This window comes from Prunus avium, chromosome 3 (assembly GCF_965620075.1).
Source record: "Prunus avium chromosome 3, drPruAviu1.hap1.1, whole genome shotgun sequence".
Taxonomy (NCBI): domain Eukaryota; kingdom Viridiplantae; phylum Streptophyta; class Magnoliopsida; order Rosales; family Rosaceae; genus Prunus; species Prunus avium.
Genome location: NC_142286.1, coordinates 9,440,567 through 9,512,655, shown reverse-complemented (window position 1 = coordinate 9,512,655; position 72,089 = coordinate 9,440,567). Strand labels below are relative to the sequence as shown.

At 37.9% G+C, this 72,089-nt stretch overlaps 3 protein-coding genes, 1 non-coding gene and 1 pseudogene across 5 annotated transcripts; all 5 read right to left on the bottom strand.

Moving 5' to 3' along the window:
- Nucleotides 1-8,068: 8,068 nt before the first annotated feature.
- LOC110774308 (uncharacterized) lies at nt 8,069-8,881 on the bottom strand. Its single transcript, XM_021978851.2, has 2 exons — nt 8,297-8,881; nt 8,069-8,173 (listed from the first exon to the last, which is right to left on the bottom strand). The coding sequence occupies exons 1-2, from the start codon at nt 8,879-8,881 to the stop codon at nt 8,069-8,071; spliced, it is 690 nt and encodes a 229-aa protein (XP_021834543.2).
- Nucleotides 8,882-29,802: 20,921 nt separating this feature from the next.
- On the bottom strand, nt 29,803-34,327 carry LOC110774307 (shikimate O-hydroxycinnamoyltransferase-like). 2 transcript variants are annotated; one of them, XM_088250459.1, is made up of 3 exons: nt 33,578-33,716; nt 31,926-33,261; nt 29,803-30,975 (listed from the first exon to the last, which is right to left on the bottom strand). In XM_088250459.1, the coding sequence occupies exons 2-3, from the start codon at nt 32,127-32,129 to the stop codon at nt 30,070-30,072; spliced, it is 1,110 nt and encodes a 369-aa protein (XP_088106585.1). In that variant the 5' UTR covers nt 32,130-33,261; nt 33,578-33,716; the 3' UTR covers nt 29,803-30,069. The 2 variants fall into 2 exon arrangements, with proteins under 2 accessions (XP_088106585.1, XP_021834541.1); XM_021978849.2 differs by lacking the exon at nt 31,926-33,261 and having other exon boundaries at nt 33,578-34,327.
- A 7,149-nt stretch (nt 34,328-41,476) lies between these two features.
- LOC110774315 (shikimate O-hydroxycinnamoyltransferase pseudogene) lies at nt 41,477-42,519 on the bottom strand (annotated as a pseudogene).
- Nucleotides 42,520-42,819: 300 nt separating this feature from the next.
- LOC110759378 (shikimate O-hydroxycinnamoyltransferase-like) lies at nt 42,820-51,942 on the bottom strand. The gene is made up of 2 exons (XM_021961435.2): nt 51,311-51,942; nt 42,820-44,327 (listed from the first exon to the last, which is right to left on the bottom strand). Exons 1-2 carry the CDS (start codon nt 51,734-51,736, stop codon nt 43,416-43,418), a joined length of 1,338 nt encoding a protein of 445 aa, XP_021817127.2. The 5' UTR covers nt 51,737-51,942; the 3' UTR covers nt 42,820-43,415.
- A 17,767-nt stretch (nt 51,943-69,709) lies between these two features.
- LOC148295573 (small nucleolar RNA R71) lies at nt 69,710-69,816 on the bottom strand. The gene has a single exon (XR_015834915.1). It is a non-coding gene; the product is annotated as a small nucleolar RNA R71 (small nucleolar RNA).
- Between the last annotated feature and the right edge of the window lie 2,273 nt (nt 69,817-72,089).

Below are 72,089 nucleotides of genomic sequence, written 5' to 3'. Positions count from 1 at the left end.
TCCACGGTTCATGGAAACATGGGTATGCCCAAGCATGGACGAAAGTGCACAAGGTCCATGTCCCGTATAATATTCGACAGAGCCATTGGGTGGCTGTAGAAATCGACTTTGTCCGACATACGGTCACTGTGTATGACTCGTATACTTCTTTTACCTCCAACACAATGCTTGTCCGATATATGGAGCCTCTTAGCCATACGCTTGCACATGTGCTTTATGATATGCGGTTTTATGAGGTATCGGAGGTTGAAGCGGTTAAGAAAAAGGGGATTGACATGTCCAAGTTTAACCCATTCGCAATTTGCAGAATTTCCGATGTTCCTCAACAAACTAATGGGTAAGCTGTGTTAATTTAAAGCACTTTGTGAACGTTGTCAATACGTGCACTTCTAACTTGTGTACTTCTTGGGTGGACAGTACCTCATGTGGCATTATGACAGTCAAATTTATTGAGTATCTTAGTGCCGGCATTCCTTTTCACACCATTGACCCATCCAAGTTTGGCTACTACCGATTGAAGCTTGCAATCGAGGCTTTCAAGGGGAAGGCCTATGTATGAGGTAAAAGTCCAAATGTCTACTTATTGATTTTCACAGTTAAGTAGGAATTTTGTAGTTATTGACCTCGTTTCAATTACGTCGTAACAAATGAGTTGTGAATTCAGTCTTCATTTAATACAACTTACATTATTTTGCGACATAATCCAAGTTTTATTATGAAAAAGGCCTAAACCCTATGGTATTGGGGATTTTAACACTATGCATGGTAACTTACATCTTTTGCAACTGGCATCTAATTTAAGTTTATCATATGTTGTCAACTCCAACTGTGTATCATCCAAAACTTGTTTCATGTTCTTTATGAAAGGTTAATAGAATCAATTATTACAATTATTACAACTATTTGTTACATGTTTTTATGTTCAATTTCCCCTTTGTTTTAATGCTGATGTGGCACATGTGGCGTGCTTATGTTCATGGTCCTTCCAGGTTCATAGACGTATTCAGTTCACTGATTGTGTACACCTACGTGAAAGACGTTGCAGGCTATTTCCTGATATTGTAAATCCTGAAACTTAATGCTGATGTGGCACATGTGGCGTGCTTATGTTCATGGTCCTTCCAGGTTCATAGACGTATTCAGTTCACTGATTGTGTACACCTACGTGAAAGACGTTGCAGGCTGTTTCCTGATATTGTAAATCCTGAAACTTAATGTGAAGTGTTGAATTACATAGCACCATTTTTGACATTTTGTACACATGGCAGATAAAGTGTAGTAGGTCCACTTGTTCATATCTCTAACGTAATTCGCCAGTACTTGTATTCCATATCACAGGGCTGTACTCACCTTTCCTTTCTTACAATGCGGATTTTGACCTTTTGTACTTGACATGTTATGTACAGCCATAGACCAAAATATCCATATGTTGTATGAAATGCCGGCCAAATTCATGTTTTTTTGGGACAAGCGATAAAATCTCATGTTTCCATTCCTTTAGTGCGACTGTTGTGATTATTCCCACTATAATTTCGCGCTTGTTATTTTTCTGCTATTATCGTTGAAGTTGCAGCTAGAACTTGGGGTGGTGATGTCATCTGAATTATGCTGGTGAACCATCCCAAGTGAAATACAATCAGCATTTTGTATCTCTCTTATATCACGACTATATCACTTTTTTATTCCCTTTCTATCAAATCTTTATCACTATTGTATCACTTCAATATCACCCAGGTACTGTAGGCCGTGTTGGTGGAATAGATGTATGAACTGGCTATGTTGCATACTCAACATCGACCTTTGTCGTCTTTTGTACCTGTAACTTTCGAACCGTTGATGACATGTTTATGTTCTAGGGTTAACGTTGGATTCAGCATTACAAAGTAAACAACCCAACGTGGAAAAAAATGTCAAATTCATTTACAGAATTGTAGATAATTCAATATCAAAAGTGAAGTCCTCGGTTCAATCAATAGTTTGACCAGTGGCTCCCGGTACATGTTGAGTACATATAGAATGATATAGTGACAACGTTCTTTAATTTCATAGTTGGATTAATTTGAGTTTAGACTTGTTATATTGTATAACGATAATTTGGTGGTTTTGTTAAAGGGGGAAATATGGTCCAATCACAAGCTCAACTATCCTCTTCTTCCACGTTATTTACTTGTAGTTTTGGGATATTTTTTACTTCTACTTTTGGGACGTCACTCACCCTGGTTTATTTGGTTCTTTGTCATGTTTCAAGTGGAATATGTGTTATGGCCATTAAGGCTGCATAAGAGTTGGTATCCAAAATACGAGAGGTGCACTATATTGGGTATGCCTTTGTAATCACAAATGGATAACAATAGGAAATGGAAAAGGACCATGTCTGCCATAACTGATCTACATTACATCAAACCTGTTCCATTACATCGAAAACCTAACCAACATTAACCAGCCAACTGTAGATGAACAAACCTCCGATTACATTTTGCAAACAACAAATAAATTACCATTCCAAACATGACAACAGAGACCCAAAACCATGGGTTTTTAATGTTGCCTTTTCCAGCATTTGCTTCTTGTTCCAGCCGGTTTATTTTCCTAAGCAAGCCTGGAATTATGTGCTTCGATCTGTCACACATCTTTGGGTCATCCCATTCCCAAAATGTACATCCATTCTTCTGCATAAAACAGAAACTATGTTTTTAAACACAGAGGCGTAGCCTCACAATTGGAAACCACGAAAATCCCAAAGGTCAACATCGTAAGCCGATAAATAAACTTACCCTTGCACATACTTGAAATCTCCTTCCAGGATGAGAAACCGTCCACGATGTATGCGTTTTGACAATGTTTCCACAGTAGCAGAGGCGTGAACATAGTGAACTCGCCTCTTCCATTTCCCATCGACCTCTTGAAGTCGAGTCCTCACTGACTCAGCCGCACCGCTACGGTGGCTCCTCCTACGCATCTCCTTGTTTTGTCTGTATGAACTCATGTTAAAGATCTGCGATATTTAGGGTTGTACAGATGGTCAGCTTGTATTGAATGGGTTTGACTTGCATGTGCAAATAATGGAGGGAAAACCGTGTGGGCGCACAAATATGAATAATGGAGTTAATGTTGTGCTTTGTATCCAAATTGTGGTGTTGCATCCTGTTTTTTATTATTTCTATGTTGACCACTGTCAACGGTCGGGGCCTACTCGAAATATGTTTTTTTTTCATACCCTGATTTTATTACAAATATGATATTGTATACACTTTCAAATACAGTACATTCCATACTTCATTGGTTGTATATTGGTTGTAACCACTGATGTATTGGTGTTCTAGTGTCAATTTATTGGTTTTATAAGGCCTCATATTGTCCTTATATTGGCTTTGCAATGTCAGTTGTCTATTATTTCCGACCCATACTCCTATTATAACCTGTTTTATACTGGCTAACGTATTCGTTTGGCAATGTCATTTTACAAGTGTACAAAAGTAAAGTATATGGAAGGTATCTACCGATGGATGCCGAACTTAAACAAGTGCTATGGTTAGGCAATTACGTTCTACTTCGGAACTCAAATGAATGAATCGAAATTATATCTACTGCAGTTTTCAAACTTAGAGCATAAAAATAAAAATATAGGCCACTTGAACAGTACATAATACATATTTTAAAAAGAGGCCACCTCAAACTTACATAATACAAAATACAAAAAAGAGCTCACCTCAAACTGACATAATACAAAATTGAACAAGAGTTCACCTCAAACTTACTGAATACAAACTTAAAAGAGAGGGCACCTCAAACTTACATAAGACATATTTACAAAAGAGGCCACCTCAAACTTACATAATACAAAATACAAAAACAGGGCACCTCATACTTAGAGATTACAACAACAGGGCACCTCATACTTTCCATTTGTACAGAACGTGTCCACAACATTTGACAGGCTCCAAAGTAATCTTTTTTCAGTGAAACCTTTTTTCGGTGGACACATTTGGAGTTGCATACCCTTCAATGGCGGCGACCGCCACTCATGAAATTCATGACCCCTCCCACAGTGATGTCCCAGTTTCCTTCTGCATCCACAATTTTGGCAAACTTCCTACATAGTTCGAAACCGCTTTCCAGTTGTTTTTGCTTCAGCTGAGCCATTTCGTCAGATTCCTTGAATACCATAACTGCAGTGGCACGGGCATTTACAATTTTAGTTGTGACAGCCTTTATCTGCAGGAGATGCATCCGGGCTTCATAACGCGAGCGAATTGTACGGTATTTTATGTCACCCCACCTAGCTTGGCCCTCCTTAATTTTTGAAACTATGTCTGCATGGAGATTTTTCCAAAATATGGTATTGGCGCGACATTGCTGCAGTCCATGGACCCAGTCTTCAGTGCCTTATGTTGCTGATGTGGCAGCTGTTTCAGTGTCCCCTCCTTCTGTAATTGCAATAGTCCGGTTTGGTGTGGGGGACGGGTCCATGGGTGATGGGTATTTACTGCGGGTTGGTGTCGCCATTAGGTTGGCCAAAGTGGGAGTAATTGTGATGTGAGTGAAATGTCTGAGCAAGCAGCGGGGTTTGACGAAGTAAATGTAATGGAAGCAGTTGGTGGATGCAGGTGGTTGACACTTAAATAGTGGGAGATAATAATGACCAGGAGTTAATGAGAGTGAGCAGGGCGGGAGTTATTGGCGGGAGTGTAGAGGTGGGTTTTACTAATCTTTAACATTGTTTGCTGTTTGTTGTGTGGGACCCTTGTTGTATTTCCAATTTATTCCTTTTGTCCTCTTTGCCCAATTTGCCTAATTTAGCAAAAGTACAAAATGTCTCAATTTATGAGTACATTAATTTCACAAACTACCAATTCATACGTTTACAAAAATGTACCATAAAAGTATTTGAGTTTCGAAAACCCTCAATGTTGTCTTCAAATACTCAATTTTAGTGATTTGCTCTCTTCCAATAGTCAAATTCAATAGTGGAATTTCCTTTTTGCTGTCTTCTCCGTGGACAGTACTTGAAGATGTCAGACGTAGTCCCTCCAAACGAGCTTGTAAGTTACCCGGGAGACCAACAATGGCATGTGCCATTCCCATCTCCACCTGGGACTCCCAATAACGATCCCACGTCATCTGGAAGTGAGGCTGACAACAATGATCCACTAGAGAAAATAGCTGAAGTGAAGCATCACCTCCAATATTTGTCTCGGGCTACGGATTGGTGGGAAACAAAATGTGATATTCATGGGCAGGTAATGGGAAACTTGACGAACAAGCTCAACAAAGCATACGCTGGAGAACTGAAGCAAACTATGAAAGCTAAAAGTCGGAGTGCAAAGTTAGACGCGTTGAAGTCAAAATTGGAGGTAACAAAGAAAGTTGCTGTCAAAAAATTCACTGAATCTGAAGAATTTAACGATGAAATGGTTGCATGTTTCAACAATGGGTTTGAGATGTTCCGAGATTATGCTGCGGTCGTCTCACCTAACTACAATTGGAGCGAAATAGATGTTGCTGGTGTGTGGGAGGTCTTGAATAGGAGTGGAGTAGGAATGGCTGATCATAGCCTTGTGCATGCAGCGAGGAAGAAGACCAAGGACATGGATCTATTCATGGACCTGTAAACATTTCGAATGTGCTACTGTTGCTGCAGCTGGGTCAGGGTAACAGCGGGTTCTAACCATTTTGTGGACAGGGAATGGCTTTTGTATGAAGGTGGTGCCATGTTTAGGGCTTCCTCGTATTGTCACCGCTGAGTGGCAAGTTAGTAACTTTGTAAATAGTTTTTGTATTGTGAAGTTGTCTGCCGCGCAAATCTCACGGCCTGGAGTTCCGGGCCGAGGGGATGTGCGTTGACACGCGGTTTCCTGCTTTTGGGTGCGGTGCGGTTGTGCGCAGGCGTGCCAGCATGGTCTACCGTGCGTCGATGTGTTGATGAATGTTGGATGGATAAGTGGTGCGCCTGTTTGAACTGTCTTCCTAGTCAAACGATTGTAGCCGAGAGAGGAACTGGTCTCGGCTGTTAGGTTCACGGCCTGAACTACAAGGCCGTTGAGTGATGGTGTTGGTGGTGGGTTTTGGGCGGTGCTCCGGCGCGCTGCTCAGGGAGCAGCGGTTGTGTGATATATGGGGTGAGTGAACGAACAACAAGGATGGTGCTCCGGCGCCTTGAAAATCAAGGGTCGTATGATATATTGATGAATGGATTTTCCTTACAATCTACCACTACTCCTAGGAAAGCAAGTAAAGATATGGAAAGTGCATTACAGGAAAAAATAAGTTGCTCCGTGGGAGGCTTTGTTTTGGTGTTGAACCCTTTGAATGTAGCTCGAGTCTTGTATTTATAGGAAGAGTCCCTGGATGAGTAATCGAGGCTGAATTTACGCATAGTGGAGTCTGATTAGCGCAAGTGGGCAGTCCAATCGACATTTGGGATCGTGAAGTATGGTGGTGTGACCCCAGAAATCCCGGTGAATCTCGGCCGCCGCTCTTGATCGTGGGTTCTGAGCCTCTGGCCGTGGAGACGCATTTATGGTCTGGATAGCTGGGGAACCAATATCTCAGGCTGTCAGAATTCTTGTGAGAATGTCCACGTCTAATCATTCTGATCCTCATCACCAAATCCTGACTTCAGTCACTTCCCACCTTCCCTCATGCATTAAATGCTTCTTTGTGGCCAATGGGTTTGCTGCATTAAACAGGCACTACTTCATTAAATGAAGCCTGGGACCCTGCTGTCACGTGATGATTTGTCTTTAATGCCTTGACCGCGATTTTGTTCGGCCTCAGCCTCGGCCTGCGTTTGAGGCCGAGATGATCATGCCTTAGCATTTCTTCTTTTATCTTTAGGAAGGCGAAGTACCCTGGCGAAACGCTGCGTTTTAGTTTTTACGAACAAGTGCCAGGGCCGAGAGAAGGGGCTCCTTCGGCCAGCTTATGGCCGTGATTCATCAGGCACAAACAGAAGTATCTGTGTTCGTATTGTATGCTTATTGCCCAAAAACTAGATCGTAATGTACTTTTATTGGTATTGTATTGCCTCTTTATTGTGTGCGGAGCCATTGCTTTTGCAAAACAATTGAAGACAATCACAACTCTGACAACAGCATTATCATAATCTAACAAGGATGTCAATTTCCTTATTCCCGGATATCCGAACATACCCATTCACAATTTGATGGTTATATCAAATCCATAGATGACCTTAGGTATGAATAAAATAATGAACATGAATACAATCTGGGACAATATCGGATGCAACGATGAAACTGGTGTTACCATGTTGCATTAACAAGGATGGGTCACTTTTGTACATCCATAAAATATAACCTCTACATCTGATAAATGGTAAAGCAGGACTGTACGCTCTTAAATTGGAAAGGGTTTAGGAAATATCCGTGGTTCTATAGCACGGAAATAGCCATGGAAATATCGGACATACATCGATGCCGATAACACTTGTGGCTCATAACCTGGAAGGGGGGAAGGGTTACAACCCCTGTCTATGTGACTTGAAGAATGGATAACAATTGTTTGAAAGTTCAGATCGCGATATTATTGATATTATAGATAATATCGCGATCAGTTGACCATGTGTAGTTGCATGGATAATTCCGGATAATTTCCGGGAAATTATCCATATTTTATTATATAATGAGAAATCATGAAGTACTACCAGTAGCACGATAATTGTGTAAGATTTGCACTTTGAAGGAGTTTTATGTATGGTATGCAATTTTAGTTAGCCTTCTAAGCCCTTTCATTTTGGGCACACACATTTGACATTAAACTATCAATACGACTACAAAACATGTACAATATATTACCAATACGATGACAATAAAAGGGCAACAGTCTAGCGATACTGTGAATAGCCTAGCAAAGGAACAATATATGGCACTATGACTACAATCACAATACACATAACACCAAATCCAATACAATTCAAATGAAAATGAACGGTACATAACAAAAATTCACAAATTATAATATGTAAGACACATTGGCCAGTGGAACATTGTTGTTACAGCTGGTTGCATTGTCACTGGTGGCACCGTATGGTGACCAATTTGTACTAAAACTAGAATGTCATTCCAAGGGACTTGTTAAGTTGTTCGGTATGCCTGGCATGACCCTTAACTTGACGGACTTTCATCCCGCCAGCATCACCTAAGCTATGCATCAACTTCCCAGATTAACAAAACTGAGGTAGAAACTAAACACTTCTAACCTCTACGCAACGGGCTGCTTGTTGGTGACGGGGACAAATTGTTTGCATGTATTTCAGTAGTGGCCCTTGACACCACACCTTGAGCATTTTTTTTTCACTGGAGGCCTCTCCTTTAGAAGCTATTCTTTGCGATTTGCAACGGCCCGGCATAACCTTAGAAAGAGGAGGGAGGATTTTAACATTGTTCAAATTTTCGGGAATAACCCATGTGCCTTCAGGTGGTACAGGATAAATAGATTCAGCATATGCTGCTGCCCATGTAGGTCGTGTATAATACGAAGAGGCAAGGGAGTAGGGGTTCAATTTCAAGTGCCGACATACCGCAATAGCATGCTTGCACGGGAGTTGCTCTAAGTCAAACTTCCTGCACGTACAACTACGGTTTTGCAAGTGCACCAAACCGTTCAAATCACCATCCAGAACATTATACTCCACATCATTGATTTTTACCACATTCATCCTTGAAGCAGCGTCTAACCTCTTCCTTAACTTCTTTTCGCCTAAATCAGGGCACAACGTAGAATGACATTTCATTGCTAAATCTCGACGTTGACTAAACCAATACAGAAGTAGATTTGTAATTTCATCGATCAAGTGTACCACCGGAAGCATCCTTGCAAAACGAAGAACTGAATTAATGGACTCCACAATATTCGTTGTCATCACATTATATCGTCGTCCATCACAATGGGCTCGAGACCACTTATGGAGGCCTGCACGTAGTAGATAAGTTCGCACTCAGTCATTGTTTATCATGGAGAAGTGACGATTGAACTCCGCTAGACCATAAGACTTAGCTGCCCTTACAAAATACCCCAATATCAGATCCTGCTGCTTCAAGTGAAATGAGGCTTTCATATTTCCCTTCAAGTGATAAAAGCAAATACCATGTGTTGCCCCAGGAAAAATTCTTTGCAGCCCATTTTGTATGCTAACATTTCGATCAGATATGACAACAAGATTCGAGCAAGCTGCATCCGTCTCCAAATCTCCAATCCCAAAGGCAACAGGATATATGTTACGATTTCCGTCAAATGCCGTCGCAACAAACAACACACATTTATACTTGCACTTCAAATGGGTAGCATCAACAGCAATCACGGGCCGCATTGACGACTGAAATCCTCTTATGCATGCACCAATTGACATAAAAAAATATAAGAAGTGGTCAGTTGCATCAGTCTCAATGTATGTCAAAGTTCCAGGATTTGCACCCTCCAATTGATAACAATAGGAAGGGAGAAGGGAATATGACTGTTCTGCAGACCCTCTAATTGTTTTGAAAGCTAACTCTCGGCTTCTCCACGCTGTAGTGTAGCTTATGCTCACACCAAAATTATTTTTCACATCTTTCTTGATATCAGCTGGAGTATAAATGGTGTGCGCATCCTTAAATCTCCAATTCACATAATCAGCCAGCAATCCAGTTGTAGCTTGAGGATGCTGACTACTTACATACCTTATATCACATTCATGAATTGGATCGTATTTAGCAACCCTAAACTCATGTAATCCAACTTTATATGCCCGAACTAACCAAGGACAAGGAAGCTGCCAACAGCGAACACACAACCGACGCTTCCCAGATTGGATTGTTCTCAATCGAAAGTGGCCTCTAATTGCTGCTAACCTTATGGTTTTTAAAAGCGCCATCTTATTTGGATAAACTCGACCAACCTTAAAATTTGGTTCCCAATTGATGCAACAAAGGCCTCCACCATAATGATTATGTTCCAAACTCTGACCATGCATCAAATCAACTCGGCTTCTATGCATTTCAGTATACCTTGATTGTCGGGGAGGTTCAGATTGCACCTGTCTACACTGCACAGTGGAGGGCTCGAAATTGCTGTCCTTATGAGGATGCTCATTTGGCGCAGAGTAGAGTTCCTCTTGGTTGCTAGCTTCACAGAAATCACCATCTATGTTTTCGACACTTTGAAAATTAACATCTTCAACCCAATCACTCCAATTAAAACCATTTCCACGATTTTCAGTTTGGTTGTCCCGAATGACCTCATTTCTTTGTTCCACAACAAATTTAGCAGGCGCATTGCTACTCTCAACACTTACAATGCCATTGCACCCTTCAATACCATGACCTTCTAAATTGTTCAAGCTTGCTATTAAAGAGGTGACTTTAGAGGCCATAACATCTGTGTTGTACTTTAAAAAATATTGAACATCATCATTGTCTTCAACCCTTATGTGCTTATAGACAGATGAGGATAGAGGAACTGAATGCTTCAGTGTGACAATATATTTCGTCGGATCTGCATCCATTATCTTATAAATGCGCTCAACAAGATCGGAAAATGTTACGTTCCGTGACACTATTATGCCTTTAGCCTCCCCACCTTCATAAGTGTCAATGTTATCCTTCTGAACCCAACTTCCATTGTAGCATACCAATATTCCAACGCTATCCATTTATGCAAATAACATAAATCATTAGTAGACCGATTAATAACACAAAACCACAACAAATTAGATCAAATAAGAACATATATAACTATCATTCCACTACACGTATCATCTTATCAATCCTCAATTCTTCAAACTCAAATTGTAGCTACTTCAACAACAAACTTTTATTCCTTTCTGTGTTTTCTCGGATTTTGTACATATATGTGGGTTCCAACTTATTACCAAACTCACATAAACATACCATGGCAGCAATATGAACCCTCTAAACTATAAGGGTTTTGAACAAATTTAAACACCTTCAACAAAAGGATCAGGTTGTGATACAAAACGAATTATGTAGTATAAGCTTAATTACCAAATTGGATACCAAAACACACAACCTAAACTTCTGACCAAAACAAACCCAGAATGGCAATAAATTCCCCAGTTAAGCATCTAAATTGAGGCTACCACTAAGCTAACAAACCTATTTTTAGGGCAGACAAAGTTAACATATGCTTTTTCTGTGTTCTATTATTTTGGCCATTATCAAACACATTGCACTACATTTTACAAGCATTCAGTGAATTTTATACAAAATTCAAGTTGACCACACAGATCCCACTGCAGATAATAACAAAAACTACGAATTTCAACATATCAAAACGCCTTTAAACTGAAAATTTTATCTTTTCTGCCCATCTGTGGAGAAAAGGGGATGAACCAATTTATAATACACATACACTACAAAACCAATATCAGAACTCGCATCTGTTCACAAGGACGACGGAAGTCGCCAATTTCGCTTCGCTGTGGAGTCGCGACAGTCACTTGGATGCGGAGGTCCACAATGGAGGTCGTGGGTTGCCGGCTTTGCTATGGTCAAACTAGGGTTCCAAACTTTTGGACATCTGGGTTATGACGATGGATGGGTTGCGAACATGATTGCTTAGTGCCGACATGCCTCGCAACCTGGAGTTCAGTCGATATTTGGGAAACTATGATTACAGAGAGGAGAGGACTTGAGAGAAGTTGCCTTTCAACAAAGAGGTGCTAAATGGTTGATATGTATGCTTTTATATGGAGGGCACTTAGGTAATTTCACATCCCAAAGTGATTATATCTGAATAGAATTTGTAAGGTGATCATTTCAGAATAACATTTGTGAAAAGTGATTATTTGAGTATAAAACCCTAATTTTTTCTTGTTTGAGAGAGAGACAGAGAGAGAGAGTGAGTGAAGTGTAAAAATGGGGAGGAGGAAGGGAGTTGTGGACTTAGACGAGTCGCCGCTAGATGACTTCGATCCAGTGAATCCATACAAGGACCCGATGTCGATGCTGGAGATGAGGGAGCACATAGTGCGAGAGAAGTGGATCGACATCGAGAAGGCCAAGATCATCAGAGAAAAGCTCCGCTAGTGCTAGTGCTACCGCATCGAGGGCGTCAACCACCTCCAGAAGTATCGCCACCTCGTCTAGCAGTACCTTAAGTCCACTCGTGGCATCGGTAAGGGACAAGGACCATTGTCCTCATGAGTTCCATGGTCTGCCTTCCTACCCTACCCTACCGTATCCTCTCCTTTCCTAGCATATAATTTCCCCTGTTTTTCTTAATTAATTCACCTTTCCTTTTTTCCTTTTGTGAATTTCAGGTCCCAAGGTTGAGGTCAACTGATCCTTACTTGTTTGAGGTATTCTATCTTATTTTTTATTTGAAGCTCTCAATTTGTGAAAGAAATTGCCATTTTTTTTTTACTGAGTTTAGCGTTTCTTCAAGGTTTGGCGTTGTGTTGCCTCATGGAATTGCAATTTATGACTGTCAAATTCCCTTGAAGTTCCATTTTGTGGACCAAATTTTTGATCAAATTGGGACCTTTTACACTTAAAGTTGAATGCTTGTCAAATTTCCTTAGGATCCTCTCTGAGGATTGGCATTCTTTTGTTTGTCAATTGAGATTGTATAAAGCTTTTTGATTGGCTAGGGTGCCAGCCATTAGCTCAAGAGGTACAAACCTCTTGAGTGTTAAACCTTTCTAAAGCTACTTACATATTTATAGTCTTTCGTATTCTAATGGCTCTATGTGTTTCCTTCTATTCTTGCAGCCATTTCATTTCAATTCAATTCAAATGAACAATAACTAATTAGATTATCTTACCAAAATAAATAAATATATATATATAATTTTATCAATACAGGATAACAAGAACCATATTTTGTTAGTTGAAAGCAGAAAATTAGAAATCTAAAATGAAAAATCTTGAGAAACAGCAACATCTTTGCTGAAGCAGCCACCACAATATGGAGTCCTCAAGTTGCCTTAAACAAAGAAACTTAACAGCCCTTGTTTAAAGCTTTGGTTGCCTTTGAGATAGGACAAGGATGGCTTTCATGATTGCTATGACGGTAATCAAATATAGGAAAAAAGGAAAGAAATTGCTTAAACGTGTTTGGTACTGCAGCATTTTCTATTGAGTATTCCTCTAAATGTTAAATTGGGACTCTCTCTTTCTTTTTTTGGGTTCAATATTGGGATTTTAGCATCTTCGTTTGATTTTTAGTGTGTTCATTTCATTTCTGCATGCCTTGTTTAAAGCTTTGGTGGCCTTGACACTTCAAATACGAAGAGTCGTTGCAAGGAACTTGTTTAAAGCTTTTGTATATTTTTATAATTTTAAAAGTAATGCAATGAAACAATAGAGAAATGACATAAGTCATAATTGCAATGTTGCAGCATCACTTGTTTGCCACCAAAATATGTTTCGTAAAGGCTTCAAAAGGATTCATTAGAGCTTCAACAACACTTGATTTACTATTAACTAAAGCTTCATAAATATTATTTTTATTTTTGGACTAAGAAGTATTCATTAGTATTTTTATGAATTTTTTCAAATAAACTCAAAAGATGCAGAAAGTATCACAAGAAGTTTTAGTGTATTTTTATGAATTTTTTTTTTTTTTTTGAATTTAATATGATTTTTGGAAGTTATAGAATTGAAAAATAGTATTAAATGGAAGAGAATGACAAGTGGCAACACTTGATGGGTGTGTCATCAGTGCTTATGACGGGTGTCATTCTCGTGTAGCACTACGTGTCATCAAAGGTTCACTTTTGTGTCTTTACCTTAAACAATTCACAAAAAATAAAAATAAAAATCATTAAAACAAATCAAAAATTTCTACAAACTCCTTACAACAGTATTGTCGACTATTTGAAAATCCAAATTTGACTATGAAAATTTTGAAGTAATAATTGGAGGATCAATAATGATCTTAAACTTAGAGTTATTGTTGTTATAGAAGCAAACTTGACTTTGAGAAATTATGTGATTCTTTTTCTTAGACAAAATTAAATTTTAAATCTTAAAAGTGTAGAATATGTTGTACAGAGTCCGATGTATTTTTTCGGTGAATTTTTCAGATTTATTATGATTTTTGGAAATCAAAATATTGGAATACAGTAATAAATGGAAAAGAATGACATATAGCAGTGACTTATGAGTGCGTTGTTAGCTTTTTTTGACGGGTGTCAGTATCTCATAGCGCCATGTGTCATTAATGTTTTATTTTGTGAGTTTTTCTTAAAACAATTCATGAAAAAACATTATAAAAAAAAAAAGAAGACAAATGCACCGAAATTTTTTACAAATTCCTTGCGACAGTATCTTTGACTATGATACTCGAAAATCAAAATTTGACTTTGAGAAATTTGAAGTAATAATTAGAGGAAGAGTTGTAGTGATGAAGACTATTGATCTTTAACTTAGTGTTATTGTTCGTACATAAGCAAACTTGACTTTGTGAAATTATTTGAATTTTTTTCTAAGTCAAAATTATATTTTAAGTCTCCAAAAATGTTGGAAATGTCGCAAGGAGTTCGGGTATTTTTTGGTGAATTTTTTAGAGTCATTATCAATTTATTATGATTTTTGGAAGTGAAAATATTAGAAAATAGTAATAAATGGAAGATCAACACATGGCAGCGCCTGATGGGTGCGTAGTCAGCTTTTCCAGCGGGTGTCAGTATCTTATAGCTCCATGTGTCATTCATGTTTCATTTTTGTGAGTTTATCTTAAAAAATTCACACAAAAAAAATTAAAAAATCAGAAAAATACACCGAAAATTTCTACAAATTCCTTTCGACATTATCTTCAACTATGATACTCAAAAATCGAAATTTGACTATGGGAAATTTGAAGTAATAATTGGAGGAAGAGTTGTAGTGATGAAGACTAGTGATCTTTAACTTAGTATCATTGTTAGTATGGAAGCAAACTTGACTTTGTGAAATTATTTGAATTTTTCTCTTAGTCAAAATTATATTTTAAGTCTCAAAAGATATTGGAAATGTCGCAAGGAGTTCGAGGTATTTTTTGGTGAATTTTTCAGATTAATTATAAATTTATTATGATTTTTGGAAGTGAAAATATTGGAAAATAGTAATAACTGGAAGATAATGACACATGGCAGCGCCTGATGGGTGCGTAGTCAGCTTTTTTAGCGGGTGTCAGTATCTCATAGCTTCATGTGTCATTCATGTTTCATTTTTGTGAGTTTATCTCAAAAAATTCACAAAAAATAATTTTAAAAATCAGAAAAATACACCAAAAATTTCTACAAATTCCCTGCGACATTATCTTTGACTATAATACTCAAAAATCGAAATTTGACTCTGGGAAGTTTGAAGTAATAATTGGAGGAAGGGTTTTAGTGATGAAGATTAGTGATCTTTAACTTAGTGTCATTGTTAGTATGGAAGCAAACTTGACTTTGTAAAATTATTTTAATTTTTCTCTTACTCAAAATTATATTTTAAGTCTCCAAAAATGTTGGAAATGTCACAAGGAGTCCATGGTATTTTTTGGTGAATTTTTCAGATTTATTATGATTTTTGGAAGTGAAAATATTGGAAAATAGTAATAAATGAAAGAGAATGACACATGGCAGCTCTTGATGGGTGTGTAGTCAGCTTTTCCAGCGGGTGTCAGTATCTCATAGCTCTATGCGTCATTCATGTTTCATTTTTGTGAGTTTATCTTAAAAAATTCACAAAAAATAATTAAAAAATCATAAAAATACACCGAAAATTTCTACAAATTCCTTGCGACATTATCTTCAACTATGATACTCGAAAATCAAAATTTGACTATGGGAAATTTGAAGTAATAATTGGAGGAAGAGTTGTAGTGATGAAGACTAGTAATCTTTAACTTAGTGTCATTGTTAGTATGGAAGCAAACTTGACTTTGTGAAATTATTTGATTTTTTCTCTTAGTCAAAATTATATTTTAAGTCTCAAAAGATGTTGGAAATGTCGCAAGGAGTCTGGGGTATTTTTTGGTGAATTTTTCAGATTTATTATAAATTTATTATGATTTATGGAAGTCAAAATATTGGAAAATAGTAATAAACTGAAGAGAATGACACATGGCAGCACCTGATGGGTGCGTAGTCAGCTTTTCCAGCAGGTGTCAGCATCTCATAGCACCACGTGTCATTAATGTTTTATTTTTGTGAATTTATCTTTAAAAAATCACAAAAAATATTGAAAAATCATAAAAATACACCGAAAATTTCTACAAATTCCTTGCGACATTATCTTCGATTATGATACTCGAAAATCAAAATTAATTTTGAAAATTTTGAAGTAATAATTGGATGAAGAGTTGTTGTGATGAAAACTTGTGATCTTCAACTTAGTGTTATTGTTAGTATGGAATCAAATTTGACTTTGTGAAATTATTTGAATTTTTCTCTTAGTCAAAATTATATTTTGAAGTGTTAAAAGATGTTGGAAATGTCACAACGTATTTTTGTGTGTGAATTTTTCAGATTTATTATGAGATATAAAAAAATTCAAATAATTTCTCAAACTCAAGTTTGTTTCTATACTATTTGCACACCAAGTTTAACTCTTCCTCCAACTATTAATTCAAATTTTCTAAAGTCAAATTTTGATTTTCGCACATCATAGTGGTAGATAATGTCGCATGTAATTTGTAGAAATTAAGGATGTATTTTTTCGATTTTTCATTAATTGTTTGTGAATTTTTAAAGATAAACAGACACAAAATGAAACTCTGATGACACGTTGCGCTACACGAAATGACGCTTGTCAAAAGCACTAATGATGCACTCTTCCAAAAATCATAATAATTCATTAAATAGCAGAAAAATACACACACCAAAAAATTATACAAAGTCAATGTGACACTTTCCATGTCTTTTGAGTTCATCTTAAAACATGAAGCTTTAGTGAATAGTAAATGAGGTGATGTTAAAGCTCTAGTGAATCCTTTTTAAGCGTTTACAAAAGATATTTTGATGGCAAACAATTAATGATGCAACATTGCAATTAAGACTTGTGTCATACGCAAAATTTATAAAATTATTTGTAAAATAATGGCAAACAATTATTTGTAAAATTTATAATTTTTAAAAATTATAAAAATATATGCAAAATTACTATAAGTTCCTAGGAACGACTCTTCATATTTGAATTGTCAAGGGAACCAAAGCTTTAAATAAGGGCCTGCACAAATTAAATGAACATAATAAAAATAAAACCAAGCAAACCCAAAAAAAAAAAGTCACAATTTAACATTTAGAGGAATACTCAACAAAAAATGCAAAAGTACCAAACGTGTTTAAGCAAATTTTTTTTTTCTTTTCCTATATTTGATTACTTTCATAGCAATCATGAAATGAATCCTCTTCCAATCGCAAAGGCAACCAAAGCTTTAAACCAAGGCTGCACAAATTAAATAAACACAATACAAATCAAACTAAGCTCCTAAAATTTCCCTTGTGCTTTAGCTCAGCTCTAGTTGTGAGAGGTGGAAATGGGATAATGGTTGCCATTGAGGAACTGTTTGTGCCTAATAAATCACGGCCGTGAACTGGCCGAAGGGACCCTTTATCTCGGCCCTCGTACCTTCTCGAGAAACTGAAAACGCAGCATTTTGCCAGAGTATTTTGACCTTCCAGAGAAACAAGAAAAATTGCTAAAGCACGATCATCTCGGCCTCGATTGAGGGCCGAGGCCGAGGTAGAGCAAGGTCACGGCCAAAGGGATTAAAGGCAAATCATCACGTGACAGCAGGGTCCCAGGCTTCATTTAATGAAGTAGTATCTGTTTAATGCAGCAAAACCCATTGGCCACAAAGTAGCATTTAATGCATGAGGGAAGGTGGGAAGTGACTGAAGTCAGGATTTGGTGATGAAGATCAGAGTGATTAGACGTGGACATTCTCACAAGGATTCTGACAGCTTGAGATGTTGGTTCACCAGCTATCCAGGCAATAAATGCGTCTCCACGGCCAGAGGTTCAGAACCCACGATTGAGCGCGGCGGCCGAGATTCACCAGGATTTCTGGGGTCTCATCACCATACTTCACGATCCCAAATGTCGATTGGACTACCCACTTGCACTAATCGGACTCCACTATGTGCAAATTCAGCCTCGATTACTCATCCAGGGACTCTTCCTATAAATACAAGACTCGAGCTACATTCAAAGGGTTCAAACACCAAAACAAGCCTCCCACGGAGCAACTTATTTTCTTCTGTAATGCACTTTCAATATCTTTACTTGCTTTCCTAGGAGTAGTGTTAGGTTGTAAGCAGAATCCATTCATCAATATATCATACGACCCTTGATTTTCAAGGCGCCGGAGCACCATCTCTGTTTGTTCGTTCACTCACCCCATATATCACACGACCGTCGCTCCCTGAGCAGCGCGCCGGAGCACCGCCCAAAACCCACCACCAACACCACCACTCGACGGCCTTGTAGTTCAGGCCGTGAACCTAACAGCCGAGACCAGTTCCTCTCTCGGCTACAATCGTTTGACTAGGAAGACAGATCAAACAGGCGCACCATCCACCCATCCAACACTCACCGAAACATCAATGCACGGTAAACCGTGCTGGCACGCCCACGCACAACCGCACCGCACCCAAAAGCAGGAAACCCCGTGTTAACGCACATCCCCTCGCCCCGGAACTCCAGGCCGTGAGATTTGCGCGGCAGACAGGAACATGAAAATAGAATGAAAGATGACGTAAAGTTACCCCATACACAGCTTGAAATGATATATAAATGACCCATTATCCCCATAGACAGACTGAAATATGCAACAAACATGATACACAATGATGTCAGGATAGAAAAAAGTTTCTCACGTAAGAGGTGGTTTCTCAAGGTCCTGAATTTTAAACAAAATTGGAAGGGACATTGACATTCAAAAGTAAATTTAACAAAGATATGGCATATGTGTTGTAGGGTGCATAACCATATCCATGATGATACATAAATGACCCATTATCCCCATAGACAACCTGAAATATGAACCAAACATGATACACAATGATGTTAGGATAGAAAAAAGTTTCTCACGTAAGAGGTGGTTTCTCAAGGTCCTGAATTTTAAACAAAATTGGAAGGGACATTGACATTCAAAAATAAATTTAACAGAGATGTGGCACATGTGTCGTAGGGTGCATAACCATATCCATGATGATACATAAATGACCCATTATCCCCATAGAGAGCCTGAAATATGCAACAAGTATGATACACAATGATGCCAGGATAGAAAAAAGTTTCTCACGTAAGAGGTGGTTTATCAAGGTCCTGAATTTTAAACCAAACTGGAATGAGCATTAAAAAATACATATAAAGAACAAAGTTGATATTCAAAAGTAAATTCAACAGAGATGTTGCATATGTGCCGTAGGGTGCATGATGATACATAAATGACCCATTATCCTCATAGATAGCCTGAAATATGCAACAAGCATGATACACTAAGTTGAAGATCATTACACTTCCTCTAATTATTACTTCAAATTTAGATTTTCACGATCCCTAGTTGAAGATAATGTTGCAACGAGTTTGTAGAAATTCTCGGTGTATTTTTATGACTTTTTATAAAAAATTTGGGAAAATTTTAAGGTTAACACATAAAATTGAAACTCTAATGACACGTGCCGCTCACAAGAATGACACCTGTCGCTCACAATAATGACACCTGTCAGAAGCACTAACAACGCACCATTCAAGTGCTGCCACTTGTCATTCTCTTCCGTTTATTACTATTTTTGAATTATTTAACTTCCAAAAATCATAATAATTCATTAAATAGCAAAAAAAATACATAAAAAGAAAAGAAAAAAGTGGGAAATACCCCACATCTAAAGGCCACCAAGATTATTATCAATGGCTAGAGACATCATTCCTCCAGCTTTAATACAACAAACCTGATGTAGACAACTTTGGCAACAACCAAAAAACCAAAACATAAGGCTCTTATCTTCATCAGGTATTTAATGCAGCAGTGAAACAATTCTTTCCATACCTATAAAGGCACTTCACTCTTCGTCATAGATCACACTTCAAGGAACCATTCCAACAAGCAGAGCACCAGAAAATTTTCTCCATTTACACAAGGTTGGCCATCCATTCAACAGTTAAGAATGTAAACAATATAAACAAGGAGCAAACACAAAAAACTAGGGATGCACTTTCCATAACTAAATTCTTTCATTGTAGAATTAATGAAAGCTGTATATAACCCTATGGTGAAGGATACATATGTTGTACTGGCCTTCAACCTGCCCTTGTGGTTAAGTGCGCTTGCACTGACTCCTAATGGTCTTGGGTTCGAAGGTTGGTACCACATTCTCTACAAAAACCCAAAAAGGATACATATGTTGTAACCCCAGCACCAAACTGATCCATCATCTGCCCTCACACAAGTAAAGTTAGAACAGAGTAGAATCATGTTCGCCATTCAACTATTTTTTTTGTGTTGTTAGTTTAAAAATGATTCAAGCTAAACCTATTTCTAGATGTATATTCTTGGTTCTGATGTCTACTATCCTCTACGGTTAGTTCACAAGTTATTGTGAAGCCTACAAGAACTAAGCGATGAGCTCCATATTCTGGTATCTGACTCCTCTGGCATCTCATGTACGAGGTTTAAAGCTTCCTCCAATTGGCCACTCAGACCAAGCATGTCCACCACATATGCGTAATGCTCTATTTTTGGATCAATTCCATACAAGCTCTGCATCTTGTTGCAATATTTTAGCCCCTTCTTAACCAACCTAGCATGGCTACACGCAATTAGAACTCCAATAAACATAAAGCCATCAGGCTTCTGCCCCAAACTTACCATTTCTCCAAATAGCTCTAAAGTTCTTCCTGAAGAGTTTGATGAACTTTGAGCATCTAGTGGATCCTCCAATAAGGATTCTTGTTTGACTTGAGTGAGAAAGAATGGAAAAATTGTGAAAACAAAAACTAAGAAAAGTGAGGAAGTCTACAAGTATATAGCGTGCAGAAAGAATCACAAAATAAATAAATAAAGCCTTATCTTTGTGCAACACCAACATACCATCTAACAATCAAAGATTGAATAAACTCACAGCAATCATCTGAACAGTTCTAAATGCCCATTTCATTATAGAATTTTCACTTTGTTGAGAACCCAATTACTAGTAAAAACATCAAAATCTGACTACAAGCTAAAACTCACTAATAAGAGCAAGACTGTGGTAAGCACAAGCGGCATAATAACCCAAAAGCGATTAAGGTAGAAAAGACTATTTCCATGTCATGTGTAGATCTGAACCCTTAAAGCCCCAAATTAACCCAAATCCACCAAGAATACCATTGATTTGTAAGAATCCCATTAAAAGTCCTAAAATGGATTAAATAAATTTCAACAGATCTATACCCTAAACTATAAACACATTATTCACCCATTTTAGCCCCAGAAATTTCTAGGTTGACAAAAACATGTTAAGATTTAAGGATGATGACAATTAAATAAGAAGAGCTTGATCAATAAGAGATAGATGAACTTGCCGAAGACGACGTCGTAGGAAGTGGGAAAACGGATGTGACCATAGAGGTTGTCAGAACTGCTGGAGGAGGCTGACGACGATGATTAGGACTTTGCAAACGAGCACTCTGTCTCTGAGACCGCTGTTGATAATGGCTTTGAGAATTCCAAAGATAGAGTTGTATTTGTACTTGGGCAAAGAGAGAAGAAGAAAGGGGAGTAAGAGAGAAAGGGGGTTTTATTTGTTGGTCTGCATAAAAATGAAAGAGATATCAAAAGAGAAATTGAGAGAGCAAGACAGAGCTGCAGATTAAGATGAGGGAAACTGAGAGGGCAGAGAGAGAGAGAGAGGGAATTCAAGGAGAAAGGTATCGATTATGACTAAGGAAAATAGGAAGTGCAGGCGAGATTGGAAAACGCGCGCTAGGACACGAGGCTAAGAGGAAGTGCAGCGTACCCGTTTCTATTGTAAGCTTGTTTTTTTCTCTCCAATCGTTCAGATGACTTTGGATGGCTAGGATTAATTCTCATATAATGTTCTCATTTTAGTGTTCTCACCTGATCCGAATGGAGCAAACACACTTACACTCAAAAGTAGTGGTTAGACAGCCCGAGAGGACCGAAGGTTAAATACAACCCAGCGTGGCTGAAGATGAGCTCGGCCCAAGGTGGCTGAAAACTTTGTCTTGTCCTAATGAGACCGCAATATTAGAATGACCCAATGAGAATAACCCCATCCTAAAATAACTCGTTAAACTTCGTATGGCCCAATAGTAGAGAGATGCCCATGTGCCAAGTGCCACTAAAATGGTCAACCGTCATTAACCCATTTTTTTCTGCCTAAGAAAAGCTGCAACAAACAAAACAAGAACCCGAACGAAGAAAACCCCTTAGAGAGCACACCACCTCATGCTGAAATTGGGAAAGGAAACATAGTATGTGGGGGCAGCATAGAGATCGAGAAGCATGCCGAGAGTCAGATGACATAAAGAAATACCACACTAAACAAAACATAAAAAACCCAGACTCGACCAGTGAACCCTAAACAAAACAAAACACCACTACAACCCCAACAAATAACAACCCACCACAACCTAAGATTGTCAAAGAAAAACCTCCTATGCGTGCATAGTTCTTTGTACAGTGCAGAAATGTGGTCATGAGTGTCAAAGGAGAGCCAGCAGAAGCAAGAAATGCCATCTTTTTGTTTCTTAATCCAAACCCCTAACCGAAAAAGCAAGGGGGACTAAGATCGTCCTCTTAGCTTGACAAACTTCCAACGGAAGGTCATTAGAGTAGGAATGTTTATCGGATGCCTAGCTTATAAATGTTCCATTGGACACCTCAGGGAGACCTGGGAAACCCCCTAGGCTGGTCTCTTGGGCCTTATCAGCAATACTCTCACCAAAACAATCTGAGAGCATAAGGTATCACCCAAAAATTGCTCAACGTCATTAAATACTCCATCACCACCAAGATCTGCAGTCCCCATCGAAGAATAACCAAACAAACCCCTAGAGATGAGTAAAAGGATGCTACCCAACAACCCTAGCTGTAAAAAAACCTTGCCCAACACCGATTCTCTTGATCAAGCCTCCCACACCAATTCTCATGATCAAACCTCCCAAACAATATATGGTGTATTTTTCTGAAAGAGAAGCTTGAGATCGCTGGACGTACATTAGAGGGGCTATAAGGAAAGCCAACTCCACCTTGACCGCCAATCCCAACGAAACATGTGGCGAAGCAACTGAAGGGGCGGATAGGGAGCATCGCAAATCATTAGGGCAAACTAGTACCATCGCGAAGTCAAAAGGAACAAGACCATACACGAAGGAAACCAACACCTAGGATATGAGAGAGACAATACAAGGCTAGCACTCCGAAAACAAAGCAATGAGTGACGGTAGCGACTTGACGTGGAAGGTGTTTTAAGGCGTCAATATTGGAAGTTACACTACGACTGTTTTTACATTAAAGCAAAACTCATAAGTTAAACCAGATTGTAGCATAGATGACATAAAAGCCTTACCATATTCTCTTTTTTAAACTTTGAGAGGGAATTTAATGTTAAAAATGAACGGAACATACACCGAGCATGAATCTATGTTGGGGGCTATATGGGTGATGGAAAAAAGTTATACCTCGCAAGTGCACGAATCAATATGATACACTACTACAAAAACCACTTTGCGCGACGAATGATTTTTGGTCGCGCAAAGGAAAATTTCGTCGCGCAAAGTTTGCGCGACGAAATTTTGGTCGCGCAAATTCTGTCGCGCAAAACTCATGGAGAAAGGGTTTGCGCGACGGCCAAAATTATTCGTCGCACAAAGCCACTTTGCGCGACGAAGGATAACAACTTGCGCGACGAATCATGACGACTTTGCGCGACGAAAACAACAACTTTGCGCGACGAATATTAATTACTTCGCGCAACGAATCCTGAAAACTTTGCGCGACGGACAATATCAACTTTGCGCGACGAATATTAATTACTTTACGCAACGAATATTATATACTTTGCGCGACGAAAGTTAATGTCGCGCAAGTGTACTTTGCGCGACGAATGTGAACGTCGCGCAAAGGTTTGCGCGACGAAATATTCATTTTTTTTAATTTTTGTTTTTTGAAAATTTTAAACTAAAATAAACTAATTTAATAGTTTGCGCGACGAAATATTTTGTCGCGCAAGGTTTTTGACATTTTTTATTATTATTTCTCTTATATCAATTTCATTATATTAATTTTTTTAAATTTAATTTAATTGTATGATTTTATTTTTCTTAATTACTTTAATTTAAATTGACATATTCAAAATAAAATTACATAAGAAAAATAGTGGTCAAATTATCCAATATACATAATATTCAAAATGTACACTTAAATTAACAAAGTACAATAATAAAATCTACAAGCCTCTTATATCAAATCCTCAACTTTAGCCATCAAAGCCTCAACAATTCCCTACAAAAAAAATAAATAAATATTGTCAAATAACAAAACAATAACATAAAATAATGACAAATAATTGGCATAAACTCATAACTAACTCCACAAACACATATCAATGAAAAAAATTTAAAATTTACAGAGAAGTGAGTGTGAGAGAATTAGAGAAGATAGTGAGAGAGAGATGAGAGAGTGAGTGAGAGTGAGAGATGATGAAAAGAGAGATGAGAGAGTGAGTGAGAGAGAGAGAGAGAGATAGTGAAGAGAGAGATGAGAGATTAAGTGAGAGGAGTGAGTGTGAGAGAAATGGTAGGATTTGGGGAGTGGGAAAGAGAGAAATGGTAGGATTTAGAAGACATTGAGAAAATGGTGGAGGAGTTATTTTGCTTTTAAAGAACGTATCACTTTGCGCGACGAAACAATGTATTGGTCGCGCAAAGTGTTTAAAAAAAATTTTAAAAAAAATTCCTATTTTCGGTGCCCGCCAAATTTTTTCAGTTTTGCGCGACGAATTTCTGGTCGCCCAAACTTTTGCGCGACCAAAATATTCCCGCGTCCCATTTTTGGTGCCCGCCAAATTTTTAGAGTATACTTTGCACGACGAATATTTATATATTGGTCGCGCAGAGTCGAAATTTTTTTTTTTTAAATCCCATTTTTGGTGCCCGCCAAATTTTTAGAATATATACTTTGCGCGACGAATAATTATATATTGGTCGTGCAAAGTCGAAATTTTTTTTAAAAAATCCCATTTTTGGTGCCCGCCAAATTTTTAGAATATATACTCTGCGCGACGAATAATTATATATTGGTCGCGCAAAGTCGAAATTTTTTTATTATTTTAAAAATCCCATTTTTGGTGCCCGCCAAATTTTTAGAGTATACTTTGCGCGACGAATATTTATATATTGGTCGCGCAAAGTCGAAATTTTTTTTTTTTTAAAATTCCCATTTTTGGTACACACCCAAATTTTGAGAGTATACTTTGCGTGACGAAATAGCAATTGGTCGCGCAAAGTCTTAAAAAATATTTAAAGCTAGTAATAAATACATATACTATTCAATTTCTTAAGTGTTATACGTACAAAATAAATAAATTTAAAGCTACTCAACGATCCAACCGTCAAACTTGTTTGTTTATACTTCGAGATCATATACACCAAAATTCAGAAAAAATAAACATTAAGAGATCAATTAATGGGACAAAATATTTCGACGGTTATAAACGAAAAATCATGATTTAACGGTTATTTCAACCCTGATTTTGATGATTTTTTACAGCTACACTCCTTGACCCTGTATGAATACAATGATTGCATTCGATCGTCAATTTAAAATATTTACACTAGTAGATACCACAAAATCGTATGTTATATTTAATAAAAGTATAAATAAACTCTTATTTGTTAGTGAATATATTGTTTTCATGGCATACACATTCTATGAAACTAGTTTCAACGATCCAACCGTCAAATTTGTTTGTTTACACTTTGAGATCATATATGCCAAAAATCGGAAAAAATAAACATTCAGAGATTAAGTAAAAGGACAAAACTTTTCGACGGTTATAAACGAAAAATCACGATTCAACGGTTATTTCAACTCTGATTTTCATGATTTTTTACAACTACACTCCTTGACCCTATATGAATACAATGATTTCATTCGATCATCAATTTAAAATATTTACACTAGTAGATACCACAAAATCTTATGTTATATTTAATAAAAGTATAAATAAACTCTTATTTGTTAGTGAATATATTGTTTTCATGGCATACGCATTCTACGAAACTAGTTTCAACGATCCAACCGTCAAATTTGTTTGTTTACACTTCGAGATCATATACGCCAAAAATCGGAAAAAATAAACATTCAGAGATTAAGTAATAGGATAAAACTTTTCGACGGTTATAAACGAAAAATCACGATTCAACGGTTATTTCAACTCTGATTTTCATGATTTTTTACAGCTACACTCCTTGACCCTATATGAATACAATTATTGCATTCGATCGTCAATTTAAAATATTTACACTAGTAGATACCACAAAATCTTATGTTATATTTAATAAAAGTATAAATAAACTCTTATTTGTTAGTGAATATATTGTTTTCATGGCATACGTATTCTACGAAACTAGTTTCAACGATCCAACCGTCAAATTTGTTTGTTTACACTTCGAGATCATATACGCCAAAAATCGGAAAAAATAAACATTCAGAGATTAAGTAATAGGATAAAACTTTTCGACGATTATAAACGAAAAATCACGATTTAACGGTTATTTCAACTCTGATTTTCATGATTTTTTACAACTACACTCCTTGACCCTATATGAATACAATGAACCACTTCGATCGTCAATTTAAAATATTTACACTAGTGGATACCACAAAATCTTATGTTTTATTTAACAAAAGTATAAATAAACTCTTAATTGTTAGTGAATATATTGTTTTAATAGCATATGTATTCTATGAAACCAGTTTCAACGATCCAACCGTCAAACTTGTTTGTTTATACTTCGAGATCGTATACCCCAAAAATCGGAAAAAATAAACATTCAGAGATCACGTAATGGGACAAAACTTTTCGATGGTTATAAACAAAAATCACGATTAAACAGTTATTTTAACTCCGATTTTGATGATTTTTTACAGCTACATTCCTTGATCCTATATGAATACAATGAACCAATTTGATTGTCAATTTAAAATATATATTTTCTAACAAAAACCCAATCCGAACTACAATAATATATTTTTCTAACAAAATAATTATTTTATTTTATTTATTTTTGTATAGACTTTGCGAGACGAAGATTATTATTTCGTCGCGCAAAGTCATCCAAATTTTTTTTTATTTTTTATTTAATTTTAGTAAAGACTTTGCGAGACGAAGATTATTATTTCGTCGCGCAAAGGCATCCAAAAAATTTTTAAAATAATTTTTTATTTATTTATTTTTGTAAATACTTTGCGAGACGAATCACTATTTGTCGCGCAAAACTCTGTGCACTGAATTCTAGTATTCGTCGCGCAAAGTTACTTTTCGCGACGATTCTTTGCCGTCGTGCAAAGTTTTGTCGCGCAAAGTGACTTTGTGCGACGATTTGTTTTTCGTTGCGCAAAATTGAGTCGCGTAAGACTTTGAGCGACGATGATTTATATTTGTCGCGCAAAGTCACTTTGCGCGACGAATTTTGTTTGGTCGCGCAAGGGGTTTTTTTTAGTAGTGATAATTTAGCAAGCAAATACGAGAGTCGTTCCCATAGAGATTTGTAAAGTTTATCAATTAATTCCAAATATGAATACCTTAAGGAATATAGAAAATAAAATGAAATATTAAAACTACTAAAATAACCAAAAATAAGATTACTCAATTTTAATCGAAGTGTTGAAAATCAAGAAAATAAAATAACAGAGGTTGAAAATTGGTTTTGAAAATCAGTGGATGAAAACTAGGATTCCAACTTCACCATAACAATCCTATTCTATGTATTGAGTTGATTTTGAGAATAAAATTCCAATTCAATTCCAAGGCTTCGTTCTTTCTTTATTATGATGATTCGTTCGGCCACGGTGTCACCAAGTATCCTCAATTAAACCCAACTAATGAACCTTGTAGCCAAATTTAATCGAGAACCCATTAAAGTTTACAAAGAACAATCAAGAACCAAGAAGTGTCTTAGCTTGAACCCCGGCTTTAACAACAACTCATTCATTCATAGTGCATATAAGATTAGGGATGAACCCCTCACCCAACCTTATCTTAGACAATCCAAAATACCTATAACTGCCAATTACAAGTATCAAGATCACAATTATAATAATGAATGAAAAAAGGAATATAAATTGATTAAAAATAAGTATTAACTCAATAACATAGAATCATCATGTTAGGTTACATCGGATCCCTAGCAAAGAATTTAGTTACCCATAGCCATCTTAGAAACAAACAATATACTTATGAACAGAAAATACAAAGTTTGAATTAAGATGGAAATACCCTTAGATGAATCCACTATAGTTGAACTCCTCCTCCGGCAAATCTTGAAGGCTATGAACGGCTAAGAAAGTGAGTATGTGAATTGAGTGATTTGAGATATTGAACAATACGCTAGGGTTCTCCCTTCAAAGCTGGTCCAAAAGATGTATTTATAGGCTAGCTTCTAGGTTTTGGAGAAAAGATAGGAATTAAATCCCTCTAGAATAGGGAATTTGTTCTCCTAATGTGATTAGGATTTGACTTTTGATGCACTTCCTTTGACCAGACCAAACGCCAACTGTCCCAGAAAAATAGCTAACTTATAATTGAATTAACACAATGTTTTGGTGCCTCATAACTGCCCAGGGACATCCAAAAGCTTGCTTTTCAAGAATGGTAACTTGTGATGCTAAGTTGTCAAAACTTGGGCATAATTCCAGCACTGGCCTACTGGTACTAAAACTAATGTAACTTCCTCTAAAAAACTCAAAATCACGAACCGTAAAATTCTCCAGAAACTAGACTTCCAGAGATTTCCAAGAATATAGAGCACGTTATTTGGTTCTTCTAGAGCACTTACAGTTAAATCCGTAAAGTTGACCCATCTACACAGGAAGTTTCTTGAGTTCCAAGTTACTAATTCCAAATTTCTGACTTCTTTGCTCCTTTTCACCATATTTTTCTGTTTTTTTTAGCTCCAACTCAACTTTAGGGACGATTTCTTACAAAACTCACACTAAACACATCAAAACAACCAATTTCACATAAGAAACTAATGCAAATCATAGGAATAGGGTATAGAAAAAAGCACAAATATGGAGTTATCAATGGGCTATAGTCCATACATATTTTTTTTCAATTTTTTAAAAATGTGATGTAGTATTTAAACACAACCAAAAAAATAAAATAAAAATTAGCTGATAATATCAATACTGAATGAATCATTAATGATTTTAATTCTTCAAAGACTCGAATGGTGCAACTTAAATAGTTTTATGTTGTATTTGCATTGCATGTTTATTTATTATTTTCTTTTATGTATTAGATACATTTGAGGGGTATATGGATTATTATGTCCTCTATAACTAGGTGTATCATATTTTTTTGTTATTAATAAAATTCGCTCGTGCCGTTGAATTTTAAGGTAAATCCAGCTCAGTCCATTTTAAAATCCTGAATCTGTCCCTGACCCTTTGTAAAGTCAAAATAACAACAAGATCACAAAGATATACATGTGTAGCACAACTTTCTAATAATAGAAGGATGTGGGCAGCCTTAGCTACAACTCGCAAAAGCACAACTTCTTAATTTCTCTCACGAAATATATGTGAAGGAGAATTACAATATCAGAAACTCATGACAAGAATATACAGGAAACTCATCAATTTAAGAAAATCAGAATTGATATTAAATTCAGATTTCTTTTTATTTGATGAGAAAGAGAAAATTAAGAATCACAATAAAACACAGCAAGCATGGTGGACAGGAAGTCCACCACATGCACCAATACATTCATGGCTTTTGAAACAAAGCTTGCAATACTCAATCAAGCAACGTGTACAAACCAATACACAACCGTAGAGGTGAAGAAGAGGACAGCGTTTCAAACCGAACATGATCACCAAATTTCTTCAACGGTCTCATTTCCTTAATTATATGTCATACAACAACGTGGAAAATAATTTCATGTCCTCGGATTTCAGAGAAATGACCAGTGATAAACTCCCATCGTTTGTTGCACTTGGTAACAAGAAAGAAATCCCGTCAAATGGAATTGCACCAGGCCCCATGAAAATGGGTCGACCCCACCCAAAATCGGCATCATGAATCGGCAGCCTAGTCCAACTGTTTATGCGAAGATTTGGGCAACAAATCGACGGAGGACCCATAATAAGTTCAGAAAGACAAGGATGATGAAGCTCAAGATAGTCAAGGACTGATCTAAAATAATCATTGTCCATCCGCACCAAAGCATCATGAACAAAGCTTGTAGCATACCATGTTGGCTTCGATTGGAGATCCCCTGCAACAGAAATTGGTGTGGTTCTGAAAACAGCATTGCCAAAGAAATGAGGTGGGAGTGGGGGTTGCAATCTGGACCGTGCATCGGTGGCAATAAGTAGTTTGGTGTCTTGATCATCCGAAAGTCTACGTGCCTTGCAAGCACATCTCCAAATATGACCTGCCAACGTCTCAAATGAGCTATAGTTGATTGTATTAATATTATTCCCGCCATCTTCCTTAGACTTGTCTTTCAAGATGTTGAGCTGCTCCCTCGTCAATTTAAAAATGGACGTAGTAATATTACTTGTACTTTTCAGATTATCAGAAGGTTTCATTTGTGGAGAAGGTTGGTATTCAATGTGGGGGAATGCAGGCTGAGGTGGGTCTCGGGCACGAAGTAATGTCCTGTCCAGGAAAGGCGGTTTAATATTTGAGAGATCACCACGAGCAATATCAGACCATGTATTTATGAAGTGGAGACCAGAAACTCCATCTGCAACGCGGTGGTCCATGCCAACACCAAGTGACACTCCACCGCATTTGAAGTACGTGATCTGCATTTGCATATATATATATATATATATAGACATTAAAATCCAGAACAACATATGTATGTATGTGTAGAAAAGGTGAATTTGATAATCTCATTGATATAGTATATGATATATATATATATATATATATATATATATATGTACAATTGGGCTAACCTAATTACGGGCTAACCTAATTACGCGTAAACAGGAAACGCGATAAAGAAGTAACTAAAAATCTTATAGATATGAATTGCAACACAAAATAAGTAGTGCAAAGCTAAGAAACCGAAACAGTAGATCACCGGTGATCAATACGAGATGACATGTCATTAACAATATATATTATATGTACACGTAAATATCCCATGTTAAAGAATTCCCTATTTTCAGTTAGTTGAGTTAAAATTTCCCATCTGAGAAGGTGTGCATGTTTACTATTTATGCATCAACCCTAATCATCATGCGTTCGGCGTTCTAAAGAAGAAAAGATCAAAACCACCTAATTACGTCCTATAATAAACTTGCACAACGTACCTCCAAAACTGGTAAATAATCCCTTCTCCCGTCACGAGTCCCAACTTTCTATATATTCTTTTTAAACTAGAAAGAAAAGGGAAAACCAGATCTGAAGTAAGGAGCAAATGCTGCACTTCAAGTTTTATCATACCACTACAAACAACAAGGTACATGCACATGCTGCACATTAAATCTTTAAGGGCTAACGATAAAAAAACACCATGTAGGTTTGGGGTGGTTCTCAATATGGACCCCAGGGTACCAATTTTGTCAATTTACACCCTTACATTTGCAACATCGTCCAATTTCATCCTTCCGTTAAGTTGACCGTGTGGTCAATCGTTAAATGCTGATGTGTCTGTTGTGGGATCCACCTACTAACAAATTTTTTTATTTAAAATCTGCAATTCCTAAAAAATGATATGATTAAATTAAAATAAGGGCTAATTTACCTTTGGAGTTGGAGTCTGCGAGTCCATCGGAGCAAATAGAGAGGTTGTGTCTGGCTTTGGCAAGCAGTTTCTGGAATTCCATGCATGACCTTTGCTAGGTGTTGAGGTCGGGGGAGGAAGAGTCATCATGGCGTCTCTCTCTCTCTCTCTCTCTCTCTCTCTCTCTCTCTCTCTCTCTCTCTCTCTAAGCTTTTCGTTTTTCATTTTTGATTTCTGGGCAGATCTGCAAGGGCCCTTTTGGGGCTTAAGATCCCTTTGTTCAATTTCTCTTCCTCCATCTGCATTTTCGCCACTAGCATTTTCATTACTTCTAGGTTTTTTGGGTCTTCGACATCATATGGGTCTTGAACGTTGTGACTCTTATTCTCTGGGATCCACAGTCGAAGGCGCGATTGTGACTCTTATTCTCTGATATGATTAAATTAAAATAAGGGCTAATTTACCTTTGGAGTTGGTGTCAGCGAGTCCGTCGGAGCAAATAGAGAGGTTGCGTCTGGCTTTGGCAAGTAGTTTCTAGAATTCCATGTGTGACTTTTTCTAGGTGCTAAGGTCGGAGGAGGAAGAGTCATCATGGCATCTCTCTCTCTCTCTCTCTCTCTCTCTCTCTCTCTCTCTCTCTCTAAGCTTTTCGTTTTTCATTTTTGATTTCTGGGTAGATCTGCAAGGGCCCTTTTGGGGCTTAAGATCCCTTTGTTCAATTTCTCTTCCTCCATCTGCATATTCATTATTTCTGGGTTTTTTGGGTCTTCGACATCATATGGGTCTTGAACGTTGTGACTCTTATTCTCTGGGATCCACAGTAGAAGGCGCGATTGTGGGCGTGGCCATGGCAGATCTGTTCTGGAGGTGGGGGTAGTGGAAGAGAAGGAAGAGGAAGAAGAATGATGAGGGCAAAGCTGCTGGGTTGGGTTTAAAAAATAATAATAAACTTAACAATGGCAGCGGCTGGAAATTTTCTAGATTCGTCGTCTGCGCTGGTTTCCAGGGGCTGGCGGCAGCACTGGGCTTGTCGGTCAAAGATCCTGGTCGTGGTGGAAGATAGAAAAGAGGAAGGAATTAGAGGAAGATGAGGGTGTGGATAACAATATGGATCTAGAGGGGCTGGGATTTTTTAAGTTGAATTTTTTAAACTTTATGTTTTTTTTTCGGTCAGAATATTATTTTATTATTTTAAATAATTTTTTTAGTAGGTGGGTCTCCCAGTAGACACGTCAGCATTTAATGATTGACTACACGGTCAACTTAACGGAGTGATGAAATTGGACGATGTTGCAAACATAAGGGTGTAAATTGATAAAATTGATACCTTGGGTCCATATTGAGAACCACCCCAAACCTGCAAGGTGTCTTTTGTCGTTAGCCCAATATTTAATTACTGCATAACCAAGTTGGGAATGGTATAGATACTTGTTGGAAGTACACCAGATAGTTCTCCATGAAAAATGATGCAATGAGAATATATATATATATATATATATATATATATATATATATATATATATATATATATATATATATATTTGGGATATTAGTGTACTTGTTGGAAGTACACCAGAGAGTTCTCCATGAGAATGTACCTAAACAAAATACACATTTATTTGACAAAAATCACAAATTTTAAAATGAGACTTTGGATAATAATTTCAAAATACCTGTAACACCAAAATCGGATGTGAGGATATCCCACCAGAGTAATCAATTGTCGGGATTAGTGTCAGGAAATCGGGACTAGGAGCAAAATCACCAAAATCATCAACAGCAGAGCTGCTCTCCGCTACAACAAAGACCACTCCCTCCGCATTGCAATCAATCTCCACACGGCCGTTCTGGTCATTGAGCTTGAAGCGACCGGCCATGGGGTAGAAGGGCACAAGGGCCTTGCCTAGGGCCTGCTTGAGCACTTCCTTGTCAAAAAAGTTGTGCTCACCACTTGGTCTGTAAAAGTAAACACTGGATGTGTGTAAGGGTGGGAACGCTAGGTCTGAATTGGAGAGCCACAGGGAGCCCCGAGGCGTGGACTCCTCGGCTGGCCTCACCATTGTTGACTCCCTTATGCTCACCATCACCTTCTCCGCCATCTTTTCTTTTTCTAGTTCTTTTATGAGAAAAGAAGATAAGAAAATTAGGACCTCTTTCTTGTGATCACAACTTACAACACAAACACAGGACTAGAACCAGGATCGATCAAAAGTGAAAGTGGAAACGGAAACTGAGGAAGATAGTATTAAATGTAAAATCTTAGAAATAATTAATCTTATCTACAGACACCCCAAAAGATACATGCTTTAAAGCAGGAGATAACACCGCCATTTATATATGGTGCTTTGCGAACGTTGCGAATGGCAGCTGAAGTCGGCCGACGGGTAGTTGGAAATTTCATGGCTCCACATGACTTTAGTTGGAAAGACATAATCGATTTTTTGGCAGGCCCATTCTCTGCATGGAATCGACTGATGGGCATAATTTATTTTAAGGCAAAATGACTTTCACTGGTTTAGATTGGGAGCTTTAATATTCTCTTAATTTTAACCGTTAAGACGAGAACTCCCACGGGTCAAAGACATTGTGCTCACCGCTTGGTCTGTAAAAGTAAACACTTGACGTGTGAAAGGGGGGAAACGCTAAGTCTGAGTTGGAGAGCCACAATGGGCCTCGAGGTGTCAGCGTCGACTCCTCTGCTGGTTTCACCAAAGTTGACTCCCTTATGCTTACCGTCCCCTTCTCTGGCATCTTTTCTTCTTCTATTTCTTTTTTCTTTGGTTTTTCAGAAGAACACACCATTCTGGGCTTGTCCAATATAGGTCCCTACAAAAAGAAAAGATGCTAGAGAAGGGGACGGTAAGCATAAGGGAGTCAACTTTGGTGAAACCAGCATTGTGGCTCTCCAACTCGAGGCCCATTATGGCTCTCCAACTCAGACCTGGCGTTTCCCCCCTTTCACACGTCAAGTGTGTAATTTTACAGACCAAGCGGTGAGCACAATTTCTTTGACCCGGGAGTGCTCGTCTTAATTTATGAAAATTGTACTGAAATTTCAATTACAAAGTAACTGACCTAGTTTTTTTTATTTATAATTTTTTTGGTAAATAATATACCTATATTTTTATACGTATATATTTATATTTATATTTTTCATATGTACATTATTCGATATGTAATTTACATTTTTTTTTTGGTTTGCAATTTTAAGGGGCGATATGTTAGAGGGGATGGCAACCAAAAGAAATGGGGTGATTGATATGCTATTAATAGGGAGTATTAATTACAATTATGACAGTTAATGAAATGCTTGGAATAAATTATAAATAAAGTATGAAGTTTGGTGGCAACGATGTAAAAACATAGGAATACTATGAACTCTTATATCCTACTGGTAATTTAAGTTTGAAATTGGGTTTTACGCATAGATTTATAAAATGATGGGTATATGTCTAGGAAATAGAAATTGTAGGGACCTATATTGGACAAGCCCTTAGTAAATTGAGCTTAGACCCATAAAATTCATTTTAAATCACCTACAACCCTTCCCTTTATTTTTCTATTTAAAATACCCAATTTTTTCAAATAATACCCGATGACTAGGATCCAACTAAGCAAGTCACCTAATATAACTTAAAATCTTATTTATTGCATTTTTCGAATTCCAAAACTACCCTTATTTATAAGTTAATGTGTTATAGGGGGTATAACTAATGACACACGTTGAATTTGGAAAGATATCCAAATCGTTGTAATGGATGTATGAATTAATTTAGAAAATTATTTGAAATTAAATATTAAATTCAACATTAGTAATCTATAGGTGATTAACGTTTTGGTTTATTTAATAAAAAAATTATGTTGTTTTCCTTTTATAAATTATACAACTAGTAATCTATTTGATTATAGTTTTATGAACAATAGTGTACATTCTAATTATGTTGAAAAATAATTTGATAATCTATTTATTGTTTGTTTTTTGAAAAACCTTTTTTTTTAAATGAACCTATTTTTTCTCTAAATAATGTACCTATTTTTTTTTTCCTCTAAATAAAGGACCTATTACTTGTTTTATGAAAAATAATTTGATCATCTTTTTATTGTTTGTTTTATGAAAACAATGTTTTTTTAAAATGAACCTATTTTTTTTCTCCAAATAATGTACATGTTTTTTTTTCTCTAATAATATACCTAGTAAAACAATTTACCTAGTATAACGAACCTATTTTTTGGGTAAATTTTGTATCTATTTTTTTCTCTAAATAATGTACCTATTACTTGTTTTATGAAAAATAATTTGATAATCTATTTATTTTTTGTTTTATGATTTTTTTTTAAATGAACCTATTTTTTTTTCTCAATAATGTACCTATTTTTTCTCTCTAATAATGTATACCTAGTAAAACAATTTACCTAGTATAATGAACTTATTTTTTTTCTTCTAAATAATGTACCCATTTTTAATTTATAAAAAATATGCACAAATTTCAATTATACAATGTACCTATTTTCTATAAATTATTGTGTACCTATTTTTAATTTATGAAAAATGTATGGAAATTTCAATTGCAAAGTAACTGACCTAGTTTTTTTTTTAATTTTTTTGGTAAATAATATACCTATATTTTTATATGTATATATTTATATTTATATTTTTCATATGTACATTATTGGATATGTAATTTATATATTTTATTTTTGGTTTGAAATTTTAAGGGGAGATATGTTAGAGGGAATGGCAACCAAAAGAAATGGGGTGATTAATATGCTATTAATAGGGAGTTTTAATTACAATTATGGCAATTAATGAAATGCTTGGAATAAATTATAAATAAAATATGAAGTCTGATGGCAACGATGTAAAAACATAGAATATTATGACCTCTTTTATCCTATTGGTCATTTAAGTTTGAAATTGGGTTTTACACATAGATTTATAGAATGACGGGTATATGTCAAGGAAATAGAAATTGGAGGGACCTATATTGGACAAGTCCTTCTTTTTTCTTTAGTTTTTCAAAAGAACACCATTCTTTTTTCTTGTAAGAACAGAAATTTTACGACTTGTTTCTATTGATTACAAGTTACAACACAAACCCAAGAGTACAACCAGAACTAAATCGATCAAAAGTGAATGTGGAAATATTCTGAGCGATTTCCCAGAAGATACATGCTTTAAGGTTGATAACACTGCCATTGGTATATAGATATATATATATATATACAAATGGCCGCTGCAAGTGTTGAACATTAGTTGAGAATTTGGTTGTCGGCTTCACATAACTTAGTAGAATGTTAGGTTGGAAGAGATCGATTGGAGTGCAAGTCCATTTTCTGCATGTAATTGACTGACGGTGTACCTCCCAACCAATTTCTGCATGCCATCCAACTAATTTTCTTTCTGTGTACAGTGTACCCTCCCAAAAGTTGCAGAACTTATGTAGATTAATGGACATAAATTTTTCAACTACCAACTGCAACGACCAACTACATAGCATTTATTCGATGCGTAGTGGGAATTTAAATTCAAACGTACACGTATAATATTTTAATGGGAGCTTTAGTAATATACTTAAAATAGGGGCTGAAATTATAAAAAAAAACCCCACATGAAATGCACTTTAGAAACATACCCAAAAACCATTTACTATATAAAAAATGAGCGTTGAAGTTTCTATAAATTACATCTCTAACATTGATATAACTTAAAACAAGTCCAACACAAAAAACTCGACAAAAAAAAACCCAAAACAAGCCCAGCCCAATTTTTTTTAGAAAACTCAAACTTAAAAAAATAAAAAACTAAAATCAAGGAGCTGTCCCCACGACCCTTCTCCACCGATCCTCCGTAAACCATTTCATAGAAGTACATTGTTAATACCATGTCATAGAAGTACATTGTTAATATCATTTCATAGAAGTACATTGTTAATACTATTTCATACAAAAAATAAAAAAAATATCCAAAAAAGCCTAGCAAGACATCCGATATCTTTTGCAAAAACCACCTCCAATTGTCCATAGTTTCACCACATACAATCACAAAAGCAAAAGGAAATACCTCTACAAGAAAGAAAAAGGTACACTGTTAATACTATGTCATAGAAGTACATTGTTAATACTATGTCATAGAAGATGTCGTGAGTACTAAAATCTCCACAAGCTCTGATTACCACCTAGTAAAACAACATCCAAACTTACACAACTACGTATTGCTTACATTATCAATGATAGACACGAGAAGATCATCTGACAATTTCAAGTCAGATTCCATAAAAACATAAATTTCCTCGGAGAGTTAGACAGTAAAAAAGTAGTACAATACTCACTTCTTCTCTCACTCAATGAACCCGGTTTGTCTCAAACCATAGAGCTTAAATGCAACTGCAAGTAATTAACAAACAAGAAACATAAGATAACAAGACACACACACAACATGTAGATCGGTTCATAATTGTATATCATTTTGTATCCTTCTAGCTTATGATTCGGTTATGTTTTTGAGTTAAACTTGTGCTTTTAATCCCTTTTGTGTTTATCATTCAGCTCATTGAGCTTTAGGTAGGAACGGTGGCTTTGGATAGGAAATGATGCAAAATGGTGCAAAAACGTGCCGACTGAGTTAGCAATTCGTTTCAGCCTTAACTCCTTCCTCCGAACTTGGATTGGCCCAAATAACATGTGGTTGAAAGATGACATTCTAAACTTCAAGATGGACGGCTCAAAGTCATTAATTGCTTAAGGGAAGCCTAATTCGTGAGCCCATGAAGTTGCTAGTCATGCTGACATGAGGATGAGCTGATTGTTGCTTAGTCATGATGAGCTATGCATGAGCTATGGTTTCTAGTGGGATTTGTTGGTGAAGTGCAGTAGCCAAATAAGAAAAGAAACTGATTTTCTATTGCATTAGTGTGTTTGGTAAGGTTGGTGAAGGCATAATCAATTCAGAATTCTTCTGTCATTCTCCCTATAAAATACCACATCCTTCCCACACCAAATTGTGACACATCCTGGGATTCACAATCCCACAAATCACTCCATCCATCCTCCAACACTCCCATCATTTTCCCAAACACATTCAGTGACAGATCCTGGAATTCACACTCCCACAATTCATCCATCCTTCAGAAATCATCCTCAAACATTCCCATAACCCCAAACACTCCTGCAATCAACCCAAAGCTCTAAATAGCCCCAAATCACCAAAACTATCCTAGCAAGCCTCTCTTCCATTTCCCTACGAATTTCCTCTTTTTCAGCCACCACCACTCACTCAAACTCATCCTAGATGACATCCATATCCTTCATACATCCTTCTAGACGTGGGGAAGTTCTTGGAGAAGCATTAGATGTGGAGAAGCCCTCAGAAGCATTGGACACCACAAGAACTTCATAAATGGGTTTTTCTACTCTTATTGCATTCATTGTGTTTTCTTATTTCTGTTCAAGTTTCTTTCCCTTTATGAGTAGCTAAACCCATAACTAGGGCTTTGATGTAAACTAACATGAATATTCTGGGTTTATAAATTTCAAGTTTCAAGTTTGATTCATAATTCATGTTCTTATTCATTATGCCTACCTACCTATATGCTAATCGAAATGCCTAGCTACCATTCAGATTTGTGTATCTTGGTTTGAATTAAGAGTAGACACCATGTTTTAATTCAAATTGAACTATAAATAGGAAGAGTATGTATGGACATTCGACAACAGGGATTAGATACATACTTGGTTGTTTAAAACATTCTTCTATGCTTAATGGATTCATAATGCTTAATTTTAGGTTAGACAATAGATGATCAAATTAGGGAATTAGGAATACAAGGTTAGGGCCAGACACCATGGCTTAATCATACTTTAGTTAGAATCAATCTTTGAATATGAATTGGACTTGTCACTTGAATCCTTATAACCTAGAATTGAATTGTTATGGTGAATCAAATGCCCTAGTCTCCAAATATGTTTTTCAACAAAACCACTCTTCGTTACATTTGTTTACTTGCCCTTGTTTGCAATTTCATTTTGCTTCATTTGTTTTGACAATCACAATCACTCTCACTTTAAATTCTATTTTAGACTGAACTTCCTACTTTCTTGAATTCGGTAATCTAAGTACATAACTAATTTTAACTTCTCAGTTCTCGTGGATACGACCTCGTACTTGTCTTGCTATACTACTAATTGGCCTGGGACTGAACGAAAGTTCTTCCCTGGTTATGTGCCCAAGGTTACCCTATTCTTTTTAGTGTTTCTAATTAATCCAATTTTCTGTTTCAGGTAGTTTATGTCTAACAGGCCATTCCTTGAACAAGAAAGGTCTTCGTTCCAATGTTCAGGATCTTTGAACGCAGGACCATCGTTGCAACCCAACCGGGTGATCTCTGAAATTTAGAATTGTCTAGAAAGAGAGTTGTCAATTGTAAAAGAGCAAGCTCTTGCCATATTTACAGGTCTTGCTCTCCACACTGGCCTTCCTAGTTCTTCACCTTAAAATTCGGAAGCAAGTTCAGACCAAGAAGAAGAAGAGATGGCTGCCAATGAGTTCATGGGAGACCTTGATATCCCAACAATTCCATCATCCCCTTCAAGCATTTTGCTATCCACTGTAGCTCGAAACTATGAGCTTAAATCTTCTCATCTTAATATGTTACCTTCCTTTTATGGTTTATCTAATGAAGATACATTGACTCATATAAAGGATATTTTTAATGTTATGAGTTCTTTTCCCTTGACAGGTGTGACGGAAGATCAACTTCGAATGAGAGTATTTCCATACACTTTAAAGGATAAGGCGAAGTATTGGTTGAATTCTTTGAAGCCTAGTTCACTCACTACATGGGCTGCCATTCAAAAGAAGTTCCTAGAAAAATACTTCTCCATGCAAAAGACCGACATGCCCAGGGACAAGATCTTGTTATTTGCACAGCAAGATGATGAATCGTTTTGTGAAGCATGGGAGAGATTCAATGGGCTGCTCCAGGGATGGCAATTTTCCCCGCAGGTAAGGGTCTTTGTGGGGCTTTGACCCTAATGGGTTGGGTATGAAGGACAAAAAACGGGTATGGGGAAATTATCGGGTATGGTGATCGGGGAGGGGCGGGGATAATATTTTAATCCCCAACCCGAACCCGACCCGTTAAGAATATATATATATATATATATATATATAATTTATTTATTTATTTATTATATATAAATATATAATATTAGGAAATCTCTTCGAACTTCAATTGAGGGAATATAGTAATAGGAAATCAAATCAGCCGACATAGGGTTCTCTATAATAACTGCTTTAAAGTTGATAACACCCGCTATTTATAGATGGTTCTTTCCGAAGGACGTAGCTAATGGCAGATTAGTTGGAAATTTCATGGCTCCACATGACTTTAGTTGGAGAGAAATAATCTATTTTTTGGCAAGCCCGTTTTCTGCATGGAATCGACTGATAGGCATAATTAATTTGTAGGCAAAATTACTCCATCTTAGCCCTTCTTGGGCCTTCTGCTTCTGCTCTCTTTCTTTCACTAGCTTATATTGGGAGATTTAATCCTACCTTAACTACAACTTTGATTTCTCTCTTACGAAAAATATGGGAAGAAGAATTAAAAAGAAACTCATAAGCATATACAATCAACGTTTAATTTAACAAAATCAGACGTTATAAAATTCAATATTCTTTTTATTTCATGAGAAAGAGAATGCCACTAAGAATAACAAGAAAATACAGCGGGTATTGTAGACAAGAAGACCAATACATTCATGACTTTTGTAACGAAGCTTGCCATACTCAATCAGAGTCAGAGAAACCGATACGCAACTTTAACTAGGAAAATGATTTCATTTCCTTATATGTCATACAACAACTTGGAAAATGATTTCATGTGCTCATAATTCAGAGAAATGATCAGTGATAAGCTCCCATCATTTGTTGCACTTGGCAATCAGAAAGACAACCCGTCAAATTGAATTGCACCAGGCCCAATGAAAATGGGTCGACCCCAACAAAAATCAGAATCATGAATAGGCAGCCTAATCCAACTGTTTATCCAAAGATTTGCAGAGCCGACAAGCGGAGGCTTAACAAGTTCGGAAAGAGAAGAATGATGAAGCTCAAGATAGTCAAGGAATGATCTAAGATAATCATCGTCCATCCGCACCAAAGCATCGTGAACACAGCTTGTGGCATACCATCTTGGTTTCGATATTTGATCCCCTGTTGCAGCAATTTGTGGGGCTCTGAAAACGGCATTTCCAAAGAAACCAGGTGGGAGTGGGGGTTGCAATCTGGACCGTCCATCAATGCCAATAAATAGTCTGGTGTCTTGATCATCAGGAAGTTTACGTGCCTTGCAAGCACATCTCCATATATGACCTGCTAAAATCTCAAATGAGGTATACTTCATTGTATTAATATTTTTCACACCACCTTCCTTAAACTTGGATTTCAAGATGTTGAGCTGCTCTTGCGTTAATCTAAAAAGGGACGTAGTAGTATTAGTTGTGCTTTGAAGAAGATCAGAAGCTAATTTCATTTGTGGAGAAGGTTGGAATTCAATGTGGGGAAATGCAGGCTGAGGTGGGTTTCGGGCACGAAGTCATGTCCTGTCCAAGAAGGGTGGATTAATATGTTTCAGATCACCACGAGCGATAGGTACAGAGTAAAATCAAGAACCATATTTTAATTCAAACATACACATATAATATTTTAATTCGATGCGTCGTGGGAATTTAAATTCAAACATACACATATAATATTTTAATTCTCGAACAGAGGGATACATTTTTATTAGAGAAATTTAAATGGTGATGGGTGATGAGATATTTCAAACCCAGCGAAAAAGCCCTCGAGCAAAAAAGCCAGAACTTGGTATATTTCAATTCAAAGAAACAATTCACAAAGGAAACAAGACTTCTCTTGTTACAAATTTGACTCAGCATAAGCCAGATCAAACAGAATTCAGGTTTTTACAATATGAAAACCTCAAAATCGCCAAAATAGCTCTTGGTTAATTCATAATCAAGCAAAGCAGACACTGTGGTGCAGCCCCAGATCAGCAATCGTCAATCCAGCCATTTCTAGTCCAATCCAAATTGAGAGAATATCAATTATGCCCATCCAGTAAGCCTCTCTATGGCCAGAACAGATTAAAGCTCTGCCAATCTTGATATTGGTATCGATTTCCAACTGAACCTTATCAGTTGAAAGTACTGACGTGCAATTCCAGTATAGATATATCTAGTCCAGCCCGAGGAATTTATGATTCCTACTCTTTCGATTCCAATATTCTTTTTATTTCATGAGAAAGAGAATCCTCTATTAAGAATCACAACACAACACAACCAGCATTGTGGACAAGAAGTCCACCACACTTACGAAATAAAGTTTCAACACTCAATCAAGCAACGTGCACGAACCAATACAGAAATTCAAAATTGAACACCCATAAAGAAGAAGGGAATAACAGCAATTCAAACCGGACAGAACCAAATTTCTTCGACCCTCGCATTTCCTCATATATCATACAACAACTTGGAAAATGATTCCAAGTGGTCAGAATGCAGAGAAATCATCAGTGATAAACTCCCATCATTAGTTGCGCTTGGTAACAACAAAGCCATCCCGTCAAATTGTTTGCAAGGCCCCATGAAAATGGGCCGACCCCAACCAAAATCAGCGTCGTGAATCGGCAGCCTAACCCAACTGTTTACACGAAGATTCGGGCACCTCATCGACAGAGGACCCATAACAAGTGGGGAAACACAAGGACGATGAAGCTCAAGATAGTCAACGGCTGATTTGAGATAATCATCATCAATCTGCACCAAAGCATTATGAACACAGCTTGCAGCATACCATGTTGGTTTGGACTGGAGATCCCCTGCTGCAGCAATTTGTGCGGCTCTAAAAGTGACATTGCCAAAGAAACCGGGTGGGAGTGGGGGTTGTAATCTCGACCGTCCATCAATGGGAATGAGTAGTTTGGTGTCTTGATCATCTGGGAGTTTACGTGCCTTGCAAGCACATCTCCAAATATGACCTGCCAACACCTCAAATGTGCTATACTTGATTGTATTAATATTCCCGCCGTCATCTTCCACAGAGTTGGCTTTCAAGATGTTAAGCTGCTCCCGCGTAAATCTAAAAATGGACGTAGTAGTATTACTTGTGCTTTTGAGATGATCATAAGCTAATTTCATCTGTGGAAAAGGTTGATATTCAACGTGAGGAAATGCTGGCTGAGGTGGATCTTGGGCACGAAGTAACATCCTGTTCATGAAGGGTGGTTCAATATTTGAGAGATCAAGATCATCACGAGCGATAGCAGACCATGTATTTATAAAGTGTAGACTAGGTGGCCCATCCACAATTCGGTGGTCCACTCCGACTGAAAGTGACACTCCACCACATTTGAAATACGTTACCTGCGTTTGCATATATATGTAGAAATTAAAACCCACAACCATATATATAAATATATACTTTCTAAGCTCTGGGGATGATCGAGAATCCCCAACCATATATATAAATATATACTTTCTAAGCTCTGGGGATGATCGAGAATCCCCAATTTCAGTTAGTTGAGTTAAAATTTGCAAGACCCTAAACCATAAAGCGTGCATGTGCATTTTTGTATTTATGCATGTACCTTAATTATCTTGAGTGTCCCATCAAGTCTTAAATTTCGTTGATTTCATAAATATCGATGGTCCAAAAAGCTGTAATATTGACAAACTATTGATATCTGTAAAAATTGGACGAAAATGACTGAAGTTGAGAGAATGATAAAGAAAAACTTTAATATATGATAAAACTTTAATATATGTTAAAGTCAATAATATATTATTTTGAACTTTTGAAAAAAGAAAAACTGGTTAGCCAAAAATATAGATTCACATAATATGGGTAATAACATCCTGTAGGAATAAGGGTGGTGTTAGTAAAGACAAAGACAAAACATAGACATCCCTAAATGGCTTGTCTACCACCTTGTTACTTTTCCTTGTTTTCTTCTTCCTTGTTTTAGGGATGGAAACTCTCCATGTTTCCCTCCATGTCTTGTGCATTGTTTGTAACTAATAATTACCTTGTATACTTGTATATCAAACCCTTCACCATGTAAGTAATTCAATTGGCAGATTTGAATTCTCTGCAAAACCTATCTTGTTTTTCTTGTTCTACATTCTCAACTCTCTCAATTACACTATATTTGGCATGGTATCAGAGCAATCGATTTTGGTTGCCTCTGCATAACCTTGTTCTTGCCTAAAATCTCTACCTATCCTTGCCCATAATTTGCTGTTATATTATTCCTACCTCATACTTTGCCTTGCCTCAAAATTAGTCTTGATCATCACAAAGCCCTTTTTGTGCTCTTATTTGCTGAAGTTTTAAGCTATTTCTTCCTCTACATCCTTTTATATATTTACCTCATGGGTGACACCAACGACTCCATCAACGACTCCACGGGCGACTCCTCTAAAATCGACTCCACCAAGATCGACTCCACAACACCACCACCACCCCGGTCCTCTCATGACTACACTCCAATTACTCCTGATAAGTTGGATGGGTCCAACTATCCTGCATGGTCTCGTAGTGTTCGCTTGGCCATCACTGCTCGTTGTATGGCTGGTTTCATTAATGGTAAAAAGATTGCCCCTGCCATTGATGATCCTAGCTATGAAGCTTGGGATGAAGACAACTGTTTGGTGCAGTCATGGCTCCTCAACTCCATGACCAAAAATGTACGTGCCTTATTTGATCACTGCTCAACGGCTTATGCGGTGTGGGACGCAGCTCGGAAGACATATACTGTCACACAGAATAGCTCCAAGTTGTACCAACTCCGTCGTCAGTCAGTCACCACCTCTCAAAGTGGTGAACCTGTGAATGTATTCTACGAAAAATTACACATAATATGGCAGGAAATTGACAGCCTCCGTCCCTGCAAACATACCAATCCCGATGATGTGGCTCTTCACCAACAAGCACTTGAGGTGGAACGTGTGTACGATTTTTTGGGAGGACTCGATCCCAACTTTGATTCCGTTCGTAGTCGGATTCTTGCCATGAATCCGCTTCCAACAGTCATTGAAGCTTATGCACTAGTGGTAGAAGAAGATAATCGCCAATCTTCCATGCTTGGCGGTGGGAGTGCAATGGCGGTCAAGCCATATCGGCCACCACACCGTACGTCCTCCGGACTTCCCCCCCGGGGTCCCAAAACTGACGATGCAAAGGGAACTCAGAAGTGCACTCATTGTGGTGGTGATCATCTTGTTGAGAAGTGCTTCAAGCTTCATGGTTATCCTGAGTGGTGGGATGCTTTCAAATCCCGCAACAAAACACCAAAGGCAGCATGTGTTATAACTACCGATGCCTCTCCATCTTCCACCCTACTCTCCGACTCCGAATCAGGTACACGACCCACTACATGGATAATTGACACAGGTGCCACTGATCATATGACTTTTGACTCTACTATGTTTTCCACAATATCTTCTAAGTCTCGTCATCCTTACATCACTAGTGCCAATGGAGTCCCCTCTAATGTTGCTGGTGAAGGAACTATATCACTTTCCCCTTCCTTATCTTTATCTCATACACTACTTGTTCCCTCCATCAATTGCAATTTGCTGTCTGTTGGAAAATTACTTGACTCACATAACTGTTATGCCACATTCTATCCTTCCCATTGTCTTTTTCAGGACCTCACGACTCACGCGATTATTGGGCATGGTAAACGAAGATGGGGGTTGTATTCCTTGACGGTCTCTTCACCAACAAGGGCAGCTCATACTCAAGGTTCCAGCTCACAAGCTCGAAATCAACATCAGATTTGGCTTTGGCATCGTCGTCTAGGACATCCATCCTTTGGTTATCTTCAACGTTTGTTTCCGTCTTTGTTTCGTGGCCTAGATCATTCTCAGTTTCAGTGTGAAACCTGTGTATTGGCCAAAAGCCATCGAACTGTTTTTCCCTTAAGTGATAATAAAACGGAATTCCCTTTTGATTTGGTTCACTCTGATGTTTGGGGTCCTGCTAAAGTTTCTTCCAATGGCAAAAGATGGTTTATTACATTTATTGATGATTGTACTCGCATGACTTGGGTATATTTACTAGCTCATAAAAGTGACGTTTCCGCTGCAATCCGTGAATTTCATGCTATGATTACCACACAATTCCAAGCCTCCATCAAAGTATTCCGATCTGATAATGGTGGGGAATATGTGAACAATGTCTTGGCACATTTCTTTCAAGACCAAGGCATCATTCATCAAACCTCCACATCTTTCACTCCGCAACAAAATGGTGAGAATCGACAATTACTTGAGGTTACTCGTGCTTACATGCTGGATAAATCGGTCCCTCACTACTTATGGGGACATGCCCTTCTTTATGCAGTATATGTAATTAATCGAGTGCCGAGTAGTGTTTTGAAGTTTGAAACTCCACTGAACACCTTGGCTCGTCATGTCTCTCTTCCTACAGTCCTCAAGCTGCCTCCTCGCATATTTGGTTGTGTTGTATATGCTCATGTTCCATCTCATCAAAGAAGTAAGCTGGACCCTTGTGCCATTCGATGTGTGTTCGTTGGGTATGGATCAACTCAAAAAAGATACAAGTGTTACCATCCTCCTACTCGTAAGCTCTTTGTCACTATGGATGCCACATTTCATGAAGATTTATCCTACTTTGAAGCTGCTATGCCCCCTTCTCTTCAGGGGGAGAGAAGGAATGAAGAGAAGGAAGAAAAAATCCAAGTCTGTGCAAATCCGACCGGTCGCAACCCAGAAGCGACCGGTCGCTTTCCTGAAACGACCGGTCGCACTGACCACAGCGACCGGTCGCCTTGCTCCAGCGGTGATGAAAATCGATTCTGTGACAAAGCGACCGGTCGTAATCCAGAAACGACCGGTCGCACTGACCCCAGCGACCGGCGCCTTGCTCCAGCGATGATGAAGATCGACTCTGTGACAAAACGACCGGTCGTAATACAGAAGCGACCGGTCGTCCAGACTCCAGGGAGGAAAATCAAATCTGTGACAAAACGACCGGTCGCTCAGAACCCAGCGACCGGTCGCCAAGCACCAGTGAACTTCAAAATTTGGGCAGCGATGAAGGTATTGGAAAATTGTCGTTCTTATTTGGTGAAGATCCCGGAGGAGACAATTCAAATGGTTGCTGCAATCAACAACAAAATACAACCCCTTCTTCTCAACCATCGGACCAGTCGTCTCGTGATGAGGAAACACTTGAGGTAATTCCCGAAGCACCTAATGCTATACCATACACTCTCCCACCTAGGACCACTAGAGGAAAACCCAAACCTCAATATTGTCCTGACCTTACTGCCAAATCTAAATATCCCATTAATAACCATGTTTCAACTCATAGATTGTCAAAGTCATATGCATCATTTGTCAATCAATTATCTACTGTATGTGTTCCAAATAAGTGGCAGGATGCTATAACAGATTCCAGATGGGCTGAAGCAATGGCAATTGAAATGGAAGCTCTGGAAAAGAATTCTACATGGGAAATGGTCCAGTTGCCACAAGGGAAGAAACCAGTTGGATGTCGGTGGATATACACCATTAAATACAAAGCTGATGGATCCATAGATCGATACAAAGCTCGATTAGTGGCCAAAGGGTATACACAAACATATGGAATTGACTACCAAGAGACATTTGTACCTGTTGCCAAGATCAATACCGTACGTGTTCTCATGTCATTGGCTGCAAACCTTGGTTGGCCACTATTGCAGTATGATGTAAAGAATGCATTTCTTCACGGGGAATTGCAAGAAGAAGTGTATATGGAACCACCACCAGGGACCTCCATGGCACTTGGTCCCAACACCGTGTGCAAGCTGAGAAAATCATTATATGGGCTAAAGCAGTCACCACGAGCCTGGTTTGGAAAATTCACAGATTCTATGAAGCGCTTTGGGTACACTCAGAGCCACTCGGATCACACTTTATTCTTAAAGCGTCGTGGTGACAAACTTACGGCCCTTATCATCTATGTTGACGATATGGTGGTTACCGGTAATGACAATGAAGCAATGAAGAATCTGCAGAAGCTCCTTGCTAGTAAATTTGAGATGAAGGAATTAGGTGAGTTACAATATTTTCTTGGCATAGAAGTTGCTAGATCAACACATGGCATATTTCTATCCCAACGAAAATATGTGTTAGACTTGTTAACAGAAACTGGAATGCTTGATTGTAAGCCAGCTGACACACCTATTGAGCAGAACCACAAGTTAGGGATGTATCCAGACCAAGTACCCACTGACAAAGAAAGGTATCAAAGATTGGTTGGGCGACTGATTTATCTATCACACACACGCCCCGACATAGCTTATCCTGTGAGTATGGTGAGTCAGTTTATGCATCAACCAAGTGAGGCACACATGAATGCAGTAACTCGGATCATGAGGTACTTGAAGGCTGCCCCTGCCAAGGGGTTGATATTCTCCAAACATACACATATGAACCCAGAAGGATACACAGATGCGGATTGGGCAGGATCCATCACAGATAGACGTTCTACTTCTGGATACTTTACATTTGTGGGGGGCAACTTAGTCACTTGGAGAAGTAAGAAGCAAAAAGTTGTGGCTAGATCAAGTACTGAAGCAGAATTTAGGGGAATGGCTCAAGGAGTTTGTGAATTGCTCTGGTTACGGAGATTACTGAAGGATCTGAGAATTAAACCATTGAAAGCTACAAATTTGTACTGCGACAATAAATCAGCTATCGAGATAGCACATAACCCAGTACAACACGACCGTACCAAACATGTGGAAGTCGACCGACACTTCATCAAAGAGAAACTAGAAAGGGGTATAATCAAGTTTCCATTTGTAAACTCGGAAAACCAACTTGCTGACATCCTGACGAATGCCGTATCAAGTAAAGTTTTCCATGACTCACTGGACAAGTTGGGCATGCGTGATATCTTTGCACCAACTTGAGGGGGAGTGTTAGTAAAGACAAAGACAAAACATAGACATCCCTAAATGGCTTGTCTACCACCTTGTTACTTTTCCTTGTTTTCTTCTTCCTTGTTTTAGGGATGGAAACTCTCCATGTTTCCCTCCATGTCTTGTGCATTGTTTGTAACTAATAATCACCTTGTATACTTGTATATCAAACCCTTCACCATGTAAGTAATTCAATTGGCAGATTTGAATTCTCTGCAAAACCTATCTTGTTCTTCTTGTTCTACATTCTCAACTCTCTCAATTACACTATATTTGGCAGGTGATGCTAAGACACTACAAGAAAATCAGTCTTCTATGACGAAATTATATGCGACACCCAATATTTCGTCATATTTACGTAAGATAAGTAAGGAAATTTTATAAATCGTCACATAAGGGTCTTCACGGGACGTAAATTTTTTTTTGCAGCCTTTTCATCGCATAATATATTTTAGGATGGTCACAGATTCATTTGTTAGCGTCGCTGGCCCAAAAGGAAAATAGAGATTTCTCCCCAAGCAGTCTAAAATTGACACATATATATACTTTCAAGCAATTAACTTAATTTAATACAAAATTTAAAAAATAATTTTTGGTTAACCTAAAGTTACTAATGGACAACACCCATGTTTTTACCACCACCAATCCCACTGTCGCCGTGTTCAATAGTATGTCAATAAGAATACCAAAGAGTTTTGTTACATTATTGAATTTGATATCAGTTAAGAACAATATCTAGTACCGCAGAGGCGAACGAGAGAGATAGGGGGAGGTGCTCGCTGAGAGGACTTAACTGGATTTATTTTTTTTAATTTTTATTGTCTTTTTATATGACTTAACAGTGTCAATGCTCAGTCAAGTCCAGCGACAGGCTTAGCAATATTAGAAAGTGGGCAGGGAGGGGACATGCATTTTGGGAACAACAGACCATGCGATATTGGCAGGATAATAAAAAAAATCGAGACCATGAAAAGATGGAGATTCTAAACCACCTAACCTTACCTAATAGAGAGAAGGGATAACCAGATCTGAAGGACCACATGCTGTCCTTACAGACCAGAAAAGGAATTAACTATACATTTATTTCCTAATGGACATTTATAATATTTAGTTTCCATCAACGCTTCACATGTTCTATAATTTGAAGGTTTTAATTATTTATTTTTCAGATCAATGAAGAGGAGGAATGAATCTTACAGCCTCTTCAACTATTTGAGAAGAGAAGTGCCATTAAAATGACAAAATTCAACGAAACATCTTATTCAGGAAAAGACTAGATCAAAATGATGCAATGAGTAGTTACACGAGAGAGAATTTCTCCAGGAAAAGACATTTATAAATGATGCAACAAGAATATACCTATATACTCATACAAAATATAAAAGACCTTGGATGATAAATATTAAATACCTGTAACACCAAAAGGGGATTTGAGGATACTCCAACCGAGTAATCCATGGCGGGGATGAGCTTAAGGAAATCGGAAGTGGGCGAAAAACCGCCAAAATCATCAAGGACAGAGTTGCTCTCTGCCACAACAAAAAGCACTCCCTCCGCATTGCAATCAATCTCCCCACGGCCATTCTGGTCGTTTAGCTTGAATCGACCGGCCATGGGGTAGAAGGGCACGAGAACCTTGCTGAGCGCTTGCTTGAGCACTCTCTGGTCAAAGAAGTTGAGATCACCACTTGGTCTGTAAAAGTAAACAGTGGACGTGTGAACGGGTGTGAATGCTAGGTCCGAGTTGGAGAGCCACAGCGAGCCCCGAGGAGTCGAGTCCTCGGCAGGCCTCACCATCGTTGACTCCCTTATGCTCACAGTCACCTTCTCCGTCATCTTTTCTTTTTCTAATGCTCTTTTTGTCTTTGGACTTTAATAGGAACACACTGTTCTTTTCCTTATGAGAAAAGAAGAAAAGAAAATTAGGACCTCTTTCTTGTGATTACAACTTACAACACACAAATACACGACTACAACCAGGATCGATCAACAGTGAACGTTGAAATGGAAACTAAGGAAGATAGTAATAAATGTAAAATCTTAGAAGCTATAGACACTCCTATAGATACATGCTTTAAAGCTGATAACACCCTCCATTTATATATGGTGCTTTGCGAAGGACTTTGCTAATAGCTGTCAGCTTAAGTGTGCTGTGGCACATGTGCAGTAGATCGATAGGTACAGAATATTAATATTAGTTGGAAATTTCAAGGCTCCACATGACTTTAGTGGGAAAGAGATAATCTAGTTTATGGCAAGCCCGTTTTCTGCATGGAATTGACAGATAGGCATAATTTTGTTTTAGGCAAAATTACTTGGAGTCATCTTTGCCCTTCTTGGGCCTTTTGCTCTCTCTCTCTCTCTCTCTCTCTCGCTTACATTGGGAGCTTTAATCCTATCTTCATTTTAACCATTAAACCGAGCTAACTGCAGGAGATTATGAAACCCTATTTCCTTCCTATGACCTTTATTAGCCCATTGGCTTTTGGTTGAGAGCGGATTACGAGAAATTATTGAGTTTAGTGTATCTCTCTACTCAAGTATTGACAAGTGTTCCTTTTTATGCAAGAAAATGCATGAGTTAAATCAAATAAAAGCCCAAAAATAAATTAAGCTTCTGTATAGTTGGAATACCCTCCCCTTCCATAAACACCTAGAAGCCCTCCTGTAATTGCAAAAATAATTTTGGTTGGCTCCTAAGTTTAAGGGATTTTGGTTGACTCCCAGCTAGGCATGTGAAAAATCGTAAGCACTAGATCCACAGGAAGGCTTAAGGCACTAGATCCACAGCACTAGATCAAGGTAATCATGCTCCTTAAAACACTTCTCGAAATAATGATCACCACCACAATGACTATACTTACGAGGTCCTTGAAGGGAACTAAATTTGACACGAGCAAAACCAGCAGAACGAGACCCAGAAGAGGAGTGGTACGGCTGGGTAGAGGGGCGACCGGTCGAGTCATGACAAGTGCATACACATGGAAGGGCTAATTCCCTTAATATCTGCAATAGTCCACCCTATTGCCATTTTATGCTCCCTCAAAACTCGTAGTAATTTCTCTTCTTCTAGTTTACTCAGATTTGCAGCAATAATCACAAGAAGAGTTTCAAAATTACCCAAGTATGCATATCTTAAGTGGGAAGGTAGGGGCTTCAATGTGAGGGTTGGTGCAGTAATGACACTGGGTTGTGGCTTGGAGGTTGTGATGCCAAGTTCCTCAAATTCGCGCCACCTTCCAGGAGGGCGTGGTTTCATCACTTCCAAAAAATATACCATCTCAGAAATTTTTGGATCCTCATGCTCAGTAGCAAAAGAATGCGCAAGGCAAGCCTCTAATGGATCACCTGGATTTTCTGCTTTAAATTTCTCAGAGACATCTTTTTCCACTATATCCACTCGAAAACAAGAGTTTGATTCCATTGGGTACTTTGTTGCTTCAGAGACATTGAAGGTCACCTGCTCATCAGCCACTCACAAAATTAATAAACCTTTGTCCACATCAATTAATGTCCTCCCGGTTTTTAAAAAGGGGCGGCCCAAAATAATAGGGGTTTCGGCATCTTCCTCCATGTCCAAAATCAGAAAATCCGCTGGAAAAATAAGCTTATCAACTTTGACTAAAACATCCTCAATTATGCCTCTGGGATATGTTATGGACCTGTCCGCCATCTGCAAAGAAACAGCGGTTGGGTTAATTACCCCCAACCCAATATGTTTAGCAACAGAAGAAGGCATTAGATTAATACTAGACCCTAAATCACATAAAGCTTTTTCAAAATAAGTGGTTCCAATAGTGCAGGGTATAGTAAAACTCCCTAGATCCTTTAGCTTAGGTGGTAGCTTCCTTTGCAAAATAGCACTGCATTCTTCGGATAATTTCACTCTCTCATGTTCGCCCAATTTCCTCTTCTTTGATATAATGTCCTTCATGAATTTGGCATAACTCGGCATTTGCTCCAAAGCATCGGCAAAAGGAATATTTATTTGTAATTTCTTGAAGATATCAAGAAATTTGGAGAATTGTGCATCCACTTTGTTTTTTCGAAGACGTTGTGGGAACGGAATTTGCTGTACATATGGCTTCATAGGGGCAGCAAGTTGAGGTAATTTCTCTACAGTAGCAGGTTCAATTTCTGCAGAAATTTCAGCATGTTGTGCAGCGGGTCCAATGGTGGTAGACAACGACGGCGACGCGCTAGCAATTTCTGATTTCTCTGCAATTTGCTGCTGGATATTCTTTTCTTCATCCAAGTCTATTGCTGTTTTTATTGGCCTCCTATTCCCGAAGAGTTATCGCCTTTGCATGTTCTTGGTTTTTCGGATTAATCTCAGTTTGGCTCGTTAAAGCCCCTTTTACTCTTCCTGTCAATACATTAGCTAGCTGGCCCATCTAAACCTCCAAATTCCGGATAGAGGCAGCTTGGTTCTGAAGGGTCGTCTCGGTTTTGCTCATAAATTGATTTGTATTGATGGAGAGAGTGTTGACGTTTCCAGCAAGTTGAGTAATTATATCCTCCAATCCATGCTTCTTTTCTTGAGGTGTGAAACCAGGTGGTCCATGTACATTTTGGTTGTTACTCCATGAAAAATTCGGATGGTTCTTCCATCCCGAGTTATAAGTGTTGGAGTAAGGGTTATTCCGTTGTCGGTTAAAATCAGAGACTTGGTTCACTTGTTCAGATGGTGATGTGAATGGACCAGCTCCACACTCAATGCCATGATGAGGACCTGCACAAAATTCACAACTTAAATTAGTAGACTGAATAGCATTAACATTTAAAGTACCAAGTTGTTTAGATAGAGTAGAAATTTGCGCAGTTAACGCAGATATGGCGTCAATCTCATGAATTCCAGCTTTCTTTGGTGTTGATCTCTCACTAGGCCATTGATAGTTAATAGACGCCATCTCTTCCAGCAAGTTATACGCTTCAGTTTCTGTTTTTCCCATTAAAGCTCCTCCGGCTGCAGCATCAATTGTGGTTTTGCTTGTATTGTTCAAACCATTGTAGAACGCTTGAACTTGCAAACAGGTAGGTAGCGCATGATGTGGGCACTTCCTTAGCATATCCTTGTATCTGTCCCATGTCATTCCTGAGTTTCGCAGTCTTTGCAAGAGGAAAGAATTTAGCTAAAAATTTCTTGGCCAAGTCGTCCCATGTAGTAATTGAATTAGGTGGTTGAGAATTCAACCATGACTTTGCCTTTTCCTTTAATGAGAAAGGAAAAAGCCTTAAGCGAACAGCATCATTGGAAGCTCCATTGCACTTAAATGTGTCAAATATCTCCAAGAAATTAGAGATATAGCTATTAGGGTCTTCTTGAGGTAAACCACAAAAGATGGAGGATTGCTGAATCATTGAAATTATGTCTGGTCTGATTTCAAAATTATTGGCATCAATGGTTGGACGACGAATGTTCGATGGTGATGCCACCACAAATGGGACATCATAGTCTCTTACTGGTTTCGGTTCCTCAGCCATAGTTGATGGCTTTTCCAATATTGCGTCCTTCCCCCGGGTGAGTTTGTGAAGCGTCCGCTCGATCTCTGGATCTAATGGTATGAACGCAAGACTCTGCGAACGTCTCCCAAAACTCATGCATTGGTGAAGTACCTAAAAAAAAACCAAAAACAAAAACAAAAAAAAACAAAAAAAAATTCAAATTAAAATCCGAATCAATCTATATCAATATTAATAAAATTGAAAACACTCCCCTGCAACGGCGCCAAAAACTTGGTGTGAATTTATTGCAAGCGCACAATCCGCACAAGTAATACAGTGATAAGTGAAGTGTCGTTCCCACGAAGAGTGATTTAATTTACTAAGTACCAATTGTGATTAACCCAAGACTTTATTTGAACAATTGAATGATGAGATTTTGATTGATTAATTGACTAAAATAATGAATAAAAGCAAGCTTAGAAAAATAATATAGTGAGATTCAAGTTATGAGAGCACTAGAGCTTCCGATTTCACCATAGCCAATTCTACCCAATTCCCTTAGCATGTTAATCCTAATTATTCTCCATGTTGACTGTTGATTTTCCTTACTTTATTCGATACTCCATCACTGGTTATACCAAAAGTATTCTTATTATCAACCCACTCTATCCCTAGTGATGGAATTAAGATAATAAGAACCCATTAAATTCCTTGGAAAATCTGCAAAACAACCACATAAGTTATGACAAACAACCCTGTCTAATCATGTAACTCATGGCATCTATTACAAGAAGCAACCCTAAATTGGATATCCCTATCGTCAATTTAGCATCAAAACACAATTAAGTGTTGGCCAAACATTCAAAGCATTAAGCATGGTAATAGATACTAAACATGGAAAAATACTTGGAATTAACATTGACTAAAGTAATTGAGTATTCATGGCTAGGCTACATCGTAGCCCTAGCAAAAAGAAATTAGTTCATGACAACTTTAATAAAAACCATGATAAACAGTGTCATAGGAAAGAAAAAACCAATTGAAGATTTGATCTCTGCACAACAGCAATTCTAGCTCCAGGTCGTCTTCTTTGTCTCTCTAAAACTCTCTCTCTCCTTTGAGTGTTTTGGCTATGAGTCTGAATATGTAGGACTTTTGATGGTAGATGATGGAGGATCGCGGATGGATGATGGGTAATGGATCCTTTGAACAATGACCTAAACTCCCTATTTATAAAACTCCTAGAAATCCTACCTAAGGTATAATTACAATTGTTATAAATATAGGATTCCTTCTAATATAAGGTCTTCTTTATTTCTCCTTGTTTGACTTGATAAGACTTGAACCATCTTGAACTAGGAAATTTGACAACATTCCTTGCAACAAAAAGAATGACTTGGGTTCTTTTTAATTAAACTCAAATCTTCATCTTCTTGCCCTTTTTAGCACACTTTTTTCCTATTTCACAATTCCTTCACAAATCTCACAAAACCAATTAAAACAACCAATTTAATCCAAGAAAATTAACAAATAAATAAGCAAAGGAGGAATAAAATATATATAAAATATAGACTTATCAACAAGCAACTGATTGTGAACGGGTAGAATCCAATTTGAGGGCGACAACTCTTCCAAGCATAGCAAATTGACGAATGTCCTTCTCCATCATCATGGCATAAGCTTCCAACGGAGACGGAACAGGATGGAGAGCAAGGATTTTGCTACAAATACCATCATACGACTAATCAAACCCTCCAAGAAAATCATAGACTCGATTGACATCAATTTCTTTTTTACGACGAGCCACATCATCAGGATAGGTAAGTTCATTAGGACGTAGGCAATCAATCTCCTGCCAGACGGCATGGAGTTTTTTATAAACGCTTTCATAGAATCACCATTTTGAGAAGTAAAAATGGACTGCCACCGAAGTTGAAACAACTGAGAACTATTCTGAGTCACCTTATAAGTTTTATGAGCGTCCTCCAACACATCAAAAGCAGTTGCACACTGATCAAACAATGCACGAACTGGTTTAGTCATCGAATTGAGAAGCCATGACTGCACCAAACAATTATCTTCTTCCCATTCAGCATAGTACTCTGAAGTTGCAGGTGGAGCGGTTTTCTTTCCATTGATGAAGCTCACCATACGACTCCCAGTAATTGTAAGGTGTGCACCACGAGACCAAGCGGCATACTTGGAGCCATCCAACTTGTCAGGAGTAACAGGAGCAAAGTAGTCACCTGAAGGACGATCCTCCTTCCTCCCAAAAGCACCACAATCTTGAAATCGTCACCCATGATAGCAGCAGAAACCCTAAAAAAGAGCAAAGGCACACGGCAACACAACGCACAAACCCAATCACTACTACATGTTATTATTTGCGCGATGAATGAAATTTGGTCGCGCAAAGTACACTTCAGTCGCAACAGAAAACTTGTCGTGTAAAGATCATGAAGAAAGACTTTGCAGGACAAATTTTTTTGGTTGGTTGCAAAAACTTGAGCGACGGTTGACCTTCATCCCACAAAAACGTTAAAGACGAGACAAATGTGCGTCTCACAAAACTTTGCGCAACGAGAGAACCTTCGTCGTGATGACGTTGTACGACGGTGACTGTTCGTCGCATAGAAATTTAGGGATGAGAAAGAAGTTCGTGCAGCAAACATTTGCACAACAGTATGTGTGGCGTGATGAAAATCTCTTAGTTGCCTTTTCGTTTTTGCAAGACAAAGACTTTCGTCACGCAAAAATATATATTTTTTTTTGCAAAAAGTGAATTGCCGACGAAAAGCTTTTCGTCGCACCAAAAAAAAAAAAATTTTAATTTCATTTGACGGTTTTTTTATTTTGTAAAAAACATACAATTGTTTTTTTTTTTGGTAATAAAAAAACGGGGGACATTATCGACAGGGGTAGAGGTGTGGTGGCCATGCTCGAGTTGGAGGGTCTCGGAGGTCAACGGGGGACCAAAATGCGGTATTGGAATGCCGGACCAGATGATGGACCCTAGAATCTGTGACATCTGGGTCATCCGGTCATCCAGGTCTCAAGGTCGGCCACCTTTGTCATCAAAGCAGTCACCTGACTGTTTGCCTGTGACAATGAACGAGCTCTAGGTTCCCGCTGTCGGGCATTCCCCATCCCTCGACAATATGTCCCTGGCCTCCTCCCGAGAGTCTAATCCAAGGTTTCCGTTAGGATCTGAAAACCCGCATCCTGTGGAGGATCCACGGACTTGAGCGGCGTATCGGGAGGAAGCTGGGAGGTGGACTCCTGAAGAACCAACTGGCTCTTCTCCATCATCGTTGTCTGTTTAACATAACATAAAATGTTAATTAAAACAGAAATATAATAACCATGAAACTTGAATGCGTAAGATAATAATTAAAATTAAAGAATACTTACATGAAGGGACTCGGCCAACTCATTCCCAGGTCGAACATAAATGTCGCCAAAGACGTCAATCCCCGGGAATTTGGACCCCCCCTGAATTGAACAAGAGAAGAAAAATGTTAGTACGAAAAAAATAAATTAATATTAATGAAGTTACAAAAATTAAATAAAAATGATTTATTATAACCCGCCGTCGCGCCTCCATTCTATATGAGAAGGGCCAGGAACCTAAATGGTGGAGAAGAGTCTTCTTGTCCCTATTGCCCTTATTTGCTTTGGCCTTCTTCTATTATACAAAAAAAAAAACGTATTAGTTGAAATTCAAATGAAATATAAAAAATTAAATAAACATTAGTAAGAAACATATAATAATTTTCAACTTAATATAAAATAAATACCACATAATCGACCTCCTGAAAATGACCGCAGAGCCACGCCCAACTATCCTCCCGCCCCTCAAGCTCCTTCGGGCAACCCTCTTGAAGAGCGACCTGCGGATCATCATATGCCTGAAAATGGTGGTGCAGGTCGCTCTTCCACTGCTTGTACCTCTCAGCAAAGAGTCTGTTGACGTACGCCAACAACTCATCGTCGAGGTTCTCTAAATTGTAGTTCGTCTGCAATAAATTCATTACATACATTAAGTATTAGAAATATATAAAATTTGAAGGGAAAATAATTAAAAGGTACGATACATACAGACAGCTGTCTGTGCACCTTCATCTGCATCTCGTTAGGCATGACCTTCCAAGACTTCCATTTCATCGGGCAATGGGTCTGAACGACATGACCAATGTCATGGGCCAATGAGCTATGCTGGTCCGCTGTTGGTGCGGCCTGATGCCGCTCGTCTTATACGATGTTGATACGACTGTTGGTCACCCAGGTGACCTTTGCCGTCTTCAACTGGCGACAAGGTCCCCGAGTGTTCTTCTTTGCTGTGTTGGTGAATTTTCAACAACAATATTAAAACCTTACAAGTGCACAAATCAAATGATAGTATAGTAAGCGAGCAAGGGTCGTTCCCACAAAGATTGTAATCTAAAGAGATGTTTATCAATGTCACACAAAGAAAACTAGAACACAATTAAACACGAAAACAAAATAAAGATTGAAATCACAAGGACTTCCACACACACACCAACACCAAAGGGGTTTTGGTTTGATTTTGTAAATAAAACAAAACAAGGAAAAGAAAAGAAAAGAAAATTTAAATTAGAGTTTAAGCGAAATTGGTTTAAAATCAGTCAAGAACAATAGCTAGGACTCACTATCCCCCTTCAAATAATCAATCAATCCATAAACAACAATATATAATCAATTTCTAGCAAGCATATGATGACGACACTCACAACAAGATCATGGCATTTGACTCGAGTTGTATGATTCTCTCTTAAGTGTATGTAAAGTGTAAGGCATTTACATCAATATGTGTATTCTTAATTGAAATCCAGTATGACATTTACTCAAATTAACAATCAAGAATCCATTAAGATCAAAGAGAATATGAGTGTCACAAAAACCCTAAAACAAGACATTTGTTATTAGGAATTCAAGAATCGATTTCTCATAACTAGTTCTTAACCCAATTATTCGTTGCAAACAAGAACACATTCAATATGGCAATTGACCTATGTTCTAAAAAAATTTAATTCTAATACATGCTTCAAAGTTAGCTACTCAAAGAAACAAAATATCAGAATTCACATAACATAGAGAAACCAAACTCATCATGCTTGTAGAAACTGAAAAATCCATTCATGCTAGTTTATAGAATTGAATTCATGTTTAGGGATTCAAGATTAAGCCCTAACTAACAAGAAATTAGTTACTCATGTTCTTGGATGAACTCAAAAATAAATACATAAGAACTGAAAATTAAAAGAAGAAAGGAAAAGAAAGAACTCGCTGGTAGCTTTCTCCTCTTGTGTGAATGATCTCTCCAGGACGTGAATCCTTTGTATGGGGCTTTGGCTGGCCTTTTATATGACTTAAATCAAATTCCTAAACCCTAAAATTGACTGAAAAGTCATCCAAGAAGTCTTGGTAAACAAGGAATCCAAATAGGAAAGTAAAGATCACAATTCCTAACTCCACAGGGAAATATAGCTCAGCCCAATTGTCAAACGATTTAGGGATCTTCGGCCTTCTAAAAAAATCAGTAAAAATATATTTTAGAAAGATAAATGTCTTATATTTCCAACCATATATAGCACGTAACTTGGAAAATTTGGGAAGGCTTCCGTTTCTTCACATTCACGTAACATGTACGAAACTGTCCTGTCTACACGTGGGCTAACTTTACTTGTAATACTGTAGCAATTGGCTAGGTAGAAAATTCTAGAAAAATCACAGATTGAACTTCAACGTGTTAGCGTTCATCTCTAATTGGCCTTGTGCTAAAATTCCTCCAAAAAGTTGATTTTCCCTTAAAAACCTTCTAAGAGCGCATAAAAGCTGAAAATCAGAAAAGTGAAGTACTAAGCCCTTTTTAAATCTAATTCTTCTGCAAAACCTAAGTAAAAAGAGTACATAAATGAGTATATTTATGGACTTATCAGTCTGCAAATAAATATAAAATTAACGTTAAATAACAAATCCTACTAAAAGCTTGGTCCAAAAAAGCTAGAGTGCAATGAAATCTTTACTTGGTTGTGGCTCCGACGCACTAGTAGCGGATGTCGAGGTTGTGTCGGTCGAGGTGGGGGGGCGGTGAGGCTGCTTGGCGCTAACAGGTTGCGCCATTGATGACTTTGATGACGTTGGCGCATGGGAGACCTCGGGACAAACCAGCATGTCGTCCATCTGTGCTGGAGTAGTGGTAGCTGACATCGTAGGCGGGGGAGGCATACTCTGTGGAGTCATCACCGCCTTATGACTTCTAATAAGGTTTGACATCTGCACAATTGAACAAACATCCAAGATAAAGTAATCAAACAAATAGGAACTCATTGAAGAAAACAAAAAATCCTAACCAACCATCAGACTAAGCAAATATTAATGTATAACATATTTCTGTTTTATTGCCCAGCAAAATTATCATACCAAAAAGTACACAAATATACAAATATACACGCATACAAATATACAAATATACACATATACAAAAATCTAATAAAAATGTAATAAAAATGCTCTATCCCCAAACTGTCGAACATACAAATATTCAACATGCTATTGTAATAAAAATATGTATCAAATATTCAACATGCTATTCCAAATTGTGAAATAAACAAAAATACGGTTCAAATATACAAATATACAGAAAATCCAAATATACAAATATACAAATATTCCAAACTGTCAATCCAGAAAATCTAGAATTACAGACAATTCCAAACTTAATCCACAAAATTCAGAAATACAAATTTATAGTTGAAATTATTAATCGGGGCTAGAGTTGGGAATTTTACCGAGTGGGTTTCGAGGGAGACCGGAGAGCACACAGGTCCGGCGGTGGTGAGAGAGACAGAGAGAGAGGGGCCGTCGTCTGAGAGGGATGAGAGGGGACGAAGGAGAGAGGGACTGAGAGGGATGAGAGGGGACAAAGGAGAGACAGGGCCTGAGACGTTTAGGGTTCAAAGGAGAGACAGCGGGCCTGAGAGGTTTAGGGTTTGAGGGATGAGAGGGGTCGGGGTTTGAAGGTTCAGAGGTTTAGGGTTCGAAGGATGAGAGGGGTTGGGGGTTGAAGACAGAACAAAACTGCGCGTTTTTTTTTTCAGAATATGTTTGCGAACTTGGGCGACGAATAACAATTCCGTCGTGCAAGGTTAAAATATCGAACATTACGTGACGGAACAATGAAACGACGTCGCTCAAAGACTTTTTAATAAGCGGGATGTGGACCGCCAAAAATTTAGCGAACTTGCCCAACGTAAGAAATTTTAGACGTCGCGCAAGGTCAAAATATCGAACATTGCGCGACAGAACAATGAAATGGCGTCGCGTAAAGACTTTTTAATAAGCGGGATGTGGACCGCCAAACCCTAAACCCGTAACTGATTTCAAACGTTGCGCAAACCATAACTTGCGCAACGCAATATACCTAATCATCGCGCAAGTCGTTTCAAAAATAAATAAAATAAAAAAAATTATTTTTTTAAATCTTTGCATGACGTAATCAAAATATTTTGTTGCCTAAAACAATTTATTTTTGGTTTTTATTTTGTATGCATAACACTTAAGAAATTAAACGGTATATATATTTATTAAGTAGCTTTAAATTTATTATTTTAGCCAGCTAATCGGATTTTTGTTAGAAAAATATATTATCATAGTTCGGATTGGGTTTTTGTTAGAAAATATATATAGTAAATTGACGATCAAATTAGTTCATTGTATTCATATAGGGTCAATGTGTGTAGCTGTAAAAAATCATCAAAATCGAAATTGAAATAACCGTTAAATCGTGATTTTTCGTTCATAACCGTCGAAAAGTTTTGTCCCATTATTTGATCTCTGAATGTTTATTTTTTTTTATTTTTGGCGTATATGATCTCGAAGTATAAGCAAACAAGTTTGACGGTTGGATCGTTGAAAATAGTTTCATAGAATGCATATGCCATCAAAACAATATATTCACTAACAAGTAAGAGTTTATTTATACTTTCGTTAAATATAACAAAAGATTTTGTGGTATCCACTTGTGTAAAATATTTTAAATTGAAGATCAAATTCAGTCATTGTATTCATATAGGGTCAAGGAGTGTAGCTGTAAAAAATCATCAAAATTGGAGTTAAAATAACAGTTAAATCGTGATTTTTCATTTATAACCATCGAAAAGTTTTGTCACGTTACTAGATCTCTGAATGTTTGTTTTTTGCGATTTTTGGGGTATACGATCTCACAATATATACAAACAAGTTTGACGGTTGGATCGTTGAAAACTAATTTCGTACAATGCGTATGCCATCAAAACAATATATTCACTAACAATTAAAAAATACTAACACATTATATAATATATAAACACTAATACTTTACCCGATGAACCAACACTGTTTGAGCGACGCCAAAACTGTCTTCGTCACACAAGGGTTATTTCTATTATTTTAGAATACTTTTTGCAAATTTTTTGGGAAAACAACCCTTGCGAGATGAATCATGTTGTCGCGCAAACATTCCTTTAGCGACGCCAAAACTTACTTCGTCACACAATGGTTATTTCTATTATTTCGGAATGTTTTCGCAGATTTTTTGGGAAAACAACCCTTGCGAGACGAATCATGTTGTCGTGCAAACATTCCTTGAGCGACGCCATGTAAGACCTGTGTCTTGGGGAAACAAGAACGGTGAGCAATCCCACATCACTCGGGAAGGGAAATGTGAAGTGCTTTAAATGTGTGGGCATTTCTCTTCCTAGCACGAGGCTTTTTAGGAGCTCACTGGCTTCGGAGTCGTGGGAACTCCGAAGTTAAGCGAGTTGGGGGCTAGAGCAATCCCAGGATGGGTGACCCACTGGGAAGTTGCTTGTGAGTTCCCAAAAACAAAACTGTGAGGGCAGAGAGGGGGGCTCAAAGCGGACTATATTATGCTAGGGGAGTCGGGTCATGACAAAATGGTATCAGAGCTGGACCCCGACCGGAAGTGTGCCAGCGGGGACACTGGGCTCCAAGGGGGGTGGATTGTAAGACCCTTGTGTTGGGGAAACAAGAACGATGAGCAATCCCACATCGCTCGGGGAGGGAAAGGTGAAGTGCTTTAAATGTGTGGGCACTTCTCTTCCTAGCACGAGGCCTTTTGGGAGCTCACTGGCTTCGGAGTCGTGGGAACTCCGAAGTTAAGTGAGCTGGGGGCTAGAGCAATCCTAGGATGGGTGACCCACTGGGAAGTTGCTCGTGAGTTTCCATAAACAAAACCATGATGGCAAAAAGGGGGGCCCAAAGCGGACAATATCGTTTTAGGGGAGTCGGGTCGTGACACGCCAAAACTTACTTCGTCGCGCAATGGTTATTTCTATTATTTTAGAATGTTTTTGCAGATTTTTTGGGAAAACAACCCTTTCGAGACGAATGATGTCGTCGCACAAATAGTCCTTAAGCAACTCCAAAACTTACTTCGTCGTGCAATGGTTATTTCTATTATTTCAGAATGTTTTTGCAGATTTTTTGGGAAAACAACCCTTGTGAGACGACTGATGTCGTCGCGCAAACAATCCTTGAGCAATGCCAAAACTTACTTCGTCGCGCAATGGTTATTTCTATTATTTCAGAATGTTTTTTTAGATTTTTTGGGAAAACAACCCTTGCGAAACGAATCATGTCGTCACGCAAACATTCCTTGAGCAACGCGAGAACTTACTTCGTCTCGCAATGGTTATTAATATTATTTTGGAATGTTTTTGCAGATTTTTGTTATATATATTTTTATTTTAGTATATTTCTAAAATGCACGAGATTCATTTTTACTTTTTTAATAATTTGCATTTACGCCATAATTAAATTTCAAAGAATTTAATTAAATACCTTATGAATGAGCTTAACCAAAATCATTGAAAATCTTATAATTTATAAAATACAATTCAAATTAAGGCATACGAATAAATGGAAATTAGAATGTGAAAATATGAATAGGCATAGGCTTAGTTGAAATTAGTTGACTTGATTTTATTGCTCTCTTAAGGACTACATTGAACTTCTCAGTAAGTATAGCTCAATTTATTTAACAATGTTTCATTTCTCCAAATATATAAGGTTTGGATATAACAAGTACATATATTTGAGCATATTTGCCAAAATCTTTACAGTAACATAATTAAATTACAAAAAAATTCATTTATTATGTTTTACATGACAAGTCGCAAATAAATTGCATTATTCATCATCTGAACTATAACCTTCTCCTCCTTCTCCTCCTCCATAACTACATCATCGTCGTTGTTCGGGCCCACTGCAACATCGTATCGCGGAAGATCACCGAGGTAAATTGTAATTGACTGAATCGGTATTTCTCTTGAAGACACTCCTTGAAGCAGAAACGATTCATGTATAACATTTGTATCTTGAAGTGTTTCTGCATAATTTTTCATGGAAGATTCTAAACGTTGGTTAGCGACGTTGTCGACATCGTTGTTAGATGGGTCTAGTTCTGGTATAACATACACATTCCTCTAATCCATCTGCTGAACAACTTTCCAACTGCTCCCAACTTTAGGGTCATCTAGATACACAATCTGTTTTGCCATGTTTGCCAAAATGTAAGGGTCGTCATCATACCAAGTTCTGTTAATGTTCACAAATAGTAAGCCATGGTCGATTTTAACACTTCCTTGCCTATTTGGGTTTGTATCAAACCATCGACACTTAAACATGATCACTTGGTATCGGTCTTTGTAAAGCAATTGCACGACAGTTGTGAGTTTGCCATAGAAATCAATGTCCGTACTTTTACCTCCACTTGGGACATGGACACCGTTGTTTTGAGTACACAACTTGTCATCTCGTGCAGTCCCCAAAAACTTGACGTCATTAACGTGGCAACCCGAGAACAAGTCAGCGCGAATTGAGCCGAATGCCAAGTTATATAACTCTTCACTGTAAGTGGGGGAATTCTCTGATTTCAACTTATTCACCTAATATTATACAAACACATTCACATGTTAGTTTGAGAAAATTAAATACTACAATATATATGTCAAATACAAAACACTTATAACTTACATATTCCAAAAACCATTGTGGAAACAATTCACGGTGTATCTTGGAATACAAATGTGATGGATGTTCTCGCTTTATCACCTCTTCATGCTCATCTAAGTATGCCTTTATCTCATCACAATTGTTTAGTATGAACCAATGGGCTACCTCCATGTCATTTCTGGAAAACGACTTTCCTTGTACAGGATCTCCAAAGGGTCGTGCACTTTGGGCAAAAACAGAAAGTTTCTCATTTCTCACACCTCCGTCATTATTGCACTGAGGACGATTGAAAGCCATGTCCACATCTTTTAAATACATTCCACAGAAAGTAAGCGACTCATATTGAACCCAAGCCTCTATAATTGATCATTCGGGCTTCGCCCTGTTGCATACGCTTTTTTTCAACTCTCCGAGAAGCCTGCCAAAATAAATCGATACAATATGGGACCAATTAGCAAGCTGTTCGGTTCATTTTTACACATGATTTTTCATGTTATTCACCCACTATTTTGAGTTAGTTCTTGACATTTTATAGCTTTTTACTTCTTTTTTGTGTTTTAATAGGTTTTACCTTGGTTTGTATGAAAATGAGCTAAAAGTGCATTATTTGATATAAATTCTGTTTTTGTTCATTTTCGTAGGTCAACTTCGTGGCCTTGGATCAGCATGTTCCGGTCCTTGGATGAGGTGATGATCTTCATAAGACTTGTTCCAATGGATGTTAACTACAACATATCCAAATTTGAGCTCCATTGGGCAAGTGTAGCCTATCCAGCTGATCGGACAATTGACGCTGGCTCTGGATGTTTGTTTTGGCCCAGTTTTCACCCCCACTTAATAGCATTTTATTTCTACTTGTTACCACACCTTTTGGTAACAATGGATTGCATTTGAGTGGCATTTCCTGAGTCAATTGGAGCCTTGGATTATACCTTAAAACAAGGTTTCATCATTTGCAAGGGGACAATGGGCAATAGCTTTAGAGAAAGAATAAGTTTTATACTAAAAGAAAAGCTGGAAAGGAGGAGAGAGAGAAGTCAAAAGGGACTGCAATCAGATTTGGGGGAGTTTTTGCAACGGGAGAGAGGGGATTCCACCATTCTACACAATTGAGAGCAGATTTTGGAGCTTGGAGCTAGGAGAAAGCCAAGGTGCAGTCAAGAAAAGTGGAGAAGAAGACTTCCACCATTGATGATCTTGAAGCTTTCATCATTTTCTGAAAATCTGTAAACTCTTTCTAATTTCATTTTGAATTTGTGTTTGAAATGATTATGAGGAACTAAACTCCATAGCTAGGGCTTAGGTTGAAGCCCTAAACATGATTACCTTTTTGTTTTGATGCTTGAGTGTATGAATTTCTAGATATTGTTGATGAATTCCAATTCACCAAATTAATCTATCCTTGATGTATGTTCTTCTTTGATTGATCACCTTTGAAAGCATGCTTCTTGAGATTGTTGGGATTATGTGTATCCTCATGTTATCCTAAGCAATAAATGGATGAAGTAAGAATCATCCATGTGAATTGGTTTCTTGAATACCTAATGTAAACACCATGCTATTAGGATTCTTGTGATGTTCATATTCTCTTTGAACTTAATGGGTTCTCCTTGTAATTGAATCGAAGTACGAACCATACCTAGGTTCGGTTATGAGGAGGGCACAAGTATTGTAGCACGAACCATGCACTTTACGTATATTAGAGAGAATCAATGCGTCTTGAGCCACGACCCATGGTCTTGATTGCGAACATCTTCATCAACACGTTTAGAGTTCATTACTTGAGTATTCATGAACTTGGGTAGAATTGTTTAGGGTGGATTCCGAAACCCTAGTGTTTGTTACATTTTGATTTCACATCTTGATAATTCATCTCCGCCATTCTCATTTAATTTCAAAGTCCATTTACTTTCATGCAATAGAAATAGGTTACTTCAAACAAATCAAAACCCCCCCCCCCCCCCCAATGTGTGTGTGAGTTGCGTGTTTGACACGTTACGTGTCTTTGTTACTAAATTCTATTTGTTTCCGTAATTGTTTTGGACTTTTGGTCCGCGTGGTGTTCTTCCATTTTCTGTGCTGAATTCAACCGTATAAAGAACGTGAATTTTGGACGTACGGTTGGAAAGTTATAGGCAAAACACTGGATAGAGGTTGAAACTGGAAAAACAGAGAAAACGACTCTGCCCAAGAACGACCGGTCGCTAGTGTCTCACGACCGGTCGCTCAGCACACAATTCTGAAGTTTCGACTCTGTACTAAAACGACCGGTCGCTTTTACCTCACGACCGGTCGCCAGACAAAAAAACGACCGGTCGCTCTTAACAAACGACCGGTCGCTGGTCACTGTTCACAGCACAATTCTTTTTTTGTTTTGTTTTGTTTGTTTCTTTTATATTTCTTTTTAGTTTAAAATTTTCATTTGTGCATTGTGGTGTGTTAGTTAAATGTTCTTTTTGTACTCGAATTAGAACTTATAGACAACCGACAAGTTCTTCGTGGGATCGACCCCGTACTTATACAATCTATACTTCGATAGATTCGTGCACTTGCGGGTATTTTTAATTGGTTGTTTGCACATTAAATTGTGTCCTTTTAGGAATGCAACAATTTTTGGCGCCGTTGCCGGGGAACTGGCACGGTTGCTTATATGTTTTGTTTGAGTATATTTAGAGTACTTAATTTTATTTTCATTTTTTTTCCTTGTTTGTCATTTCATTTTATTTGAGTTTGTTTTTGTTTTCTTCTTATTGCAGGAACATTTTGCTTATGTCCCTTCTGAATTTGGATATTTCATTAGATAGCACTGTAGAAGATATCCAAGCTCAAGCTTTGAGAGAAAGGAACATCCAACTAGCTGTGTCTACTCCATTGCCTTTTTCACTCTCGCCATTTTCATCATCACCAAGCTCACCAAAAGTCGAGTCACCTCCACCTTCACCAATGGCGGCAGCAGCTGCAAATGCGGAACTTACTATGCAAGAATACTCTTCACCGCCAACAACTGGACAACCATCTTGCATAGTATATCCCGCAAGCACTTTGGAAAACTTTGAGTTGAGATCGGGCATGATACACATATTGCCTAAGTTCTTGGGAAATCCTGGAGAAAATCCTAATGCACATATCCTAGACTTTGAGGAAGTGTGTTCCACAATAAAGATCGAAGGCATGAGTAGTGATGAGATAAGAATGAGACTTTTCTCATTTAGTTTGAAGGATACAGCAAAGGAATGGCTTCACTATCTACCTCCAAATTCCATCACAACGTGGACGGATCTTGCTACAAAGTTCTTGCAACATTTTTTCCCAGCACAAAGGACAAATGAACTCCGAAGTCAGATTACAGGAATTCTGCAAAGGCCGGGAGAAAGCTTCCAGGATTATTGGGACCGTTTCAAGAAACTTCTAATCACTTGTCCGCATCATAACATACAAGCTTGGCTTCTAATGCAACACTTCTATGAAGGACTTTTTGAAGCGGACCAAAATAATGTGAATGCAGCTGCAGGAGGAACTATAATGACCAAGACTCCAACAGAACTGCGAGCAATATTTGATCTTGTTGCTGCAAATGCTCGCCAATATAATTCAAGGCAAAGACCAGTCAGAAAAGGGGAATCCTATGATGTAAGTACCCTTTCTAGTATGGAAGCTCAGATTGCAAACCTAACCAACATGGTGAAGAAATTGGCACCGGGATCATCCAAGGTTTGTGCATTTTGCTCCACAATTGGTCATGACACTGAGGATTGTCCCTTGGCACATGAGGAAGCAAATGCAGTGGGCTCATTTCAAAGAAATCAGTGGCCTAAGAATGATCCTTTCTCACAAACATACAATCCGGGGTGGAGAAATCATCCAAATTTCAGGTGGAGTGACAATTCTAATGTTCAACAAGGGCCAACTCAACCACCTCAAGGGCCAACTCACCCACCTCATGGTCAACAACATACTCGCCCACCTCATGGTCAAATGCACTACTACAATCCACCACAACCACCACCTCAACCACAATCTACAGGAAAATCTTTGGAAGAACTTGTTGCTTCCATGGCTAGAAACACAGATAGTTTCATCACTGAGACAAAAAGCTACATGCAGAGGAATGACACCCACATGCAGAAAACGGATAAGGCCATTTCCAATCTAGAAAATCAAGTGGGGCAAATTGCTCAAGCTTTGAGTCAAAGGGAACCTGGTATGATGCCTAGCCAACCAGAGATTAATCCAACTGGGCGTGAGCATGTTCAAGCAGTTACCTTGAGAACTGGTAAGGTAATTGGTGAAATTGATGGTTCTAAAGATTTGATTCACAATGTTGATGACATGCAGGTTGAACAAGTGGCTGAGCCTAAAGAAAAGGATGAAAGCAACAAAGAGAAAGATAAGCAAGCAGCTTCTTCATCCGAGTGGATCCCAAAGCATGAACTTGCAAGAAGGGCAAGAAAGGAGAAGGTAAGTCGTGAACCTACTGACGAAGAAATCTTACGTGCTCCTTTTCCTCACAGGCTTATGAGTTCCAAAAAAATTCAACAAGCCAAGGAAATATTGGAAACCTTCAGAAAAGTGCAAGTCAATATTCCTCTCTTGGATGCAATCAAGCAAATTCCGAGTTATGCAAAGTTTTTGAAGGACCTTTGTACCACCAAGAGGAGATTCCAAGATCATGAAACGGTTGCACTAACGGAAAAAGCTTCTGCTGTTTTGCAAAGGAAGCTCCCTCCCAAATTGAAAGATCCAGGAAGTTTTACAATTCCTTGCATAATTGGAGATAAATTGTTTGACAAAGCTTTACTTGATTTAGGTGCTTCAATTAATCTGATGCCTTATTCTGTTTTTGAAGCCCTTAACTTAGGTGATCTTAAACCAACTTCTGTTAGCATTCAATTGGCGGACCGATCAGTGAGATATCCAAGAGGAATTTTGGAAGATGTACTTGTGAAAGTAAATGATCTCATCTTACCAGCTGACTTTTTGGTGCTAGAGATGGAAGAAGCTCCTATTCCGGGTGCGGATCTTCCATTGATTCTTGGCCGCCCTTTCATGGCCACTGCAGATACTGTGATCAATGTTCGACAAGGAACATTGACAATGACAGTTCAAGGGGAAACAATAAAGTTCAAAGTTTATGATGCCTTCAAACTCCCCAATGATGAACATGAATGTTTTCGTATTGATACATTGTGTCATATTGTGCAAAATACATTTAATAGTACTCATGGTACAGATTCATTAGAAAAGGTGTTGACACAAAATCCTCAAGTTGCTGAAATTGTTGATAATGAGTTACTTGAGGCTGTGAAATTCCTTGATGCATGTCCAGCCATACCACGTAAGTACACTCCAAATTTTATACCTTTGCCAGTCAATACTGAAAAGCTTGTTCCTTCTCTTGACAGGGCACCCGAGTTAGAGCTCAAACCATTGCCATCCCACTTGAAGTATGTTTATTTAGGTAAAACAGAGACATTGCCCGTGATTATTGCTAGCAATCTCAATGTGGAAAATGAACAGAAGTTGATGCAAGTGTTAAGAGAACACAAGGGAGCAATTGGTTGGAGTATTGCGGACATCAAGGGAATAAGCCCAACAAGATGCATGCATAGAATTTTACTGGAAATTGATTCCAAACCCACAAAGGATGCTCAACGCAGGTTAAACCCAATCATGACAGAGGTAGTCCGAAAAGAAATTCTGAAGCTAT

What these genes read in the sequence shown, in the direction of transcription:
- LOC110774307 (XM_021978849.2), bottom strand. Translation starts at nt 34,003, where the DNA reads ATGGCGGAGAAGGTGATGGTGAGCATAAGGGAGTCAACAATGGTGAGG. An exon ending in ATCCGATTTTGGTGTTACAG is followed by an intron (nt 30,976 to 33,577) that starts GTATTTTGAAAT and finishes ATGCAAATGCAG; the next exon opens with ATCACGTACTTCAAATGCGG.
- LOC110774308 (XM_021978851.2), bottom strand. Translation starts at nt 8,881, where the DNA reads ATGACAACGAATATTGTGGAGTCCATTAATTCAGTTCTTCGTTTTGCA. An exon ending in GTGAAAAAAAAATGCTCAAG is followed by an intron (nt 8,174 to 8,296) that starts GTGTGGTGTCAA and finishes TAATCTGGGAAG; the next exon opens with TTGATGCATAGCTTAGGTGA.
- LOC110759378 (XM_021961435.2), bottom strand. Translation starts at nt 51,736, where the DNA reads ATGACGGAGAAGGTGACTGTGAGCATAAGGGAGTCAACGATGGTGAGG. An exon ending in ATCCCCTTTTGGTGTTACAG is followed by an intron (nt 44,328 to 51,310) that starts GTATTTAATATT and finishes ATGCAAACGCAG; the next exon opens with GTAACGTATTTCAAATGTGG.